Source organism: Castanea sativa, chromosome 9 (assembly GCF_040712315.1).
Source record: "Castanea sativa cultivar Marrone di Chiusa Pesio chromosome 9, ASM4071231v1".
Taxonomy (NCBI): domain Eukaryota; kingdom Viridiplantae; phylum Streptophyta; class Magnoliopsida; order Fagales; family Fagaceae; genus Castanea; species Castanea sativa.
In genome coordinates this window covers 8,145,514-8,217,602 of record NC_134021.1, presented here as the reverse complement: position 1 = coordinate 8,217,602, position 72,089 = coordinate 8,145,514, and the positions used below count along the sequence as shown (strand labels likewise).

Genomic DNA, 72,089 nt, shown 5'->3' with positions numbered 1-72,089 from the left:
GGCCTATAAACCAATTGGCATCTGTACCCCATATATTATGGAGTATGTTGGGAGGGGAGTCATTGGCCCCCTTTACTTAGAAAAATAAAAGGGAAAACATACATTTTAAGTTCCATAATTTAAAAGGAGTTGCAAATTATATCATAGTTTTAGTGTTTATGAAATTAAACACTAAACTTTCCAAATGCCATCCAATTCAAACATTGAACTCTATTAATAGTTATGTTGTTAAATTTTGAGTTAGATAGAATGACACCATTTGACTTGAAACGATCAGATACATCACTCTAAGATGATGTGTTATCTCTTCCTTGTTTTGCTTTTCAATGTGTGATAAAAAGGACATGTTTAGATTTCCAAGTGAGGTAGAGATCAAAAGTTTAGAATAAAAATTGTCGAAGATTAAGAGATTGGGAAAGAAGAGTTCGATTAGTGTAGATGCAGAAAAAAGGAAAATGCTTAACTCCAAACTGGTTTGGAAGTATTTTCCTCTAATCCATCATGTAGCAATTGAACCATCCATGTGTAATTTTAGTCACATAAATTTTTTTAATAAACCATGTTTGACTTGTTGAAATAATACTCTTAGATAGTTTTATACATCGCCACATAGTGGGTTTGAGAAAAAAACTTCAAACTTATTTGGAACTAAATTTTGCCCTAAAAAATATCTCTTTATGTAAGCTTTAGATGAAACCTGCCCCCACCCATTCAAAGACAATTGTTGATACCTGAATGACACTATAATCGCCAACTCCCTTGACACATTTCAATTTTCTTTGCAAGCTAGAACCAAGTTGGAACCACACCTTTTGATGTTATTATAGACGTTGATCTCTTTATTTCGATTCGATTAGGGATGGATCTCTCTTCACCAAAGTCACATTCTTCTTCCACATTCTCTTGATCCACTCCTTTCTCATTTCTATGTTCCTTTTGTTTTGAACTTGTTCTATGAGTGAAATATCCATGAGCAAAACATGATATAAGATTAAGTGTCATTTTTTTTAGGGGGTATTTACAATAGCAAACAACATATTATATACATGTTTTACTACTTCAAAAGACATGTTGCTTTTCTAATCTCAAAAGTTAATGCAGTAATAGTTTGCTAGGCTTAGGGTGTAAATTAAAGCACATTTGAAAGGTTAGTGTTTAATTTGTAAGTTTTAAAAGCATAATGTTTAAATTAAACCTCTTTAAACTATAGAGTTTAAACTGTAAATTTTCAAAAATTCAAAAATAAATTAGTAAGATGAAATATGATTGACAAACTAAAAAGGTGAATTGCTACAAATATGTTAAAATGAGAGAGGTGTTCATACAGGTGATTGATAAAAGTATGGGCATTAACCACTGCAAAAGTATGGGCATTAGCTATTAGGCTTAATTAGGAGTTCTTTTTGTTGTAAAAAGCATGAAGCCCTTGCTGTCATCTTAGATGCTTGCAAAATCGATTGTTCCATTGTTACTTCTCTTGTTGATTGATGAAATTTTTAGTTCAGCCAAAAAAGATTTAAAAAAAAAAGTATTGACATTAGTTTTGCATACTTCTTATTGTACATTGTTTATATTCATCATTTATTTCAAGTATTAAATGTGAATATCTTTAAAAAAAATGTGGACATTTTATGTGAAAACTATAAATGTGATGAGTATGAAGTGTACATATTAACAAGTGTAAAAGAGCAAATTCCCTAAAAGTATAACAATAAAAAAAGATTAAACTGGTAAAAGAAATTAATAACGTTACTTTTTACAAGGTATATTAAAATTAGACCAGGTATTATTCTTCACAAAAGAGGTTGTCTTTTTGTTATTTTTTTCTTTTTGGGTAAAAACTAAAAACAAAAGAGGTTGTCATAGCTCATAACTCATAATAATCCTCAACTTATTATGCATATTTACAATAATAATTAATGATCACCTCTCAAAGGCATCTCAATACGGAAGAATCCCATTAGCCGTGGTGCTTCCCCGACTCGACTTTAGTTGCGAGAAAGACCTCAATAACTTCCAAGGCTTCAGATCTACCTGCCTTGCAGATCTACTGCACATTGGAACATCTTTTGTTGAAGAAGAAGAAGCTGAGTGTTCCTTTTCATGCTCTTTTTGTATGTTGATAATGACACAAGAATGATCCATGGATATGGATCTCTTCAAACCCTTATAGATCACCCTTGGTGGTTTTTCTTCCGTAGGAAACACAAGAGACCCATGACGAATTAAACCACCAGGTTGTTGTTGTTGTTGTTGTTCCCTCGAAATGTTAGCAACAGCATCATCAGCAGCATCATGATCACGAACATGATCATGATCATGAACATGAACATGATCATGATCATGAACATGAACACCACCTCCTTGATCACCATGAACATGAGGTGAACTTTGAGCCATTTGTACACTCCCATCACCGTCTATAGCCAAAGGTGCCCCGGGTGCAACAACGGGTGATCGGCAAACTGGACAACTCGAATGCCCCAAGAACCATTTATCAATGCATGGAACATGAAATGCATGTCTACAATTAGGCAACAACCTTACCTTGTCCCCATCCTCCAAATCTCCTAAGCAAACCGCGCATTCGGTTTGATCCACACGAAATAGCTCACATTTTTTGGTTGTGTAAGAGAGAATTGGGATTGTATCAAGGATTTTTTGGTCTACACCAATGGTGGATTGGCCCCTAAGCCCATTGGCTAATTGTTGTCGTTCTTGTTGTTGTTGTCGCCTCCCCCTTAGGCAATATCGCAGCACAATGGTATGGTATGCTAATATTGCAAAAGTACTTGTAGCTATGCCAGCCAAAGAGATTAGCAATGGGGTAAAGAAAGTTCCTGATAATCTGTTTGAAGACCCTAAGGTATCCATGGCTCATCCCCTAGTGGGGTTTTCCAAAAAAATCGACTTTGGAGATTAGGTTCCCTTTAATTTATTTTGGGCAGTTTGTGAAATTTTGGTACCCATGAACTGCTGGATTGGTGATTAGGACTGAGATATATAGTGTCAACAACGAGGGGTTTTCATGGTTGTTCCAATAAATAAGGGTTTATGTTTGAATTCGTTTAACTGAGACAATTAAGCTGGTGTAAACGTACGTGGCATTCTTGACAGCGAAGCCGACCATGTCAATGCTTGTGGTGTAGGTTTGGACAGGTGTAAGTTGGATATGGATCTTGAAAAATGTAGAAATCTTTTGTAGTATTTTCTTTTCAAATTTCAACTATCAAAAACCCAGTGTTTGTTTGTGATTGGGAGTTACTATATATTTTTATTTAACTTTGGGTCATTTTCAGCCGACTACCTCACCTAAAACTTAACTAAGTGTAGCTACGTGGTATTTTGCTATCTTAAAAAAAATAAAAAAAATTCAGTCATTATGATTTATGAACAAAGGGAGTGCTTATCATGGTTCTCTTTATATTTTAAGACGAAAGGAAAAGAAAAGAAAGAGAGGAAAAAGAAATAATGAGATTTTTTATTTTATGGTCGGATAGAATTGTAGAGAAGGAAGAAAAAAGTGAGGGATTTATTTCATTTCTTGGCCCAATACTTTCTTTCATCTTAAATTGAGAGAAAAGGAAGTGAGAAAAATAAAGTTTTTATTTTAAGAGCGGTAATTACTAATTATTTTCCTCTCCTGTCCTTCCTTACCAAATACAACCTTGGATCATATGTCCATAGCACAAGAGTTAAATAAAGTAATTAAAAACATATGTATCAAAAGAACTTGGAAAATTATTGAATACTTTAGGAGTATCATAAATGCGTACTTCCCTCTCTCACATGAATTGTGGATAACACCATAAATTTAATTAGTAAAACTTACAACTATGTGAAATGGAAGAGTAAGCACTTATAATACTCTGAAAGTACCCAATAATTACTCGAAGAATTTAGAAAACATCTTATAATATCTATGACATAGTTTTCCTTTACAAATTTAATTGTAACAAATGTTTTAATTTAGGGTGTATACTATATTGCACACCAAAATAAACTTTTATTGTGTTAGAATTTAGTTAAGCTTAGCCAAAAAAAAAAAGTCATTCTAATCTCATTTTTGTAATTAATGCAAATAAAGAAAAATGAACTTTTCCTCTCCACTACGTGATGTTGGACAGAGTTTTTAAGTTAATTTTTATAATTTGTTATATCTGGTATTTTAATATAATTTTCTTTATTTTAGGATTAGGATATTTATTTTCTTATTTTTAGGTGTTTTTAATGCTTTTTAGATCAAATTCGGTTCCTATTATGGTTAGTTATTAATTTGAAATTATTTTAAAATATATTTTCTTGTTTGTCAAGTTTTATGGAGCCCTTAAATAGACCTCCAAGTCTGTAAACGTTTTTTATTAGAGCAATTATTGATATTAATAAAGTTCAAACTTTTTGTCTTTCTATTTTTTGGTAGATTCCAAACCCTTTTTACTTGTGGATTCCAGGTACCTTTGTATATTCGAGATTATTTTTATAAGCAAATGAATTTTGCTTCTTGTTTTCTAGAAACGAACATGTTAACATTCTTCTTCTTGATGCTTCCATAGTCAGCATCACTATGGAACATTCTCTCTTAAACCAAAGAAAAAAAAAAATTCTAACATACTCTATCACTAGCAAGGTTCTTAGTACCACTATGAACAATATATAGTTTGGTCATGAAAATATAGATTACAACATGAAAACATCATAAACAAGGTTTAGAGGTATATAAATCATTTTGTTCTTTGCCTCTTTGAAAAGGCTTAAAAGTTAAAACCATATCTAGATAAAGGCTATCAATTTTGGCCGGGTGATGGGTTATAACTAAATAAGGATATTTTATTGGAATGACAAGGGCATTATAGTTTAATTTTTTTTAATAGGAAAAAATTTGTTGCACACATGTTAATAAAGTAATTCACACATTTACATACATGTAAAAACGCACGATTTTAATTGCTTGTTGCTTTTTCACATGAGAAATGATATGTCCACAACATTTTTACAACAAATCCTAAGTGGCAGGATGTTACTGGTTGTTATTGTTGGGGCAAAAAAGTAATCTTAGTGTTAGGTTCAAATTTGAACCAATAACAACTAACCACCTATGATTTGTTGTAAAAATGTTGTAAAAATGTTGTGGACGTAGCACCTCTCTTTTCACATATATGTAAAGCGTATGCATTAACATTTGTGTAAAAAATACTATTCTTTTTAATATTTGAGCTAGAAATTTCCCAAATGTAATAAAAAAAATTTATAAAAGGGAGAGAGAGAGAGAGGGGTTACCCAAATATATAATGTTCACTATATGTACACAGTACACAGTTAGCAAAAAAACTACACCGCGGTGTGGCATCATGTTTGGTTTAAAATACCAACAATTTGACTTTGCTTCATGGAACATACGACACCTGTGGCTGTGGCATCATCTATTTGTTGGCGGTGGATTCATTCAGGTGAGTTAGGTACAGAAGTTGGAAATAGACTTTTGAAACTTGAAACAATTGTGGTTTGAATAATTGTTGAATAAAAATTCGATGTTTGAAATAGGTGAGAATTTATTGAATTAATTTGAGAAAAAAAAATTGCAGTTTCTTTCAGTAGCCAGATTGGTTGGCTAATACTTATTATCAAAACTGTTGCTTAAGTATATTATCTAAAAGACAAAGTATCAAACGATAAGTTTCCCTTTAAAGATCTTTAATTGGCTTCTGATACTTTAGATGTGTAAAAAACTTTACTGTAATTTTCCTCTGTAGTAGCTTGATTTGGTTCCTCTCAATTCTCTTCTTTTCAATGAATTAATTTTTCCCAGGGAAAAAAAAAATACTTTACTGTAATTTACTTTCGGTAGAAATAGGTATATCATACAAAACAGTTAGAAAACCACAAGTCTATTACAACAAACTCCCTCCTTATTTTAGAGTATACAGAAATATTTTTCCACCACGTGTAGCGAATAGTCTAAAATAACAAAATTAGAGGTACTAGAATTTCCAAGTTTAGATAAAGCATTTGCACAACAATTGACTTCACTGAACAGAGTGTTCAAACTGTATGTTTTGAAAGGTCTTCAAGAAGTTCATGCAATCAAAGAGAAGAGATTCCAAGGACAAGTTAGTTGAGTCATTGTTCATCGGGTGGATCACAACTAAATCATCTAGTTCAACAAACAAATTGGAGATGTGCTGAAGACTTTTGGCTAAAAGAAGACCATCCCACAAGGCCCACAACTTAGCCATTACAGTGGTTAAGAGACCAGAATTATGAATAAAGTCTATCAATAAAATTTTCATGAGTTTCAATTAGGTCAATTAATAAAAAAATTATAGTCGAATAAGAGACATGGATTTGAATCATGCTTACAAAAAAAAAGCCCCATTAATATTTAGCTTGACTTGATAATAAAATACGATCATCATGAAACAAGAACTATAAATTTCAAATCCTATATTATCTACTAATGATAATAATAATTATTATTGTTATTTATTATTTATATATCTAAGGTTAGTTTGGGATCTATTTATTTTGTTGAAACTAAATTTTTTTTACTGAAAATACTGTAAATAAAAATAAAAGTTAGCTAAAATAGTACAGTAAAACCCATGAATAGTACCAGTGCAATGAAGCCTATAAATAGTAGCAAAAATAATCTGAATAGTAAAATAAGCTAACTTTTTAATTTGGAGCTAAACACACACCTAGTTTATTGTTTTGTATTCAAAGCTTTCTTGGACATTTACTTATTTTGTCAGAGCATAGACTTGGTTGTTGGCTAATTGCTCCCTCACTTATTAATGATGCATAAAAATCGTTAGTAAGCTGATAGTTCACACGCGCTTTAATGAGGCTATCTAAAGAATAAGAAAACCCAAAACCAAGAGAGCACTGGTAGAGTGCCAACCAAAAACCCTCCGAAAATTAAGCTAGTAGTTGGAAAATCTCCATGAACTTGTAGTTCTATTCTTTTATTAATGTAATTTCAATAGTTTTTCTGACAATAAATAATGATAATGATAATAATAATAATAATATAATTGTTGTTAATTTGTTAATTATTATTGTGCACATGATAGAAGCTCCCCAGTCGAAGTTTTATGTTTGCCAAAAGCCCATAATAGTGGGATAGCTCACGTGCCCCATATTTCCACAAACAAAATCCACTCTACATGTTATATCAGAGACAGAGACCAATACATTCTTGGGTCCGTACCTTGAATTATAATAAAAAATTTAAGCTGATGAAATACATCACATAAATATAGTACACATTGAATTATAAAATATATTTAATTGTTTGTGGTACTTGTTTAAACTACTACTCTGCATTAAAGGAATATAGATATGTGTCTCTCAAAAAAAGATATAGTATGGATACATTAAAGGAATAATATATATATATATATATTCAGAGAGAAAAGATTTTAATCACTTCATTTTTTATTTGACCCTTAGAGCAAGAATGCTAAATATTTTAGCATTTACCACTTCAAAATCTTACTTTATCAATTTTAACATACCATTTTACAATCTACCAAACATCAAACATTTTATTTTTTTTACAACTTCATTTAAATAATATATTATTTTTATTTTACCACTTTCTCTCTTTCCACCACTTTCTTCTCAGTCCAAGCAACCCTTGTCACAGCCACACCCACAACTAGCCACTATCAGCCACCACCACCATAAACCATCAACATTTAACAGCAAATCCAGACCCATGGCCAACCCACTGCCACCATAATCAACATCCATCCAAAAATCGACCCCATAGCCAAAAAAAACAAAAACAAAAACAAAACTAAACTTGAGAGAGAGAAGCCTCACCGTGAGAGGAAGAGAGGGAGGCAGTAAAAAACAAAACCCAGAAACTAGACCCATGAACCTAGAGACCCATGAACCTAGAGACCCACGCCTCAACCACAACAACCCACCTCACTCACCACCCACCCACCTCGTTCTCAAACCCAACCAAAACCCACCACCCTGATCTCAACCCCAATCACGTCGATGATCCACAAATGCAGACCCACAAACCCAGACCCACGAACCCAGACCCATGAACTCAGACCCACATACCCAGACCCACAAAATCACCGGAGCACTTCAGACCACGACCCATGACCATCAGCAGAGCACAATCATCAGCAGAGCACACTCATCGGCGAAGCACAGAGAGAGAAGAGAGAAGAGAGAAGAGAGAAGAAAGAAGTGGAGAGGGGAAAGAGAAATATAGAAGAGAGAGAGCATGAGGTGAATATTTTTTATTTTTTATTTTTTAAATTGTAGCTACAGTGCGGTCTCAAATATGAGATTGCACTGTAGCTTGAATCTTAAAAATTTAAGATTTAGCAGTTTTAATGTAGTGGTTTTTTATCTCAAAAATGCTAAAAATAACATTTTTAGCATTTGAGAGGTTTAATGTGAATGCTCTTAGTGATGAATTCCTTACTCACTCAATATGTGTTTGTAAAATTAATGTGTTTTTGTCATAGAACTCATTTTTTTTTTTTGCTATACATCAATAATTGGGGGTAAATCAACTAATTGTATTATAAACCTTTTGGCAACTATATAGATAATTAATTTACTTTAGATGAAAACTCTATGAAAGTTTTAAGTAAAATATTAGTAGTATTGCACGTGAATACTACTAGTGCTAAGGAAACTCTTGTAAGTTGTAATTAATCTAAGGTTAAAGGCTTTTAAATGTCCTTTTGAGTCGCCTAATAGTGATAGATTTCCAGAGTTTGGAAGAAATAAATTACACAGATAATTCAAACACTCTTCTTGAGCCAGTTTTGGATCACTTCTGTGATGAGGATCCCTAATCCAATTCAAATGGGCAGCCAAGATTATTTCCGAGAATACACCTCGAACCTTGGGGATGAGCATTAGTTGTATGAGGCGCATGAAGTTAAAACATCACAAAGGGAAGAAAGCAATCTCAACACAAAATACGAGAAGGATGAAGGAAGAAGGGTGTAGAAGCCATCCCCTCCACATTAAATACAAAACAACCACTCCTCTGGCCGCATTAATGAGGAAATGACTATGAACAATAGTAGCACAGCTAAGATTGCAGGGTAAACGCTTGCTAGTATGTTCCAGATGAGACAGAAGTCCTAGGAATGCAATCTTAGCCCTCCAAGTGTAGTAGTAGGATGATTTGTGTTTAAAGATAAAAGAAAATTAAGATCCAAATGTGGGGGATTGAGAAAGAGAAAGAAGGAAAAGGACTCTGTAACCAAGAACTGAAATATTGGTATAAGTGAGAAAGAAACACACATATATAAAATAGAAATTTCTTCGGGCCCAACCGAGGAGCCTCTTTTCTTCATAATTTGTTGCCCTAGTCATTTCATTCGTTTCTTATCTCATTGTGATTAACTTTAACTTATTGAGTGATTAATATCCCGCCCATTCTCTAACAAATTGTTAGGGTACATTTTTTTTTACACATAATATTGTCTAAATAACACCTATTTATTTTTCAAACGTCACAAACAAATTATTAGGAATACCTAAACATTTTTTTGACTATTATTATGCTAGCCCACAACAGTTTTTCTTTCCATCACAAAACTGGGCTACAAATGTAAAACACTATAAGACCCAATATTTTTGTAAAACCTAAATTATTTATTGAGCAAATTAAAATCTCATTCCTTTTAAAATGTAAGAATTTTTTATGCTTAGCAATATTTGAAAAAAGCCCATGATTTAAATTCATAGCAATACTATTAATGAGATTCAACCCCATAATCAAAGCCCATGCTTCAAATTCATGGCAATACTATCTTATCAATGGGATTCAACCCCATAATCAAAGCCCATGATTCAAACCCATGGCAAATTATTTATCAAAAAGCCCAGTTCTCGCTGACAACATCAAAAATCCCAATTCTCACTGACAATATCAAAAGCCCAATTTTCATTGGCAACATCAAAATCCTAATTTTCATTGGCAATATCAAAAGCCCAGTTCTTGCTAGCAACATCAAAAAGCTCAGTTCTCACTAGCAATATCAAAAAGCCCAATTCTCACTGGCAATATCAAAAGTCCAATTTACGTTTGCGATATTTTATCAAAAGCCCAAAATTATTAACACTTGGCAAAAAATATTATGTTATAATCATTTCATTTTAAAAAAAATGAACAATGTTTCTTAAACATTACTATGGCAAAAACCATGGCAATCATTTTATATAAGCTCATGAGAAGTTATCTTGAAGATTATGGTATTCATCTCATATTATAAACCCATGAAACGTGTGGTCATCATTTACATCACAACATCCATAATATTTATCTTCAAAACTCATGGTAACTACTCAATCCCACAAGCTCACCATTTAAATTATGATGTGATTATTAAAAATCATGAACATTACTTATGATATGGAATTCATCATTTTTCAAAAATAGTAAATGTTATTTACAAAGGCATTTTGAAACTTATCCTATTATTTCAAATATTACAATTCATTGCCTAAAGACCCATTACAAATATCTATGAAAGGCCAAAATATTTACTAATAATGAAAGTCCATGAGGGATAAAAACCCATGGCAACATGTGTTGTTAATATCCATTTTGTAGGATGAACACAGCCCAGCCCAAAGGGACCAGCCCACATGGGCAAGCTCGATCCAAAAAACTCCAGCAAGAGGTAGATGATTGAAAATAGATAACTAGCTCTTGTTCGTCCTTGACCAATGTACAGCTGGAGGCCTCTACAAGAGATCCAAGTCTTTGAGGATGAACTAGGGGTTGTCCCATCAACTTTCTGTCACCATTTACCTAACGTGAACAGTGCCCAAAGGTTGTGATATCAGTTGAAGCCTAATGAGTGATGAAACTCCATCATTTTCCTCAAGACTATATCTCCAGTGGAAGGGGAGCTGAAACTAAGTTATCTAAATCTCAACAAATCAATGCTATAAATGTCAAAAATGTCCAAGACATGGTTCATGTGCCAAACCCATGAATTCTTAAGGGGAAAAATTGGGAACATATGGTTTGGAAGGCATAAAGGGATCTCCAGCAGAACCACCTGAAGTAGACTTAAACTTTGACACTTGGCTTGGGGTGTTGAATCCTACTTCTTGGGGTCCAAATCTCAGTTGCAGCACTAGGATTCCTCATTGATACTTGCCATAATCCTATTGGTTAAACTCAGCTTCAGAAATCTTGACATTTAATGCAAAATACCCCAAAAAACCCATCATGTGTCATATTACCCAAAGGAGCAAGGCAACCCAAAAGCAAATCTCCTACTTTTGGCCAAATCCTAGGATGATTAAGCCTGATTCTTTGCCCCTAATCAGTCCTATGCTTTTGGACTCTTGTTAATTAATGCTTCCCTAAACTCCATGATAAAAGCATAAGCACCCCAGCCCACTAACACATAGCTACTCCCTCTTCAACTTCTAATTTACTAACCATTTTGCTTGTGTTTTAGCTCTCCCCAAGCTCACAACTCATTCCCCTTAGCCCACAATCACTTAGCCTCAAACATTCCCTTTCCTCTTCTGCACATTCATAGCCCATAAATGCCTTTTAGTCAGTCGCAAACAACCCCTTACTCACTAAATCCTTAACCCTATCACACCACCACAAGCCTAAACACTCACTCACTTAATATAGCCCACACTACCCCATTTGTGTCATGTATATATATTCCCCAAAATCTTAGTTCAACATTTGCTGCACTGAGCTGGAATCTTACTCTCCCTTCACACCATACCAATTAACCCCTTTCTTCTTCTCATGGAACCTTTAATTTTTACTTTTTGTTTTACTATTGAAGGATATAATGTATTTGTAACAATGAAATTTTTCCCTTATATTGATTTAATAATGGCTTAAAGTACAATAAATTCCCCTGACCAAGACACACAAGGACCCCTAGGAATGAACACTTTCCTAAATTTGTTTAATCATTGACTGCTAAACTTTAAGTGTAATTTCACCCCTACCGCTGGAGAATTTATTTTTCTTGTGCTATTAGAACAAGACCACTAACGTATTAATTAAATATTGTGAAGTATTTTTATTGGGTTTTTGTTGCTGTTTTGTCAAGTGCAACCTTTATTTCTTGTTTGGATAGGCTTATCACCACACCGAAAGCCTTTTGGAGTCATCTCAAGAGCCCATAGTTGAGTTCGGCTTGGCTTTCCAATATTTTATTCTAAGGCATCAATTTCCCCCTCAACACAAATTTATTGTGGTGAGCTTATTGGGTCACTATTCGAGTCATTTTTGGGCCATGGATCAAGTTGTGCCCTCACAATTGGCGCCGTCTGTGGGGAATATTGAACATACCTGAGTTAGTTCAACCATAGTGGGTTTAGAGAAGTCAATGGGATCGCAACGTCAAGATCATTTTTTGAATCTTGAGCGAGGGAGAGATCGTGAGGTTAGTGTGAACACAACTCATACCAGTAGGAGTCATTTTAGAAGTGGGAGCCATGTGTCTCATAGGGAGGATACCAGAAACTTGCAGTTGGAAGTAGATCATTTATGTAGAAAGTTAAGTCGAAAGTAGAGGAGAGGGACACCATCAAGCACAGAATCTTTGTCTGATAATGATGACAGTTACAAACCCCGATCAAGGACTCCTCTCAATGAATCTTTCTCTTATAATGAAGAGTGTCATCATAAGCAAAGGAATAGAAGCCTGACTTATAAAGGCTTAGGAAATGATGCTATAAGCAAGACTTTGCGTCAAATCTCGAAGTTCCTGTTACTCGGAAGATTAACAAGGCAAACCTTCCTCGGCGGTTCACGTAGCCCACGTTTACCATGTATAATGGTAGAACGAACCCGGTGGAGCATGTCAGTCCTTTTAACCAAAGAATGACTGTTCACTCGAGGAACGAGGCCTTGATGTGCAAGGTGTTCCCATCTAGCTTAGGGCTAGTTGCGATGAGGTGGTTCTATGGTTTGGAGGAAGGATTAATTAACTCCTTTCAAGAGCTTACCAGGGCCTTTGGAGCCCGATTTGTCACTTGTAGTAGGGTTCCTCATCCCCTAGACTCTTTGCTATCTATAACTATGCAAGAATGTGAGACTCTAAAGATTTACTCGAATAGGTACTGGGAGATGTTTAACGAGATAGATAAAAATTTTGAGGATATAGCAATAAGGACGTTCAAGGTCAGTCTGCCCACTAAGCACGATTTGAGGAAGTCCTTGACTAGGAAGCCTGCCCAAAGTATGCGTCAATTAATGGACCAGATTGATGAGTATAAATGGGTGGAGGAGGATCAGAAAAAAGGAAAGGGAAAAGCGAAGGTAATTCCCTAGGACCGAAGAGATTTTAGGACAAAAAGGTATAACAACAATCGGCCTAAAAGGCATTTTGCTGGACATGTTGGGCCTACTATTGCCCAGGTGGTTAACACAGTGTTCAGGAAGCCTGTACACCAAATCCTGGAGAAGATAAAAAATGAGTCATATTTCAAATGGCCAAATAAAATGGGAGGAGACCCCATGAAGCGAAATAAAAGTCTTCATTGCTAGTACCATCAGGATCGAGGACACATTACAGAATATTGTAGTACTGTATGTGACTACCTTAAGTAGTTAGTCAAAGTTGGGAAGTTGAAGCAATTCCTGTATCAACCCATTAGGCAGGGGAGTCAGGTCGGATTAGCACACCCAAGGGATACTTCCTCAAGACCATCCCTGGGAACAATTAGTGTTATTCTTGCTGCCCCAAGTCAGACTAGTTCGTATTCATCAAGGGTTATGTCCATAGCAAGGCCACATGCTAAGGATTTGATCCCTGATTCTAAGTTTGGGAGAATGGAAGTCCGACCAGCTCTAAGCTTCTCTGATAAGGATAAAGTTGGAACCTTTCAACTGTATGATGATACCTTGGTGGTTACCCTTTGAATAGGGGGATATGATGTGAAAAGAGTTTTGGTGGATCAAGGCAGCGGGGCTGAGGTCATGTACCCCGACTTATATAAGGAGCTTAGGCTAAAGCCCAAGGATTTAGTTAGCTATGATTCCCCTTTGGTAGGGTTTGATGGTAAGACGGTTATCCCAAAGAGCCAGATCAGACTGCCTGTTCAAGTAGAATTGGAAGTAGTTGAGGTAGATTTTATTGTGGTGGATGCATATTCCCCATATGCTGCTATCATGGCAAGGCCTTGGCTTCATGCCATAGGGGTTGTTTCTTCAAATTTTCACTTGAAGATGAAGTATCCCTTAGGGGACCAGGTCGAGGAGCTGATTGGAAGTCAAGATATGGCTAGGCAATGCCTAGTTGCGGCAATTAGACATCAGTCTGAGAGTGAATCCTCGGCCACCATAGAAAGGGATTTATAGCAACAAAAGGAGACGGAAATGTCCTCGGATGCTATAGCTGAGGGGGCGAGATGCGAAGAGTTGGAAAAGATCACTATTGATAGTGATGACGATAAGTATTTTCAAGTGGGAGTTCAGCTGCCTCCTCGGGAAAAGGAAGAGTTGGTTGCTTTCCTTAGAAAGAACATTGATGTATTTGCCTAGAGTACTTATAAAGCTCCCGGGGTGGATCCAAGTTTCATTTTTCACCATCTGAATGTTATTTCATCTGTCACCCCCAAGAAACAACCACCTTGGCGCTCTTCCAAAGAACATTATGATGCTGTCAAAGAAGAAGTGGTGAAGCTAAAGCGCACAGGGGCAATTAAGGAGGTTTTTTACCTAGAATGGTTGGCCAACACGGTGGTGGTAAAAAAGAAGAATGGGAAATGGCAAGTGTGTGTGGACTTCACAAATCTAAACAAAACTTGCCCCAAGGACCCTTTCTCGATACCTTGGATAGACTAGTTGGTGGACGCGACGGTTGGTCATCCTTAGATGAGCTTTTTAGATGCCTTTTAGGGGTACTATCAAATACCATTAGCTCTGACTGACAAGAAAAGACTACTTTTGTAACGCCCACTGGGAATTATCATTACAAGGTGATGCCATTTGGATTAAAGAATGCTGGGTCTACTTACCAGAGGATGATGACTAGAATGTTTGAACCCCAATTTGGCAAGAATATTGAAGTCTATATTGATGACATGGTGGTAAAAGGCAAAGTAGAAACCAAGCATGTGAATGAACTCGGGAGTGTTTTTGAGGTGTTAAGAAAGCATAAATTGCGCCTTAATGCTTCTAAGTGTTCCTTTGGCGTTATTTCAAGCAAGTTTTTGGGTTACATGGTTACCCACCGTGGGATTGAAGTTAATCCTGATCAGATTAAGGCAATCAATGACTTGCAGCCTCCTCGGAATCCTAAGGAGGTCCAAAAGTTAACAGGAATGACTGCGGCCTTGAACAATTTATCTCTCGGTCCGCGGATAGATGTAGGCCATTCTTCCAACTCTTGTACAAGTGGAAGGGGTTTAAGTGGAACGAGTAGTGTGCCCTAGCTTTTTAGCAATTGAAGGATTACCTTTCTCGGCCACCCATTATGTCCAAACCCGAGGAGGAAGAAGTTCTTTTAGCCTACATTGTCGTGGCATCTCATGCAGTTAGTTTGGTATTGGTGAGGGTAGAGAATGGAGTACATCAACCAGTCTATTATGTGAGTAAGTCACTACATGAAGCAGAGGTTCATTATTTACCTTTAGAAAAAGCCATTTTGGCAGTGGTGCCTGCTATACGAAAACTCCCCCATTACTTTTAAGCTCATACAGTTGTGGTTTTAACTTAACTCCCTCTGCAGTCATTGCTCCGAAAGGCTAATTATACAGGGAGAATTATCACGTGGGGGACGATTTTAGGGGCATTTGACATAAAGTACATGCCTCGGACCTCCATTAAAAGGCAAGTTCTTGCAGATTTGGTGGCTGAGTTTACTAAGTCTCTAACAGAGGGCGTAGACGAAAAACATAGCCTAGGAGGAAAGCAAGTTCAGGAAATTTCTCTACGAGGGCCCTCATCGTGGAAGTTGTATGTTGACAGTGCGGTAAATCAAAGGAGTTCTGGGGTGGGGCTGGTTTTAGTGTCCCCGAACAGGATCACCATTGAGAAATCTTTAAGATTAGGTTTCTCGGCCATGAACAATGAAGCTGAGTATGAGATTTTGATAGAAGGGATTGCTATGGTTTAGAAGATAGGAGGAAAGGTTGTTGAAGTGTTTTCGGACTCAAGGTTGATTGTTGGATAAGTAAGGGAGAGCTGGAAGCTAGGGATTTGAGAATGCAAGGGTATCTGAATCAAGCTCGGCGTTTGTAGTCAGGTTTTGAATTTTTCACTATGCAACAAATCCCAAGAAGTAGTAATACCCATGCTGACTGCTTGGCAACTTTGGCAACCTCCTCTGGACAAGACCTACCTCAGGTTATACTTGTTGAGGATCTATATAAGCCTGCCGAGGAGAAGAAGGGGAGAGTCCAAGTTCACTAGATCATGGCCGGGCCTAGTTGGATGGATCCTTTGGTTCTATTTCTCAAGGAGGGTGTTTTGCCTAATGAGAAGGGAGAGGCAGAAGAGATACAGATGAAAGCTCCTAGATTTTGGTTGTTTGAGGAGCAAAAGTCATACAAGCGTTCCTTCTCTGGACCATACTTGCTTTGTGTTCATCTTGAGGCAGTGGAACCACTTTTGAAAGAGTTGCATGAGAGGATATATGGAAGTCATACATAGGGCAGGTCATTGACACATAGAGCCCTTACTTAAGGGTATTGGTGGCCAAGTATGCAAAAAGAAGCACAAAAATATGTTAAAAAATGTGATCAATGTCAAAGATTTGCTCTGAACATTCATCAGCCCAGGGGGGTATTCAGTCCTTTTTCTAGTCCATGGCCATTTGCTCAATGAGGCTTGGACATCGTAGGACCATTTCCCATGGTTGTGGGAAACCGAAGATGGCTCTTGGTTAGAACCGATTGAAGGAAAAAATCTGGTTTTGCATCTCATGCAAAACCCACAGCGGAAGCAAAGAACAAGGATCTATTTCATTCATGATTGATAACATGCACTATGTAAATTTCAGAATTTAAGAACAAGATGGCGTACCTTGGTGTGGAGAAATTCAAAACAAAGATTAGAAGCACTTGGGAACACTTTTAATCTTCACTCCAATTCCACTTTACGCCCAAGATGTGTGGTCTCTCAATCAGTTTTTCAAAAGGAGAATGAAAGTGTGTCTCACACTCTCTCACACACCGTTTCTTTTTCTTTTCTAAACTCTTCTCTTAAAAATTCTGTATATTTCTCCCTTTATAACTAACTGATTATCTAATTGGGTTGGCCTATTGGGCCTTTCCAATTGGGCTTTAGTGTGTGGCTTGGAGTGGGACCAAAAGGGACCAATAAGACACTAGCTCCAATGGGCCTTGGGCTTTTCCGTCAACTCTTGACAAGTCCAAAGTTACCATTAATTATATTTAATACCACTATATAAATATAATTGCACTCTAGGCCTTATTAATAAATTATATCCCAAGACTTTATTATACACGTAACCCCTTCATAAAATATTCGTAGTAACACAAAGTCATAAACGTAGACTGCCACTTTGTAAATTACTACATCTTATCCTTGAGTACCCGGTTTAATTCTTTAAAGTTATTCATTATATATTTATGAAATCCAATTTCACAAATATATACTTTAGTAATTTCTTACTAAAGTGGTTAGGCCTAACTCTCTGAATAACTGAAAACATTAAACTTATCTCAAGGGAATATTTTATATCTCCATCAAGAGACTATGAATTCCATATTAAGAATATATGTTCCATCAACACTAAATGTGGCTGCCCAACATACTGAGGTTTTGACCGTCACTTCAGGTCTCACTCCTGATATATCAAAGCAACCTACACTTCATGATCAGGTCCATTATTCTCTCAGGATTAAGAGTTCATGCAAATAGAAGTCGTGAGATTTATTATTCATTTGACAGTCGTTAGGAGAATAATAAATCTCACAGCGGTCCAGTTCAATATGTTTTAACTCTTAAAACATATCAACATATCAACTAGAAGTTTCCACTTCCATGATCAAGACAAATCATCTTAGTTGACACGTTATAGTCTTCGCAGATGAAATGCCCAATTTCATCACCGACTACGAACTATTAATTCTGAGTTTACAAAGAACTTGTGATTTACATCTTCTGTGACTTTTCACATAAATCACATACAATGCATCTCATGGATTATATGATAATGTCTCATATTCATGTTACCATTATTTTAGATAATAATAAAATAACTTTACCAATCACAATATTAAGTCATACATCATGTCATACATAATGTCATACATAATATCACACATAGCATCATACAATAGGATTTAAGGGCACTAATCCTAACACTGATTACTTCACGAAATGGGTAGAGGTCGAGCCATTGTCCAATATTAGAGATGTAGACTCAAAAAATTTCATTTGGAAGAACATTATTACTCAATTTGGGATTCCTCACACCCTCATCTCGGACAATGGGCTCCAATTTGACAACAAAGCCTTCAGGAGATATTGCTGTGAGCTGGGCATTAGAAACTGATATTCAACTCCAGCCTATCCGCAAGGAAATGGGCAAGCTGAGTTGTCAACAAAGTCATAGTAAACAGGCTTAAGAAGTGGTTAGATGAAGTAAAGGGTAGATGGGTAGAGGAACTACCACACGTCCTTTGGACATATCGAACCACCCTTTGTCGGTCAACGGGGGAAACACCCTTTTCAATGACCTATGGGTCCGAGGCTGTGATCCCTCTAGAGTTTGGGTTTCCAACATTAAGGACAAGCTTGTTCACCCAAGATAGTAATGATCTGTTATTTGAGAAAAATTTAGACTTGGTTGACAAACGAAGGGAAGCAGCCATGGTTCAACTAGCGTACTACCAGCAGAAGCTTAAGTAGGGGTATGATACAAATGTGAGGGTAAGGCCATTAGTCCCAAGAGACTTAGTGCTGAGGAAAGTAGTGGGTACTGCAAAGAATCTATCATGAGGAAAGTTGGGGCCCAATTGGAAAGAGTCATATCGCATCACCTCGATAGCTGGAATAAGTGCCTACTTTTTGGAAGAGCTAGATGAAAATGTTGTATCACATCCATAGAATGTAAATAATCTACGAATGTACTATTATTAATGAAAGGCAGTTATGCCATTTTCTATTTCAATCATTGTATGTCTTATCTCAATTGTTTGTCTAAATGTTAAACAGAACCTCGGTCATGCCTGGTTCCTCGGACCACATACCTCGGATAAATTAACACTAAGGTTGTTCGAAGTGTTAAACAGAATCTTGGCTAGGTTCAAATCATCGGGTTATCTGCCTTAGGTAAATTAACACTAAGACCATTTTTATGTTAAACAGAACATTGGCTAGGTTCAACTCCTCAAGTTACTTGCCTTGGGTAAATTAACATTTGGTTCATTTTTATGTTAAACAGAACCTTGGCTAGATTCAACTCCTCAGGTTATCTGTCTTAGGTAAATTAACACTAAGATCATTTTTATGTTAAATAGAACATTGGCTAGATTCAACTCATTGGGTTATCTACCTAGGATAAATTAACAATAAGATCATTTTTATGTTTAACGGAACCTTAATTAGGTTCCAGTCCATGGGATACCTGCCCTGGGTAAGTTAACACTTAAATGGTTTTTATGTATTAAACAAAGCCTTGGCTAAGTTAAATTTCTTGGGCTACTTGCCTTGGGCAAAATAGTATTTAAGTTATGTTTTTGGTGTTCAGTCTAACCTTGTTTATGTTCTGTTTCTTATGTCACCTATCTCGGGAAATTAAAACCTCGGTATAGTATTTCTTTACATATGAGCATGGTAAGCAAAGATTAACTTATAGAAATACAAATGCAAAGTTAAAACAACAAAGCTTTAGCAAATGTTTTCATTGATCCAAGCTCAAAAAGATACATATGACAGAGAAGGAAAGTAAAGACAAAGTGCCTTCTGTTCAAAAAAAAAAAAAAAAACAACAACAACAACAACAATAACAAAAGTAGCTTAAAAACCCGCTGCCATACTCCTTAAGCTTTGGGAGTCTTCTATGTTCCTGGCCCTATAATGGGTTGTACTTCAGCAACTAAAGTTGGGGAAAAAGGAGCCATTGTGGTTGGTGGAGTATTTATGGAGGAATACCCTATTCTTTGAGATGCCTTGGTTGCCACCTTAGTACTTTGAGCAACAGCTACGCTGGGTTTAAAGACAGTAGGCTCGGACTGCTTGGGCTTGGCAAGGGCAGTGGTGTTAGGCTGCTGTTTAGTGAATTTGGCTTTGGTAGGGGTAGTGGTGCTGGGCTGTTGCTCAGTGGGTTTGGCTTTGGTGAGAGCAGCAGTGCTGGGGTTGCTGTTCAGCTAGTTTGACTGGAGTAGGAGCAGTGGTGCTGGATTTGGGTTGAGGCTTCTTAGTAGAGCTCACTGGAGTTGAAGTAGAGGTATTGACCAAAGGTTGGCTAACTAGACGAGCTCTGATTGCTAGAGGGTAGAAGGACTTCTTCGGATTCCTCAGCTCAGAGTTGTAGTCCACTCCAGCAGCATTCAGGGCCTCAATCCATGTCTAGAGGCAAAAGTTGCGACATACGATTGGGAGCTGAGATTTGAGGTGAGCCTCAGTCTCCTTTTGCCCTTGGTTGTACGCAGTCTGCTCGACCTTGTCCATTTTCTTGGCCTTTTGGCTGAGCTCCTTCTTCAACTCGAAAATAGTTATCCAAGCAATGGCAAGCTGGCTCTCTGCCTCCCTCAATTGCACGAGCTGCTCTCGAGCTTGCCTTTTGGAGCTTTCAATGGAAGCCTCAGTACTCTTTCTGGCCTTGTCACACTCAGCCAGCTTGAGAAGAGTCTCCTTTAGCTTTTTATCAATTAGAGCTAAGACTTCTGCATAGCGAAGTGCTTGGATTCCTCCTCCTTCAAGTCTCGGAAAGCCTGGTTGACCCACTCTTCTGCCACATATGCTGCTTAGGTAGCTTATGTATGAATAATTAACATAAAAGTTAGTAGAAGAGCATGAGTATAAGGAATTTTAAAGGTAAAAAAGAAAAGAAAAAAAAAAAGAGAAAAGAATGTAAAGAAACCTTCCTAGAGCTAGGTCCCTTTTCACGGACAGGAAAAACTCATGCTTCTTTAAATTTCGAAGCTCATCCATGTCCCTTGGGAGAAGAAGGGCTTGTTCCAAAGCATTGGCTACATAGCCTGCTCTTCTGCCATCAAAATTGTAGATAGAAGCATCCTTCTAGAGAGGCAAGTCGTCCAACTCAAAGATAGGGTTCTAGTTCGAAACCCGAGACCTTTGCTCAGAGGCTATGCTCGAGCTTTCCACTCCCTTTCTTTTTTGGGCGCGGGTCATTTTGGTCACCTTGGTGGGCTCAAGAGGGGTTTCCTCTTGAACTTCTCCTTCTTCAATAACTCCCTTGCCTATTTTTTTTATCCTTTTTTTCTCTTTTTGTCAGCTGGTTCGGTCTGTGTGGGGGCAGGAGGAAGTGGGGTTAGAGGTCTGGGAATTATGGGGACCTCAGGGGCTGCTGTCCCAACATGGGACTCTAACAGATAAAGCAAATCTGGCAGTTTTTTCTCTATCACCATCCCTTCGGGTACTCCGATATCCTCTTGGTCTTCACTAACTAGGGCTGTAGTTAGCTGGGGGCTGAGTCCTTCCTCCTCGAACACGTTGGTGTGGTAAAAGATTTCAAAATCCTCGTCTCGGACAGGATTTTCAATATCTTCCTCCAAAGTATAATCTCAAATTCTGTCTTAGCTTCCTCGTCCGAGGATGTAATCTCCTCTATGATAGGTTAAGAATTCTTAAAGGCAGGGAGCTCAACTGGTTGAGGATCCTTGAAGGTAGGGAGCTCGACTACTTGTGTTCCCTCTAGCGGAGGTTTACTTATGAAGCCTTCAATGGCCACATCAACCAGAGCAAGGCGAGAGTCTCAAGCTTTGATCACGTGCTTTGATGTTTGGAAGTGATTGGATATGGGGGTGAAGCCTAGGATCACATGAACTGTGCGGAGCTAACCGTCCCAATCTAGGAAGATTTCAGACCTTAAGGCTCACCTAAATCTAAGCAGGTAAGAGAAAAACATGCATACATAAAGGTAAAACGATAAAATGGCATGTAAAAAGACTGTTTATAGTTTCCTAAGCTAACATTGATTTTTGTTAAGTGTCCCTAAGCCATCCCACCTGGAGTTCCATCCTAAGTAGGGCAATGGAATTCATCGTGTCACTCCCTTAAAACAATGAGAAAGTCCTCATCCATGCCTTTGTTCGTCTCGGGGAGACAAGAGATTAGCCTAACGGCGGGAACCCTAATTTTTAAGTAATAACCCCCCTTCATCGGCACCTACCTGAAAACTATACACCCAATTCATGTCGTGATGGGAAAGTTGTATACCCAACTTTTCATTTAGTGCATCTACACTACCTAATATTCTAAATATATTTGGAACGACACAGTCTAAAAAGATTTAGAAAATCCCTAGTGACTCTACCCATAGGAATCCTCATACCCCCTTCAATGAAGGCAATCATAGGAATTACAACAGCACCAGTAGGCCTCTTCTCGTGCCACTCACTTGGGTTGCAATGTTGATGGACACATTGTTAGGAATCCTATAATACCTCTTAAACTCCTCTTGGTGTTCAGGAATGTCAACCAAACTAAAAAATCTACCAATTTGGGAAAAAGAAAAAAAATCTACTAGTGTGAAAGAATAAGGGAAGAACTCTGATTAATAAAAATACACACGAGTTCAAGGAAGAAGAACTCCTCGGGTGAGGTTATCAAGTGAGAGGAGCGTATTTATGTTCTTTTCTGCTTCTAGGGAGACAAAATGGAGAGAAATGTCTCACATCTCTCTATATATAGGCTGGAAAAAGGAGGAGCGGTAATCTTCCCGCCCCTTCTAATGGTGAATTTTGAGCCGTTCGATCATAATCTCACCGTAGAACATAGGAAACAACAGGTCACCAGTTACATTTATTGTGGAGTTGGGGATTCCGAAGCGTCAGGAGCGGGTCGCAGTCAATTGAAAAGACATGTTCATGGGGGAACCTATTTACGAACGTGCCCTTGTCAATGAGTTTTTATTGGCCAAAACCTCACTTTTTTGGTCGGGAGTGAAAAATGAGGTTCTAGGGGGCTATTGTGAGGACGAGGATCCCTAATCCAATTCAAATGGGCAGCCAAAATTATTTCTGAGGATACACATTGGACCTCGAGGACGAGCATTAACTGTGTGAGGCGCATGAAGTTAAAGCATCACAAAGGGAAGAAAGCAGACTCAGTAAAAAATATGAAAGGAAGAAGGGTGTAGAAGCCATCCCCTCCGCATTAAATACAAGACAACCACTCCCCTGGCCGCATTAATGAGGAAATGACCATGAACAATAGTGACATAGCTAAGATTGCTAGGTAAAAACTTGCTAGTATGTTCCAGTTGAGACAGAAGTCCTAAGAATGCAATCTCAGCCCTCCAAGTGTAGGAGTAGGATGATTTGTGCTTAAAGATAAAAGAAAAATTAAGATCCATATGTGGGGGATTGAGAAAAAGAAAGAAGGAAAAGGACTTTGTAACCAAGAACTAAAATATTCGTATAAGTGAAAAAAAATCACACATATATAAAATAGACATTCCTCGGGCCCGACCGAGGAGCCTCTTTTCTTCATAATTTGTTGCCCTAGTCATTTCATTCGCTTCTTATCTCATTGTGATTAACTTTAACTTATTAAGTGATCAATATTCAACTCATTCTCTAACAAATTTATTGTGGTAGGCTTATTGGGCCACTATCTAAGTTATTTTTGGCCCATTGATCAAGTTGTGCCCTTACAACTTCCATTTCCAAGTGAAATGGAAAGTTTATTTAAGGTCATAATTTAAAGTGGAGTAAATCTAGGTTTATATTGTGCCAACTCATTTAAAACTTATGACTTTAATTTACTTTAATCATAGTTAAATTTAAATACTATTAAATTTTAAATGAGTTGACACAATCTAGACCCTAAATTTACTACATTTAAATCATGGCCCTTAAAATGACAATTTCCATTTTACTTGGAAATGGAGAGGATTCTTATCAAAGCCCTAGAGCATAAAGGGAATCTCACCCCAACACTATCAATTAGCAACCTATTCGATTGAAATACATGGTTTTGAAACTAAGTTTTTTCATTTGTTTTTTTAATTATACCAATTTATAAATCCTTACTCTTTCTAGGTACAAACATATTTTAACCAATTTTTATTATAAAAAAAAAAATTTAAAGAAGTTGGTGCCCAATCATAATTTGGGTTAATTAGTTTATTCTCATTAATACTTTTTCTTTTCTTTGACCATCTTTCCCTATACAAATATACCTTTTTTTGGGGATAAAATACAAAAATATCATTAAGGTTGGGCTAATGTCAGGTAATACTAAAACTTTTCAAAAATATCAAATTTAGTTTTTTAAGTACAAATATTACACCGTTTGAAAATCTCCCTACTATTCCCACTTCTTTCTCCATCTCTAATTGCTATATATCTACCATTGCAATCCAAACTCTCATATATAATCATTGTAATGCAATTCTTGTGAGATATGTGCAATTAAGAAAAGTTGTTGGAAGGAAGCAAATGTCTTGAAGGAACAAGGAACTTACAAACGACACGTATATATGTTGTTTCTGCTTAGGAAACAAATTGCATATTATTAAAAACTTAATAGTACTTCATATTTGCTCAAACCTCAAATGCTATTTTTGTATTTTACCCCTTTACTTTTTTTAATAATTAAGAAATAGACTTTAGAATTGGACTACAATGCCTTGATTTATAATTTTCTATCTTCGTAATCTTACTCAATCAGACACCCACTTGGAAACTCAAACACAGCTCGGCAATCAATAAGTCTAATTTTTTAGGCAAAATAAAAAAAAATAACGCAGTGTTTAATAATGAGATCCATCCAAAGATTTTTTTTTTTCAATAATTTGGTTGAATAGTCCATTATCTCTTGCTAAGTCAAGAAATCCACCTCTTGATGTGATCGTTATAATATTATTAAAAAAATAATAATAATAAGACCATATATTATTTCATAATTTTGAGGTGATAAATTGTGAATGATTGTCTATTACTTACACATAAATCCATCATTTTTCTCTATCACTTACACTTTGCTACATAACAACTTTGACGTGATAAAGTGAGTGATTGTCTATCACTTACGCATAGACCCATTATTTTTTATCCGCTACTCACACTCTGCCACATAACAACTTTGACCATTAAACATGATAAACTGTGAGTGGTTGTTTATCGCTAAAACATAAACTTATTATTTTCTCGCAATACCCACACTTTTTGGCACTACCAATTGTGGCAAAAAAATTATACCACAATTGTGGTTCTAGGTATCAAAATAAACTTCAACAGCCTGTGCCCCTTAATAAGACTTTTTTGTTTCAGTTCATGATCCATGCGCTGAAAAGTCAAAACACGCCACATCCTAGGACTTGATAGGAATCTTATAATTACACACCAACCAATAAATAATCTCATCCTCAAGACATATATGATATATCATAGCATAGATTCTAAATATTCTGTGGCCATTTGAAAAGTGAAATCCCCTACTGAATCATGGTGTCCAAATGTCTCAGCTTCCATCTCCATCACCATCCCCAGCCCCACTCTTCCCTCGCCTCTTCCATATACCAAAATCCAAGGCTCTCTCACTTTCCCACCACTCCTTTACAGTCATATACCAAATTGACTCTCACTCCTCACCAATCCTACCCTTCCCTCCCTAGAAAAACATGCTCCAGATTCACCCCCATGGCTACAAGCCAATCAACACCTAGTTCCAAGTTTGATGAGTTTGAACCCCATCCCTCACTTACTAATGATGATCTCAAGCCAACTACATCCCATCAAAGGACTTTTACCTGGTGGGAAATGGCTTGTCTTTGGATTGGTCTTGTTGTGGGCGTTCCATCATACTACCTTGCTGGTAGCCTTGTTGATCTTGGCATGGCTTGGTGGCAAGGAATTGCCACAGTTGTTACTGCCAATATAATCCTATTAATCCCATTAGTCCTCACTGGTCACCCTGGCACCCGTTATGGTATTTCTTTTCCTGTCCTTGCAAGGTCCTCTTTTGGAATCCGTGGTGCCCATATCCCCACTCTACTAAGAGCCTTCGTTGGTTGTGGTTGGTATGGAATTGAGACTTGGATTGGTGGCGAGGCCATTTTTCTCCTTTTACCAAAATCCATCAAAGAATCAACCCTGTCTCAGTTCCTACCTTGGCTTGGTACTTCCCCACTTGAATTTGCTTGTTTCATAACCTTTTGGTTTGCTCAATTAGCCATTGTTTGGAAAGGAATGGAAGGAATCAGACAGCTTGAAAAGTACTCAGCTCCCATCCTTATTATACTCACTTCCTGGTTCCTCATTTGGGCTTATGTCAAAGCTGGTGGCTTTGGCTACATGCTCTCCTTGTCCTCTAGGCTCTCCTCCTCACAATTTTGGTCCCTCTTCTTTCCTTCACTCACTGCAAACATTAGCTTTTGGGCTACTCTTGCACTTAACATACCTGATTTTACTCGATATGCCAGGAGCCAGACTGATCAAGTTATTGGTCAGGCAGGTCTTCCAATCTTCATGGGGGCATTTACATTTGTTGGCCTAGCCGTGACCTGCTCTACCAAAGTAATATTTGGACGAGTTATCTCCAGCCCAATTCAACTTCTTGGACAAATAGGAGGATTATCAACTATAATCCTAGCTATTATTGGGATTAGCTTGGCCACCATTACAACCAATATTGCTGCCAATGTTGTGGCACCTGCCAATGCACTAGTCAACCTCAGTCCCTCAAAATTCACCTTCAGAAGAGGAGCTATTCTAACAGCATTGCTTGGGATTGCTTTTCAGCCTTGGAGACTTCTTAGATCAAGTGAGAGTTTTGTATACACCTGGCTAGTTGGATACTCTGCATTATTGGGTCCGATTGGGGGCATAATTTTAACTGATTACTATCTTATCCACCGCACAAATTTGAGTATCAAGGACTTGTACACATTGAATCCTTATGGGGCTTACTATTATTCAGGAGGCTATAATTTGGCAGCAATGGCAGCCTTGATTGCAGGGATTTTGCCAGTGGTTCCAGGGTTCTTGCAAAATGTTGGAATTCTATCTTCAATTCCAGACAGTCTTGTTCTAATATACAATAATGCTTGGTTTTTCAGCTTCTTCTCTGCAGGTTTTCTCTACTGGCTTCTATCCTGTTTGACAAGAAAACAAAGTAGGTCTCTCCCTATAGATCCCCTTTTGCCCTCTACAAATTAAGTGTTGTAAACAAACATCATATCTATCAAGTGTTGCAAACAATTATCATATACAACTTAAACAATTTTTATGACACTTGGGTAATTTCCAGTCTAGAGTCTCTGTATATTGATGTTATCTGTATAAATAAGTAGTCAATATATTGTTATCTTAAATTACATGGTCAGGATTCTCTCTAGCTAGCCGATTTATCTCCTTGTCTTTTGGGAATGCTTAAATTCTACAAAATGTAGGAACGTTATTGACAACTGAAAAGATTTGGTTGAAAGATTGCTTCTCACAGAGGCTTCCATTTCTTCAAGAAATACAAAATGTTCCGATAGAAGAGGTTCCATGTCACTTTAGGCTTCTTCTATGACTTCTGATTAATCATCTAAAATAACACCATGTCCCTAGCAATTGGAAGCTGCTTAATTAATTAATTGCATGCCATGTGTAATCACATAGGCTTTTGGATAAAAACAAAATAAAAGCAAAATTTTGAAGAAAGACATGAAATACTGAACTTTTATAGATCCACCAATACCCAGATGAGTCAATCAGCAAGAAATTTATAATATATTGGACGAAGAAAATAACCTGAAGATATATGTGCCAAAAAAAAAAAACCAATAATAACTACCTCGAGGAGGAGAGACTATAACATAATTCATGTCATTGCATATTTGTATGTAAATACAAGTTTTACTGTGTAGGTCTTAAAAATTCGTCTCACTTTTAAAACACAACCCCCCAATCACCCCAACCCCCAACCCCCCCCCCCCCCCCTCCCCTCCTCTTTGGGACTGAACTTTGAGATTTTGGAAACTTACTCAATATCAGGCATGCAAATCACATATTCAATATTCATGTTCTTTTGTTTAAATATCTCAATGATCGTATTGATGGAAGAAATAAGAGAACAAGAAACTACAAAACTATGGTAGAGCCATCCCACCAATCCACAGCTTCAATGCAAGCACCACCAACAAGAGAAGAAACAAGTATAAAAATAATATGATTAAATAATATTTACCAAAAAGAAGTATTTAGATTTGATTGGTGCTTAAGCTGCACTTAACAGGTCATTACAATGTTCAATGGCGTTTAAAGAAGCCTGCATCTTACTCGAGAAAACTTAGCCTCAATGATCCAAAGGTTTTTGTATGAAAAAAGAAAAAGGTGATAAAATCCTCGTACCCTTATATATATATCATTACAGATCACATTCATTAATTTCATTCCCAAATTGATGAATTAACTTTTAAATTTGTAATATTTAATTAAGAACATAAATGAATTCATTCACATTTGAATTGGAGAGGATCTTGTTGAAAAGGTATGTAAATGGGCTCCACTGGAGTAATTGAAGCACTTATCCTTCAATTTTTAAAATCTATATAATATTTAAAAGCCAGCGCATAACATTTATTGTCGCTTTACTACTATTAAACCATATTAGTTTAGCATTTCGGCTCACTTTGGACCATTCGGTCCAGTTTGGTCCACTTAGGTCAGTGTTGTCCATTTTGGTAACTAAGGTCTATCAGACTATTTGGTACATTTTGGTCTACTTCGGTCCAATGCTGTCTACTTTGGTCCATCTTGGACTAATTGAGCCTTAAATTTCTTTTTGTAGTTTCTTTTCAATTTTGGGCATAATATTTTTTTCATACTTTTGGATTAAAAATTATAAAACTTTATTCTATTTGGCCCGAACTTTTTAGTTTTACGCTAAAAAATGCAAATAAAATAAAGATTAGAAATTAGATATATGAGCACTAAAAAAGTATTAAAAATGAGAAATATTCACAAGATTACTCTAAAAATTCAAGTTTTAATAATATAGGAATTATATTTATATTTGAAAAAAATCTACAATTCTAAACTCATGCCATATTTTAAATTGAATGTAACATGTTACAAGTGTTCCATGCAATAAGTGTACTTTTATTTATTTATTAGGATTCTTGGATATGTTCGAATTAGTCAACCAATTATAGCATATTTAAAAATTTATATGTTAATAACATATTCTCCATTTATATAAAATAATATTATAAATATGTAATTTAAAATTTTATTATATATGTTTCTTTTTTAGTAAACAGTAATATTTATTTTAATACACACGAAAATAATAATATTAGTGTTTTAAACCAAGTTTATAATACATTATTTAACCAGAGTACAACTACAAATATAATATATGTTTGTTGAATGCAAAATATATTATACATTTCATTACCTAAAAGGCTAAAACTTATGAAAAATAACATATTTTTAATACAAATTTTACATTATATTCTTATAAAATAGTTATATTTCATTTCTTACATATCACATTGGTTTGCGACTAATTATATAGCATTGGTTTGCGATTGGTTATATATCATATGGATACAACTTATGTTATATCCATAACTTTTCAGATATGGACAATATTTAACTATCAAACCAATTCTTAACTATCTTCTCTAACCCACTATGTAGCAGTTTATAAATACTATTTATGTAGTTTAAGATGACAATTTAAAGTAAGTCATTCTCTCCATGTAATACTGACTCAACACATTTTTTAGCTTAAAACAACAATTTAAAATGAGTCAATTTTATAAAATTTTATTAGTTTCTTCCAATATCTTAACATGGTACTCATTTAACAATTCTTTGCAAAGCCTTAAATTTGATTTTTTTTTTTTAACTTAGGCTCAATTGAATTGGTTTATCTGTACTAATACCACTATAATCAAGCCAAAATTAAGAAAAATAAACTATATTATTGGCATGTTAAATGAATTTCATGCAAAATATAGCCACATTATTATGAAGATTTATTTATATGTGTAGAGTATTTTAAATATAAAATAAAAGATTTAAAAACTTGTAAATTTGAAATCGTGTCATTTCCATTAAATACCTCAATTCAGTTTCAACTAGATTATTTTCAAACCTCATTTAAATTTAGGGTTGGAAAAAATAGGGCTAACTCAACACTTTTTTTGGCCAGAAGCAAATGTTAAATGTATTATTACATAATATTTTATAAGCGATACATGAATTAGAAAAAAAAAATCCAGCATTTTATTATAATTTAATACATTAATTGGACCATATCCATATATTTGTAAATTATATTTAAAAACTTGTACTTCTAAAAATATCGAAACAATTAGTATAAAAAAATTCCAAAATCATTTTTATTTATTAAATTTTTTGGCATTAATTAAATATTTTTACAAGCATTCTATCGTCCAATAGAAAATGTATATATATATTAAATTCCAAGTGTGTGGCCTTATTTTTTTATTACAGTATTATTTTTGTGCAATAATACTCTAAGATAAAAATAGATATAATATATTATATTTTAGGGGTCCTCTGTCAATTTGGGCCCCTTCCATTACTTAAATTGCCTATAGTTGAGCCGCCCCTATATGGATAAAAGTTATTGGGGATTAAAGATATTGCGAGAGAGAATCAGTGGGCTAGGAACGGGCTTTAGATCCATCTCTGAAGCTATGATCTACAAATATATGGGTCTAGTTGTTGTATAAGAGCCCAATGAAAATTCAATTGGATCTATGATGATATCTTCTTACTTCTTAGTCAGAATTTTGTCCATAAGTCCAAAAAACTAATCCTGGGTCCACAAGGCCTCACAGCCTTCGTTTGTAATCATGTAAGGGCCATTGAGGACTTGCATTGGGTCGGCCCGCCAAGGGAGGGAAACATCTTCTTCCCCAGTCCCCACCACAATTCTATTGGGCCTCACTTTGCTCTGAAGGCTAATGGTGGAAAGTGGAAACATTACGATGGAATTTACTGAATATTTTTGGTATATATATAATTATTTATTTATTTATAGAGTTTTGACTTATGAGGTCCCATTCTGATGATTATGCTCATTATCATTAGACCAAAACACCAATTAATTTTTAGTGTAGGCGTGAATTGAGCTCTATATCTCTTATTCAACCATTAGTATTCAACCATCAAAAATTTTCCTCATTGAGTTAAGTGGAACCCATTATTAAATTGATTCTAATAAAAATGTTGTTGTATAACAACTTGAATTTGAGTATGAATCTTAAAATAATTAAAAATAAAGAAGTAAAATGACTCTCTGAAAAATTCTGAAATTTTAAATTAAAAGAAAGGGTAGATTTTCCAACAATTATGCACAATCTCTTATGTAACTGAAGTTTAAGTTTAGATTTAAACTTTTTGTGTTCAAGTTTGACAAAAAAATAAATTGTACTACGCTCTTAGAATTGGAAATTGATACTTTCCACTTAAAAGAGGCAAGAAATATTGTTTGGTCAGATACAAAATATACAATGGTAGACCTTGTCTTGAATCTTGGTCCCTACAAGAGACAACTCATAGATGGATAAAAGATATTTCTTGATTAATAATTTCTTAAGCCAAAGGAGTCACATTGAGAATGACAATCTCGAGAGTAGGTTGTTTAAGTTTATTAGTACTTGAATATGTACTATACATTAATACACATGCTATGTAGACGTGGACTTGAACATTAACAAACCGATGATAGTTCTCTCCTCCTGCTTTCATTTTATTTTATTTTATTTCCAACCAATGAAAGGTTGACTTCATACGTGTGACGTATTCATGTATATACTTATACAATAAAGTTAGTAGTATAATGGGAAAAACAACAGGACTTTCATGCATTTCGTTTCTTCCAAAAGGCAAGCACTTTCATGTTCCAAGAGAATCACACGATTCTATATACAGAAAAACAGGGATGGAGCCACTCTTAGACCATGGCCCGGGGGGGTGGGGGCAAAGGGCAATGCCCCCTCTCCCAATTTTTTTTTTTTTTAATTATTAGTATATATAGGTATTAAGTTATAAGGTCACACTTTGTTACTCTTAACAATATCATTAATTCTTTTGAGAGTAATGTTGTGAGGACATTAACTGGACTTATCCGCTTTGGGGAGCCAGTCCCTCACGGTTTATCGTACTCAAGCGACGTGGGTGTACGTACGGATCTTCACCCTCTGGGGGCTTTACACCGCAGTCCCACATCGGCAAGAGTTCCCTCCCACATATGGTTTATAAGCTTCTGGAGCGACCATATGTGTACCACTACCACACATGTGTAGTAGTGGTACACATATGGTCGCTCTTATAAACCATATGTGGGAGGAAACTCTTGCCGATGTGGGACTGCGGTGTAAGCGGAGGGTGAAGATCCGTGCACACCCACGTCGCTTGAGTACGATAAACCGTGAGGGCTGGCTCGTGGATAAGTCCGGTTAATGTCCTCACATTAAAAGGGCCCTTTTAATGTGAGGACATTAACTGGACTTATCCACTTTGGGGAGCCAGTCCCTCACGGTTTATCGTACTCAAGCGACGTGGGTGTACGTACGGATCTTCACCCTCTGGGGGCTTTACACCGCAGTCCCACATCGGCAAGAGTTCCCTCCCACATATGGTTTATAAGCTTCTGGAGCGACCATATGTGTACCACTACCACACATGACTCCACGAAATTTTAGGCGGGACAGACATAATTTCGAGGCCGCCCTTTCGCACGTCGTGACGCTTCGGGAACTTGCGCCTTCATTTAAGTCATCAGGGATCAATCCCATCAAAACAACAACAATCATTCTTCATCAGCAGAAAACCGTGGAAACCCGTACCTTCAACTTTGTAAGTTCTTACTCTCTTTATTCTTGACCTTTTCTCCTCGGATACAGTCCTCGGCTGTCTTCGTAAACACCCTCCCCTCTAGAGTTTAACCTTTCGTTCTTTTCTAATGGGTAAGTTTAAGTGTCTAGTTGATACCGCCGCTGGGATGGAAGGCTTTAGAGCCAAATACCATATTCCCAGCGACGTAGGGCTAGAATACTGCCCGGCAACAGCCGTGGCTGGTTCTAGGAAAGAGGAAGAGGTTATCATTCCTATGATAGCCTTCATAGAGGGTGGGATGACCCTTCCAATGAAACCCGTAATGAGGGAGTATCTTCGCAACCACCGGTTGTGCCCCGACCAATGCCTTCCAAACGTTTTTAGAGTTCTAGGTAGTGTAGATGCTCTAAACGAGCAGATGGGTTTAAACCTCACATGGCACGATGTTGTGTTCCTATATGAGTCCCACAAACTTTCTAAAGTAGGTTATTATATGAAATCTCGGTCTAGCACCGTTAGGCTAATCTCCTGTCTGCCCAAATCAAACAAAGGCATGAAGGACGACTACTTGATCGTGTCTGGGAACTGGCACGACGGCCTCCACTGCCCAGTTCAGTGGGGGGATCCAGGTGCGACACCATAGGATTAATCTTCCCACAACACAACTTCTCCCAACACACACACAGAAACGCGTATTTGTATTTACTTAAATTCGTTAAATACTTGTGTGAATCTGACCAGGTTTGTTTGTTTTGATGTCTTTTTTGCAGATAAGCAGCACGTGCGTCCTCGCCTGAGTCACTGTAACGTTGCCGATCTAAACCGAGTACTTCGCTCCGAGGTATTCGTTAGTGCAGACCTACAACTCCGGGCTGCTCATCTTATTCTAGGATACACCCCCCTTTCCAAAGACTTTCAGGAGATAGAGGACGCCATTATTGCCGGCGACCGAAGACGAAAGAGGATAAACGTAGCTCGGCCCCATTTTTTGGACGACCGTGACCTCCCGGACGCTCCTGACACTATTTTGTACAACCGGCCGATAGCAGCAGTCCCCCTCGCCATACACTCACAAACAACTGTCGTTCCAGAAGAGGAGGTGTCTTCTTCACACACTCTTGACGACGAGATAGACCAATTCCATCTCGAAGACACCGAGAGACCTCGCGGAAACCAGTTCGTGGTACTTTCCGACGAGGAGGAAGAAGCCACCGAGGCCTCTGGAATCGCAGGGTTTGTAGTTACCCTTCCCGAAGACGAAGTAGAAGAAGACATGGGACGAATGGAAGGTCTCCTTACCAACAGGGCTGCCAAAGTTGCAGAGAAGAAGAAAACGGGGACGTCCCAAGTTCCCCCAGCTTTACCTCCTCCTCCTCCTCTAGCCGAGCCAAAACTGCCAGCCGAGGATCCCAAGAAGAAGAGGAAGGGGGATAATGACGGGGCGATCACTAAAGACCCCAAGAAACCACGCCAACAACTCCCACCGGCCCAGCAGCAGAAGCTGGACAAGTGCAAGGGTAGAGCACGTTCAGCTGAGCTTGGGGAAATCAGGGATGAGGCTGTAGTGCACCGAGCACCAGCCACCTGGTCCCCCGATCTAAGGCTGGACGGCGCTCCTATCTCCTGCCAGTCCAGTATAAGGGCAGTTCAGCAAGGCCACGCCCACCACCTGGCCGAGGTCCTAGAACGCCCTCTTTTGCTGCCCAAGGACATGGAGACCTTGGAAAAGATGGGCCAACCACAACTATTCCTCTCTTTAAAAAGAGACTTAGCACTGGTAAGTGTTTCTCCTTTTAACAATATTTATAAGTAAATTAGTTTTTGTTATTCCTAACTCCATCATGCTTTTTTACAGGCTATTCAGGAGGTCTTTGTAGCTGAAAAGTTTATTGAAGACGCTCGGAAAGTAGCCAGGGCTGAGCTCGAAACTAGGGTGGAGACTGAGAAGACTTTAGGTACAGCCCTTGCCGAGAACGAAAAGCTGACCTCGGAGGTAGCAGAGCTGAGGAGAGAGAAGAATGGGGTCGAGTCAAACTTAAAGACCATGAAGACCCAAATAGAAGGACAGCGCAAACTCCTTAAGGAAAGAAATGAAGAGCTCTCCCAAGCTCACAGGGAGTGCTCGGATCTGAAGAAACAACTGGCCCTGATGAAGGAAGAAGCCAGCTCCTTCCAACTCTTTCTTCAAGCTGCCAAACAGGCAAGTTTTGACGAAGGGGTAGCGACCACCGAGGAACAGCTGACAGAGGAATTCGCGGCTTTATGCCGCGAATACTGTCAAAAAGTATGGGGGGAAGCTTTAAACGTAGCAGGAGTTCCCCAGTCTTCGGATTTGAGGAAGTCCGAGAACGTTTGGCTTCCCCTAGAAATATAGGAGATTGAAGAGGCTCCTGCTGCTACTCCTACCCCTGAGACAACTCTTCCTGTCCTACCTCCGATGGTTCCACAGCAAATTCCTGATCCTACAGAACCTTCTGGTTCCAATAAAGAAAAGGAAGGAGGAGTGGATGCAGAGAAGGACTTGAACCAGATAGTGGAACCCAACGTCCTTCCAACAAAGACAGCGGATAAAGGAAAGCAGGTTATGACTCCTTTTGAGCTGGAGTTGAGAAAGACCGAGGGCACCAGTACCTCTCAGCAAGATCCTCCTCCAACAGCTTAGGACTTAGCTTAGGGCTTCTCTTTTTCCATTCTTTTTTTGTTTTTGAATTATATATTGTAATGTATATTCACCTTGATTAATGAAGAACAATTTCGTTTGCTTTTCACTTGGATTGTGTCTGCTTTTTCTTTATTCTTTATGTACTTATTACAAAAGTTTTCCCATTAAGTCATATCAGGAGTTTCTCAGAGCATCAAAATCTAACTCCAAGGATTGCATAGTCATAACTTTCACATAATCGCGTGTATATTATTAAAGATTTAATACAAGGCGACATGGTTAATTCACTTGAATAATACCTCGATTAAAAAAGGGAAGAGGACTTCATATAACAATTAAGCCCTTATAATGCATAACACTGTTTTTAGTAGGTTGTAAGATCCGAGGACCATTCCTTACACAAATTTACGCAATACTTAGAGATATAAAACTTAAGATCCGAATTAATAAACAATAAGGTATTAACATCCAGACACAATCAGAAGTTAAGTTTAATCAAAGTCATAGTCTGAAGATAAATCTTAAGCAATCTTTCGTTTAATTCTTCAAAATTGTAACTGTAAATGATAAGACATCAATCTCCACAAGGTTTATGGTCCGAGGACTGCACTTCACCAAGTTTCTGTTTGATTCTTAAAAATTGTAACTTCAAATGTTAATTTTCCCAAAGTAGGAGGTCCGAAGACCCGGCATAACTAAGGTTCTGTTTAACAAATGACAAGACATCAATTTTCACAAGGTTTGTGGTCCGAGGACTGCACTTAACCACGTTTCTGTTTGATTCTTAAAAATTGTAACTTCAAATGTTAATTTTCCCAAAGTAGGAGGTCCGAAGACCCGGCATAACTAAGGTTCTGTTCAACAAATGACAAGACATCAATTTCCACAAGGTTTGTGGTCCGAGGACTGCACTTAACCAAGTTTCTGTTTGATTCTTAAAAATTGTAACTTCAAATGTTAATTTTCCCAAAGTAGGAGGTCCGAAGACCCGGCATAACTAAGGTTCTGTTTAACAAATGACAAGACATCAATTTCCACAAGGTTTGTGGTCCGAGGACCGCACTTCACCAAGTTTCGTTTGATTCTTAAAAAATGTAACTTCAAATGTTAATTTTCCCAAAGTAGGAGGTCCGAAGACCCGGCATAACTAAGGTTCCGTTTAACAAATGACAAGACATCAATTTCCACAAGGTTTGTGGTCCGAGGACTGAACTTAACCAAGTTTCGTTTGATTCTTAAAAATTGTAACTTCAAATGTTAATTTTCCCAAAGTAGGAGGTCCGAAGACCCGGCATAACTAAGTGTACGTTTAACAAATGACAAGACATCAATTTCCACAAGGTTTGTGGTCCGAGGACTACACTTAACCAAGTTTCTGTTTGATTCTTAAAAATTGTAACTTCAAATGTTAATTTTCCCAAAGTAGGAGGTCCGAAGACCCGGCATAACTAAGGTTCTGTTTAACAAATGACAAGACATCAATTTCCACAAGGTTTGTGGTCCGAGGACTGCACTTCACCAAGTTTCTGTTTGATTCTTAAAAATTGTAACTTCAAATGTTAATTTTCCCAAAGTAGGAGGTCCGAAGACCCGGCATAACTAAGGTTCTGTTTAACAAATGACAAGACATCAATTTCCACAAGGTTTGTGGTCCGAGGACTGCACTTCACCAAGTTTCTGTTTGACTCTTAAAAATTGTAACTTCAAATGTTAATTTTCCCAAAGTAGGAGGTCCGAAGACCCGGCATAACTAAGGTTCTGTTTAACAAATGACAAGACATCAATTTCCACAAGGTTTGTGGTCCGAGGACTGCACTTAACCAAGTTTCTGTTTGATTCTTAAAAATTGTAACTTCAAATGTTAATTTTCCCAAAGTAGGAGGTCCGAAGACCCGGCATAACTAAGGTTCTGTTTAACAAATGACAAGACATCAATTTCCACAAGGTTTGTGGTCCGAGGACTGCACTTAACCAAGTTTCTGTTTGATTCTTAAAAATTATAACTTCAAATACGAGAGCTAGCCATAACTTTGTAATATTAATTGACAAAAGCTTATTTGATTAATAATAATACCTTCTAAGATTATTTACATTCCAAGGACGTGGTACAACTCGTTCATCCAGGTCAGCTAGCCTATACGACCCTATGCCTGCTATTGAAACAATGCGATAGGGGCCTTCCCAGTTAGGTCCTAGCTTACCCCATGCTGGGTTCCTAGAAGTGCCTACAACTTTCCTTAATACAAGATCGCCAGGTGCAAGTGGCCTTAGCTTCACGTGGGCATCATACCCTCGTTTTAGCTTCTGCTGATAATACGCCAATTGGACCATAGCTACCTCACGCCGTTCCTCAAGTAAATCGAGATCTTTCTCTAGAAGTTCCTCGTTTTTCTCTGGACTAAAAGAACTTGTCTTTAGAGTAGGAAAACCGGATTCCAGTGGTATCACCGCCTCGGCTCCATAAGTCATAGAGAATGGAGTTTCTCCAGTGGACCTACGCGGTGTGGTCCGATACGTCCACAGGACATGAGGGAGCTCTTCTACCCACCTGCCTTTCGCATCGTCTAACCTCTTCTTAAGCCCGTTGACTATGACCTTGTTAACGGCCTCGGCCTCGCCCATTTCCTTGAGGATAAGCCGGAGTAGAGTATCTATTTATAATACCCATCTCACCACGATTGCCTAAAGGCCTTGCCGTCAAATTGAACGCCATTGTCCGAGACGAGTGTATGTGGTATACCGAATCTAGTAACAATATTTTTCCGGATAAATTTCTTGGAATCAACATCTCGGATATTGGCCAAAGGCTCGGCCTCGACCTACTTAGTAAAGTAGTCCGTTCCCACGAGCAACCATCTTTTGTTTCCGGCTCTCGGAAAGGGCCCTACAATGTCCAAGCCCCATTGCGCGAAAGGCCAAGGGCTGGAGAGAGGATTAAGAACCCCTCCAGGTTGGTGGATATTAGGGGCGAACCTCGACACCGATCACATTTTCTCGGCATAGTCCCGAGCCTCCCTCTCGCATATTGGGCCACCAATAACCCCGAGTCGGGGCTCTATGGGCTAAGGACCTTCCTCCAAAGTGTGGCTTCCACAAATTCCCTCATGCAATTCCTCCAAGAATGATTCCGTTGATTCAGGGTGTACACACAACAAATACGGTCCCGAAAAGGATCGTTTGTATAGTTTCTGGTCCTCGGACAACCAGGAACGTGGCGCCTTTCGACGTACCTTTTCTGCTTCAACTTTGTCTTCGGGAAGGATGTCATTTTTGAGAAAAGATACGATCGAATCCATCCAACTAGGACCAGGCCTTATTAGATGGATGCGAGGTGCGTTAGCAGCTATAAAAGAAGGTTCTACCAGATCCTCAACGAGAATCACCCTTGGTAGACCTTGAGCCGAGGATGTGGCCAATGTAGCCAAAGAATCTGCATGAGTGTTTCCACTCCTAGTGACATGAGCCAAGGCAAATGAGTCGAATTCAGCTCGCTGACGTTTAACCTGGGCCAAATATTCTTGCATTCTGGGGTCTCTAGCCTCCATGGTCCCCATGACTTGGCCGACCACTAATTGAGAGTCCGAGAACACATGGATTTCTTTGCCACCCATCTTATGTACCATTCGCATGCCTACCAAGACTGCTTCATACTCAGCCTCATTATTAGTAGCCGAGAAAGCCAATCTCAAAGATTTTTCAAAGACAATTCCTTCAGGGGACATTAGAACAAGTCCGACGCCAGACCCTTTATGATTAGCAGCCCCATCCACATAAACTTTCCAAGCCGAGGGCGATACGGCTGTGATCACACCAACTGATTTTTCACCCATGTGCGCTCCCTCTGAAGTTTCTTCTAACAACGGTTCAGCAAACTCTGCCACCAGATCAGCGAGGACCTGACCTTTCACCGAGGTGCGAGGCTTGTACTTAACATCAAAGGCTCCCAAAATGGTTCCCCATTTTGCCACTCTGCCAGAATAATCAGCATTACGCAACACAGTCTTGAGCGGCAACTGGGTCAAAACAACCACAGTATGAGATTGGAAGTAATGAGGAAGTTTGCGCGTAGCGTGGACTACAGCCAGAAGTGCTTTCTCCAAGGGCAAATAACGCACCTCGGCTTCATTCAAGGACTTACTAACATAGTAGATCGGCCTTTGCACTCCATTTTCATTCCTTATAAGGACTAGACTCACCGCATGAATAGCCACAGCTAGATAAGCGAATAACACCTCGTCCACCTCAGGGCGAGATAAAATGGGTGGCCGAGATAGATATTGCTTAAGCTGTTGGAAAGCTGACTTACAATCCTCGGTCCATTGGAACCCTTTCCACTTGTTCAACAACTGAAAGAAAGGACGGCACCGGTCAGCTGACCGAGAAATAAATCTGTTCAACGCAGCAATCATTCCCGTCAATTTCTGAATCTCCTTGGGGTTCCGAGGCGGCTGCAAATTTTGAATAGCCTTAACCTGCACTGGGTTCACCTCTATGCCCCTATGAGTGATCATATATCCTAAGAACTTTCCAGATCCCACGCCAAAAGAACACTTGGAGGCGTTAAGGCGCAACTTATACTTCCTCAGCATCTGGAATGTGTCGGCCAAATCTGTCATGTGCGAAGGTACCGTCTTACTCTTTACCACCATATCATCCACGTATACTTCTATGGTTTTCCCCAGTTGCTGTTCAAACATTCAGGTCATCATTCTTTGATAAGTAGCCCCAGCATTTTTCAACCCAAATGGCATGACCTTATAATGATAGTTCCCCGTTGGAGTAATGAAAGCAGTCTTCTCCTGATCCTCTAACGCCAAGGGAATTTGGTGGTAACCCTGAAAGGCGTCCAAGAAACTCATCCGAGGATGTCCGACAGTAGCATCTACCAGTTGATCAATCCGTGGCATTGGGAAAGAATCTTTAGGACAGGCCTTGTTCAGGTCAGTAAAGTCCACACATACTCTCCACTTGCCGTTTTTCTTCTTAACGACAACAGTATGAGCCAACCATTCAGGGTAGAAAACTTCTTTGATAGCCCCCGCCCTTTTGAGTTTAAGAACCTCTTCCTTCACAGCCTCAGAATGCTCTCGGGAAGATCGCCGAGGTGGCTGCCTCCTCGGAACGATGGCCGGATTGACGTTTAAACGATGACAAATAAAGCTTGGATCTACGCCTGGAGCCTCATAAGGGTCCCACGCAAAGACATCTACATTGTCCTTCAGGAATTCCAACAACTCCATCTTCTCTTGGTATGGCAAAAGTATGCCAACTTGGAAGAACCTCTCTGGATCATCTGCTATCACAAACTTCTCTAATCCCTCGCAAACAGCCTCATCTTCTGTCATCGCTCCAGGTGCCTCCGAAGCTGTTAATTGCTATGACTCCTGGATGGGCAAGGTTGATAACTCGACTTCTGACTGACGAAGTACTGCAGCCGAGATGCATTGTCTGGCCACTACCTGGCTGCCGAGGATTTCCTCAACATGTTCCCCCGAGGGGAATTTAACCTTAACGTGCAAGGTAGAGGAGACGGCTCCCAGGGCATGCAGCCATGGTCTAGCGAGGATGGCTGTATATGGAGAGTACGCGTCAACCACAATGAAATCTACGTCAACCGTTTCTGTGCCGGATTGAACGGGTAAACGGATCTGTCCTTTTGGCACAACGGCTCTCCCTTCAAAGCTAATAAGAGGTGAGTCATAAGGAGTTAAATCTTCCAACTCCAACCTTAACCCCTTAAATAGATCAGGGTACATGATATCTGCACCGCTGCCCTGATCGATCATCACCCTCTTTACGTCATAATTCCCTATTCTGAGGGTAACCACAAGAGCATCGTCATGGGGCTGGATAGTCCCTATTTTATCCTCCTCGGAGAAACCCAAGACAGGTAAAGTGCTTTTTAATCTCTTCGACCTACCACCCACATCCTCGGCCTGCGGATGGGAAACCGCCATGACCCTAGAGGGACCTGAGCCGGTCCTACCAGGTGCGGCGAAGATAACATTAATTGTTCCCAATGCTGGCCGAGATGAACTGTTCCTTTGGTTGTTTGAACCAACTTGACTGACCTGCCCAGTGGGCTGACACAAATGCTGCTTCAACTTTCCCTCACCAACGAGCTGCTCTAGATGGTTCCACAGGGTCCGACAGTTCTCAGTAGTGTGGCCCACATCCTGATGGTACTGACAGAAAAGGTTCTGATTTCTTCTCGCAGGGTCCCCTGCCATCTTGCCGGGCCATCTGAAGAAGGGCTCTTTACGAACTTTTTCTAATAACTGATGTACTGGTTCTCGGAACACAGTATTTACAGCCTGGGGTGCTGCTGAGCCGGATTGTCCGAAATAATCCCTCCTCGGCTTGTTGTTGTGATATCTATCCGACCTGAAATCCCTTCTCTCCTGCGGGATAACCTTCTCCTTTCCTTTTCCCTGTTGCTGGTCTTCCTCTACCCTTTTATATTCATCAATACGATCCATAAGACGACGTACGCTGCGGACGGGCTTTTTCGTCAAAGACTTTCTTAGGTCGTGATCAGTAGGGAGGCCTACCTTAAAGGTATTAAGCGCCACCTCATCAAAGTCGCCGTCTATTTCGTTAAACATCTCCCAATATCTATCGGAGTATGCTTTCAGTGTCTCCCCTTCCTTCATGACCATGGATAGCAACGAGTCCAGTGGCCGAGGGACTCTGCTACAAGTAATGAACCGAGAAGCAAATGCCCTAGTTAGCTCCCCAAACGAGCCCACAGACCCCGATTTGAGACCGTTAAACCATCTCATAGCCACAGGTCCCAAACTGGAGGGGAAGACTTTACACATCAGAGTCTCGTTGTGAGAGTGCACTGCCATCCTTTGGTTGAAATGACTCACGTGCTCCACCGGATCAGTCCGGCCATTATAGATGGTAAACGTGGGCTGGGTGAACCTCCTGGGAAGCCTCCCCCTCTCAATCCTCCGTGAGAACGGAGATTTAGAGAGTTGATGCAACGCCCTACTCATGGTATCGTTGCCTAAGCCCCTAGGACGAAGCTTCTTATGTCTGCGGGTTGGCTGGTCGTTCTCCTCACCAGAGGATGTTGCACTGGAGGGGGAATATGACCTTGAACTGTAGCCATGTCCCTTATCCTTCTCTGAGGAAGAACTAGATGAGGACGGGGAAACCTTACGTTTAGCACGGCGTAACCTCCTCTTCAAACGATTAATTTCCTTCTGCATGGATTTAGAGCCCTCATCGTGGGTAGTGCTACCCCCCCCATGAGTATGGCTAGCCCCTGGATATTCTGTATGGACGCTTCCTTCGCGATCCCTACGATGTTCAAGACGTTCGAAATGATCTTCTGGTTGTGATCCTTGTGACTCTGCATGGTGAGAGCCTAAGCCTGCCATAATATCCCTACTACTCCTAGACTAGGTTCCCACAGACGGCGCCAATTGTAAGTGCACAATTGCACCTGGACCCAAGAACAGTTATGGGCTCAGGCCCAATGAGCCTTAAACAATAAGAATTTGTAGAGCGTGGGCTTGAAACCCAGATTAGAAATATATGAGGATTAAATGACAAATTAAGGATTGCAAGTAATTGAAAACAACAAGGAATGTTATAACTGGGCCTCCTCGGACGTAAGCCGAGAGCTGTTCTTATATTATATCTCACCCTTAGTCTTTTGTCTTTTTTAGGTTACAAAACGTTCCGTCCCCATTTCTGTTCCAGATCCCCCTTTAAATACTCTTCTTTTTAGTACTTTATACACGTGTTGCCCCAATCCCTCCCTTAGCCTAGATATTTCTTTTCTTAGTGCCTTTGAACAGTAACTAGAAGTTTCCCCTCCACTGTTCAAGTGTCACCTCCCCATCAATGCGGCCAGGGTGGTAGGTGCAGGGTCTTTAATGTGGAGGTAGCAGCCTTTATTTTTGACATTTCTTCAACACCGGTGCTTCTGGGACATTCTGGGGTTCACCCCCTTTAACCATTGGTCTTGACCGTGTCATTCCCTAACCTTTACCATGAAGTCTCAGGTTCTCTGATGTCAGTCCGAGGGGAAAAACATCCTCGGCTAGGTCCTCGGATCCTCGGCGTATGGGCCGACCTAAAGTATCAACAAGCCCTAAACTCAAGAGTAGGTCGGCCTTCCTTAGCAAGGCCCAATGGCCCATATCCCTATTAAGATATTTTTACTCCCCACAAATGTTATAGACTATAGTCACTGACTTTTTTACAATATTTTTGTAAACTATTGAGGTAACAAATTCTTATTAGTTCGCATCTGGGCTTGCCACTTACATCACTTTTTTTCATAACAATAACCACTAACCACATCATCAATTTATAAAAGAGATTAAATTCTGTAAGGATATAGTGTAAAACTCATGTTATACTCCTCCATATATAAGAATAAGCAAAGCACTATACTCAATCAATTCTAATGCCCATATATAAATCCAACCAAATTGAGAGTTTATTAAGATGTTATTAAGTGTGATAGGATGCATTAAATTTTAAGTAGTATGTTGATGTAACAATCTTTATGGATGGTGTAAAACATGAGTTTTACACCCCATTCTTACCAAATTTGAACTCTTTATAAAAACATTTGTAACTTTAGCATTTTCTTTATTTTAAAGGCTATAAAAAATTTATAGATCTAAAATCTAAAACAAAATATACAAGCCCATAAAAAATTAGCCCAACAACAAAAATTACCAATAGCAATTTAAAAAAAAAAATTTAAGCTCAATCAACCAATTTTACTCAAAACAAATACTCGATCCTTTAAAAAATTTTAAACGAAATATTTATGTCTTTATCCTGTAGTAAGCATCAAAGACACTAAAAAAACAACAACAACAAAAACCCCTTAAAAGCTAAACAACAAAATCCAATGTCAGAGCCACCGTCACACACAACCAATAGCAAAGCCACCTCTAATTTCAATTACCGGCTTCATTCTATATACAGAAAAACATTGTAAAGAAAAGACTTTACAACAATGGTGGCTTCAGGAAATTTTTCCAAGGTGTTTCTCAAGAAACATAAATTACACAATCTAATAAAAAGAAAATGTATATATTGATAACAATAATCAAAAAATATGCAAATACATAAAGTTTTACAACATAAAGCTTGTGGAGTTCAGTTGTAGTTGTTGTTAGTGTTGCTGAATAAGGATGGACGGCAGTGGCCGGGAGAGTAAGTGAGTTTCTTATCTCCTTTTAGCCTTTAGGTTTGATTTAGTTTTTGTTTAAATTGTTTAATGACTTGTGAATCCGTGAGGCACTGAGGCAGTGAGGTTTTTTTTTTTTTTTTGTTGAATTAAAAATGTAATCGTGTTGGTGTTGGAGTGGCGATAATCTTAGTCTGAGATGAGATTGATCTTGTACTGAGCTTTTCCATTGGCATTTGGTTTGGGCATTGCTAGTAGTTTTATTATAATTTTTTTTTCCAGATTTTTGTTCAAGTTTTTTTTTTTTTTGGTTTTTTTTCCATGGTTTTATAAACTAGTATGGTGAAAGAATAAAAAAAGGGACTAATTATTGGTTTTTTGGTCGAACCAAGATCCGATCGATGGTCGAACCGGTAATGTCATAAATAATATAATTAATAAAATTTTAAATTTTAAAATTTAAATAAAAATATAATAAGTTTATTACTAATAATATGATAGCAAAATGTAAAAACATAATATTTGTGGGGAATAAAAGGACCTAAGTAAGTATTTGGGCCTTGGGCTTTATTGATGGGCGCTAGTTCGTTTTAGATTAAAAGCCTCTGGAGCTGCAGGTCGGCCCATAGGTCGAGAGTCCGAGGATTCGTCCGAGGAAGAATCTCTCCTCGGACAGACCCACGAAGACCCTGGGATTCACCAAAAAGATCAAGGCAGAGTTCTGGAAAAAACGTTGATTAAGAGGGGGATTCAAGTACCCTCTAGACGCAACGGTGTGAGAGAAATATCTCAGAAAAAGGCTGCTACCTCCACATTAAAGACCTTGCACTTACCTCCCTGGCCGCATTAATGGAAAAATGACCCCTGAATAGTAGAAGTCAGCCTTCTTACTATCATTTTGAAGACTTTCAGAGGGTGGTGGATGGGATAGGTATCTAATAGGGTAATTTGCGCTACACGTGGATAAAGAGGGAAGAAGAAGATGAAGAATTTAAGGAGGGAAGAGAGTAAAGAAAAGGGAGGTGACTAGAAAAAGTCTAAGAACTGTAACCTTTGAAAGAAAAAAGAGAAATAATATAAATAAATCGTCCTCGGCTTACGTCCGAGGAGGTTCATTTGCCCTATTTATCCATTGTTTGCAAATACTGTAACATTTTAGCCTGTTCATCAAGCTTCGAACACCACTAAACTAGATTGCGAACCCACACTCTACAAATTTTATTGTTTAAGGCTCATTGGGCCTAAGCCCACGTGTGTTTTTGGGTCCAGGCACAATTGTGCACTTACAATATTTAGTGTCACTTTTCATGTAAATTTAATCAAATTTTCTAAGAATGGACAATCACCTATTTAATTATGATCATAAAAATAAAAATTTTATTTTATATATATAATGAATTAATTGATGTTATATAAAAATTAAGTAACTTTTTAAGTTTATTCACTTAATTAACTAAAACTACTATTTTTTTCTAATCAGAATTATCAGAAAAAGAAAAAAATGAAAGTAGTTGTACAATAAAAAAAGCTAAATTTACGTAACTTTGACCAATTAGTTGTATAATATATATTATAATGTTTTTGAGAAAAAATCGTCGTACAATGACAGTGTGTCAGGTAAAGCAAAAATTAAAAGTAAAGCCGCAGTATAGGCTTAAAAGAATATAAAAGTATGTGATTATTTTTGCGTGAAAGATCCTAATATATTGTTAAGTTGATCAAATTATAGACCAAAATTTAATTTTATTGGCATAAAAAAATTCAGGGTGTTCCCAAAATTTTTCTAAAAGGTAGATAAATATACAATTTAAAATTATTATGTATAAAAAAAATTTTAAGTCAGGGTGGTCTCATAAGGTGGCGCAGCCCTAATTACGTGTATGTGATTGCCTTCAGATCTATATTTATGATTTCAAAATCAAATAGCCAAATATAACTGAAAAGTAGTATGGCTAATGAGCAATTTCTTGTCCCTTTGGTCTCATTGATGGTCAGGCAGACTTTAGGGGAGGAGAGAGAGAGAGAGAGATATAACTTTAGTATCTGTTAACTATCATGAGTTTAACCATTATTGATGCTCAGCTCAGTAGCATATTAACTATGGAGTTTTTGTCCCCATTCCCTGTGTGTGTTGTTCTGTTTACTTTCCTTCTCAAAAAAAAAAAAAAACTACTATGGAGTTTACTTTTGAATAATTTATTGGTACACACATTTCAAATCTAGCCAGTTTTAACCTTATATAAAGGCCGAAGTCTCCTTATATGATAAACAATGACAATAATGTAAATCTTACTCATATATTAAAAAAAATTAAGGATGTGGGTCTCCAATTCTCTGGATACTTTATTTTTTCCTTTTTTTGTGGTTAGGGGAATATGGGCGCCTATTCCTTACAATAAGCAATTCAATAGAAAAATAACTACGAGCAAGGGAAAACAATGAGATGCAAATGCATAAAATAAGGAGCAATACATACAATATTGAGGAGCTGAGGTGGACCTAAACCATGCAACGAATTAGGAGCAAAGGACAAAGACAAAGTTTAGTAATGGCCAGCAGAGAAGTTTGATGGACTTTTTAGACCAGCTTGGCACTGCCCCAACCACACACGTAGGTCACTATTCAGTAGGGACACCACTGACTTTAGAGAGAGAGGAACGGTCCTATAGGTCACTCGTGCTTAAGTAGTTAATGGAATTAGTTTAAGGGAGCTACAGTGAGTATAGTGAGTGACCCAAGACGAAACTGCATTGAAAGTTCAAGAATTGGCTAGGGAACAGAGACCCGTTAGACCATGGAGAACAACTTCAATGATAATGGTTTCTTATTTACTTGAAATTTGTTTTCTAGTTGTATTTTAATCTAAAACTTAGAAAATTGTTTTTTTTTTGGGGGGGTTATCAAGGGCTTGTGTGGCTGTGTATTTTTTTTTTAGTAAAAAAAAAAAAACTAAAAAGTTGGAAGATAAGGAATTTGAAACCCTACAGGTTTATATATATATAGGAAAACATGCTATATTTAAGAGTAACCATCTACAAATAATTTCTGGAAACCTATTTGTTTAATGCAATTTTTTATTAATTGGATTCAGCTCCTCGTGCATGCATCCAATATCTTATAACATGAAATTTTACTTGTATAGTTAATTCCATGAAATAATGAGAATGATTAAGTTTAAATGGTCACCCTTATTGTCACATTGCTAGTCTGCAATCTGTACTACTAAGGGTCCGTTTAAAATCTGCTTATTTTGTTGAAACTGAAAACTTTTTGTTAAAAGTACTATAGATAAAGGTAAAAGTTAGTTGAAATAGTACAGTGGAACCCATGAATAATACCAAAAAGTGTTGGGACTCATGAATAGTATCAAAAATAAACTAAATAGTAAAATAAGTTGGCAAAAATAATCTTTGCCAAATGGACACTAAAGCAGCGTTTGGATACTACGTTTTAGCGTTTAGCATCTGTGTTTTTTTTTTTTTTTTGGACAACGTCTCTTGCACTGTTCATTGTCCATGAACAGTGCATTTAAACTTATGATAACAGTAACTTTTTTATTATTTTTTATTGTTTTCAGTTTTCAACAAAATAAACGATATCCAAACGAACCCTAAATAATGCAATAAGCTTTAAAATAGGAGCACCCACCTTAATATCCAAATAGCAAAGAATAAAAACACTTCTAGTTTGTAAGAAGTGAGAAAATACAAAAGTATGAGAAGTACTTATCTTAGAACAGTCTGTTTAGCTAGACACAAAAACTAAATAGGTCAATACCAATGAAATAATGAGAATCAAATATTTTGTATTGGTCTAGCCATACCTCTCAAATAAAAACCAATGAATGAGTAAATACCAAATGGCAAAATTAAAGCCCCACTTTACTACTACAAGAGTTAGGCCTTTTTGTAGTAGTACTTTGGGTTAAGTAATGTGTTTGAGTTTAGTGAGAGACTATAATTAAAGTAGTGTTTGTGTGTGTTAGCAATTAGTTTGTTTCTAAAAAAATTGCAAAATTTGAAATTTCAATTAATAGCGAAATAAAAATAATAACATAAATATTATTTTTATTAAATAAGCCAACAATATTTTTCAATTTCATGTTGGAAAATATTAATTTAAAGACAAAAAAAAAAACTATTTTTAAAAGCAATAACCAAAAAACATGCCCCTAGTTTTTCCGCTACTCAAATAAATCCAAAAAGGAGCTAAGTACACAGAAAGCGCGTCTAAATGTTCTTCCCGATCCAACAATTTAAAAATATTAGCCTTTTCAACGAGCAAAATCGAGAGACCTCGTCATATATAATTATATACAATATGAAAGCACAGTTGCACACGTACAATTACATAACTATTTTATTAGAATTACATTTTATATATATACAAAACTTAGAGGTCAACAGCTGTAATGCAAGATAAGCTTAATTTTGGAGTGTAAGGAAGATGAATGCCATCACATGTTGATGTTAGTATGTTAAGAGTGTCATTAATTATTGAATTTTTTAAACATGGATGCTATTTCTTTGCGGTTTCCTGGAACTAAGTAATTAGGTGTACTATTACCCCCCCCAAGTAAGTAGGTGTTCTATTCGTCTATTAAATTAATATTGTAGCCACAACATTTTTACAATATTTTCATAATAAATCTTAAGTGACAAATTGTTATTCATGTTACTGACAAGCTAAAAAGTAATTTCAATTGTTGATTTAAATTGGAACTAATAATAACTTAACTACCTATAATTTGTTGGAAAAGTGTTGTAAAAATATACAAGAATTTTTTCAAGACACAGTAGCACTTCTCTTACAACTATAGATTTTTTTTTTTTTAAACACAATTTAGAAAAATTTTAATACCACTTTTATATAAAAAATAAATAAATAAATAAAAACTGTCAAAAAAATTAGTTATTTTTTATAACGGAAAAACTAGTAAATCATTTTTAGAGACTTTTTTGGAGAAAAAAAATGTTTCTAAAAATGATTAACTAGCTTTTCCTTTATCACAATTTTCTTAAGCTAGTCCATTAACAAATACTCTAAGGACATCCGTTAACTAGACCAATTTTCAAAATATACCTATGATAATATAATGTTTCTTTTCCCTCGTAAAAGGGAGGCTTTTATTAAAACAAATATAAAATATACATACTATGATCCTACACGATTTAAATAAATATTGTCAATAGTTTAATTTTGTCAAAGACCATTTGGTGAAATAAGCCGACATGCCATCTCTCTATAAGCCTATATTAACTTCATAGTAGATCTCTCCATTTTCTGCCACGTGGAAATTTTATGCATAATTAAATAATAGTTGATAGTTCATCAATTACTCGACCCACTAAAGTGTCATTGTGATCAATCACGACTGGTTGTTCAGGCACCTAATTTTGAGTTGATGAATTTGTTTACATTTAAGAACGACTTTAATTTACACTCATTTGACTAGGGCGTAAATGAAGTAAATTATTTATGATTTATAAACAGTTCAGATTTGGTTTGAGAAAAAAAAAAGGTTTATGTTTATTTATTTAACTAACAAGTAAAGCTCAAACTGAATTTAATGCTTGATTTTTAAACAAGTCAGGTTGAAATATAATAATGTGTTTGTCAGCAAGTTAATGGGTATGTATTTTTATTTTTTTGATGGGGTTAATGGGTATGTATTGAGACATCATTATCTAATGCTACAATCAAGGTAGTTGATGATCATCAACCAGAGTCCACAATTACCAAAACAACATCAACTGTAAACTCCCAAAGTGTTTGATAATAATTAGGAGTTTTTCTTATCAAACAAAAAATTAGGATAGGAGTTTTTATGTAATCTAAATACGTATGTATAGGTATCTATTAGGGATAGTTATCTGTTATTTTGTTATGTAAAATCTTCTCAGCATACGTTGAATATATAAATATAAGAGGCTGCTCCTGATACATTAATTAAAGAAGCAAAACAAAACACGTTATCTATAAGTTTCTTTAGCATGTAACTTGATTTGAGTATATATAATATTAGTCGCTAACCCATGCAATGCACAAAAAAGCTATTGATTTTGAAAAACAAAACAAAAAAACAACAACAACAACAACAATAATGAGTAAATAGACATTCTAAAAAAAATTGAAATTAATCTAAATAAATAATTAATCAACCAAAAATATAGCTTTTAATAAGAAAACAAAAAATCACATGAACTTAAATAAAAACATTTAAAGTGAAGAATTAAGATCAACCTACTGATATGCAAATACTAAAAACTCTAAGACTTAAAACTTCAAAATTTATAAAATTCTCAAATTCTACTTTAGAATCAAACCAAATTCAACAAATTTATATATAACATACCAAATAAAAATTTATCGTTCCCTAAGCTAGAAGACATAGGTTACATCTTTGATTTTTTTTTCAAAAATAGAGATGTTTTATCTGCCATATACAATATAAAAAATTAATTAGTAAAAATTTCAACCCAAAAACCAAAAACCCATGATTATCAATGTAAGTCTCTTTTTTTTCCACATTAGTCCTTTTTTTTAGTCCTATCATAATTTTTGTTTTTATATAGATTATCAACGTTTGAGTTTAAGTTTAAGTTGGACTTGTTAGAGAGATAAAGTTTCACTCCTGGTTAAATTTAAACTAAAAATAATAATTTTATTTAAATACTGTGCTGAATTGAAAAATTATGAGAGCTCTAGAGGTTTTGGTTTTATATATATATATATATATATATATATATATATATATATATATATATATATATATATATATATATATATATATATATATATATATATTTGTACATATAAAGAAAATATACTTCCATAGACATGAGACTAGATTGTCTAAATTTGTAAATAAGTTAAAAATATATCAAATTATTATTTGTAATTTATTGATAACACAAATAGAAAAATAGTTCCTTTTGTAATAAATATTATATATGATTTTCAACCATACAAGATTGATGGATCTAATTTTTAAAAGTTCATAAAAATTATTCTATCTAATTAAATTTAAAAATATAATTGTAACTATTATTTAATTATTAGCTAACAGCATAGACTTGTGAAGAGTGAAAAAAAAAAAAAGAAGAAGAAGTTGTGGTGTTTACTTTCTATAGGAAAATAAGTTAATTAAGTGACTTGTAAATAAGTTTGAGTTTGTTCGATAAGAAATTAAACTAACCTTGAACATGCTATATAGTTTAGTGATAGCTCAAATTCAGCTTATATTCGAAATAACACTAAATGACCAATCATAAAATTTTAATACTCGACTTGTTCACAGCCATACATGTGATTTGATTTCGTGCGTGATTTTGTTGTGTTAATTCTCAATTGGAGTAATAGAAAACACCCACTTAACCTCATGTATCGTAGATGTTGGATATATTATGTCCCAAGAGGCCAAAACTTATTGTCCATAACTAATGAACTCACTACGGGCTCAAAAACTGACTAATTTTCCAGCCACCCACAACGCTTTATCTACCAACACACATTTTGGCAATTGGTGTCACTCATTGTCATTGTTTATCACTATATGTTGCCACCAACATTTGTCTCACGCATTCCATTCCACATTGACTTCAAGCTTTTGCACATTGTATTCGCCTAGTCTTACATGCCAAACTGATCAAAGTTATACCTTTAGTTTGATAGTGGTGTTAGATATATTATGCCCCAAAAGAACGAAACTTATTGTAGAACCATATACTCATATAATTGTATAGCAAACAAAGTAATTTGAATTCTAATCATAGTGCTAGTATTACAAACTTAGGGTTAGCATGAGGCTAGACTATATATTCTACATTGAGTTTATTGTAAAAATAAACTTGAATAGTAAAAATGTAGCTATTTAGCACTTTCCACTTTGAAATATAGATCGTCAAATTGAACCATGTTGTTCTTACACTCTACTATATATCTCACAATCACTCTCAATCACACAACAGTTGCAGTTCTAAGTTTTAACAATAAAGATACATGGATTAGGATCGAGTGCAATACTTAGGATATTGTATCTGATGTAATTACTAATTACCCCCTCTCCACTCATAGGCATCTTCTTCTTTTTTTTTATAATCATTTTCACCTTTTAACTTAAATTTTTTTTTGTTAATATATAGTTGAGATTGAAAGTTGTAGTTTTCAACTCTCATTCTTAACCGTTGATAATTGTAGGGTCATTGGGCTCAGTAATTTATGAAGGGTGACCCAAAAATATCTTTTGAGCTAAAAGCCCAATCCGAGGACGTCAAGTGATCTAAGGGTGTGTGAATGTTAACTCATAAAGAAAATACTAGGTAAAGAAGTGATAATGTCTGAATAAGTATGTCCGAGGAAGATTGTGTCATCGGCTAGTGAAGCCGAGGTATTAGAATGGTTGTTTGATATCTCCAGGCTATGTTATAGAAGTTCCTGTGGTTTAGGAAAGATACAGTACACGTGGAGGATAAGAGAAAGTTATGTGGAATATCTAAGGTAAAGCTGCTACCACCGCCCCCGCATTAAAGACTCTGCAATGATATTATGGCCGTATTAATGGAGAAATGGGACCTGAACATCAAATTTGAAACTTGGCCCCTGTCTCCACAGACTTCAGGAAAAATGGATGGGACAAGTATCTAAAATCAGTGGTCTAACCATGAGGTGGAATATGAGAAGGGGAAGAAGGAGGGAGTACAAAGGAAAGAATGGACCTTCGGTAACAAGGGGGATTGAAAAAAGAAAAGAAAGAAAGAAGAGATTATAGACTTGACTATTCACAATTGTAATCCATCTTGAGAAACAGTATTATAAATTGTCCTCGGATTGTGTTCGATGGGGGGTTTTCATTCATATTCATACAAACAATTCCTTGTTTATGCCATGAGGTCCAAAGCTCATTTTTCTTTGTTGTTTAAACCATCTTTAGAACCTAGATTTTAAGCTCACTCTCTACAAATTTATTGTAAAAAAGTCTTTCAAGCCCTTTCCTTTCTGATTGTGGGTTAAGGATTCGAATTGTGTCCTTACAATAATTATTACATCATGTGGTATTTTCACCTAATCTCGATCCAAAGATATTGCATGGTTGGTGTAATTTATTTGAACTTAACCCTCTCTCCCCACCAACAGATCATAACTAAAATAATCTTTCGAATGGATAAAATTTGAAATTACTCAGCATACTGCATACGTACTTTCCCCTTTGCTGACGGTCCGTGAAGAAGAAGCTTAGAATGTGTTTGGATTCAACTGAAAATGGGCTGCGTTTTGCGTTTTGCGTTTCAAGCCTTCTTTTTTTTTTTTTTCTTTTTTTTCTTTTTTTTTTCAGCCGCAGATGTTGACTTGTCTTCCGTGAACAGTGCATCCGTGCACTGTTCACAGACCCACAAATTTCACTTTTCAGCCACTTTTTCATTAAAAATAGGTCCCGCGGTACTATTCACACATTTAAAAATTATTTTGCTACAGTATTTTCAGTTTTCAGTTTTCAGTTTTCAGCAATAAGTTCTATCCAAACAGACCCTTAGTATCAACGTTTCCTCACCAAACATATAGAACACAAACCTTATTGGTCGGTCGGTTGGTCCGACGTATTCACGAGCACAAAAAATAAGGTTATTTATTCATGAGCAAAACCAATAGTTTTTTTGGATGAGTCAAATGAAAAACCTATAGCATAATATTTTATGTAAAAGAATAGTAAAACGTTTTTTTATACATAATATTACGTGTAATGTGGGTCGGTACTGCATCTGACATGAAATGAAAACTTCGAATTGCAACTTGCCTGACTCTATTATATATGTATGAGTTTTTTTTTTTTTTCAAATCTTATCAAACACAGTCCTTACTTTGGATTCTCCTAAAAAAGAAGTACATGATAATACAGAATCATACTTATTTTTTTTAATCATATTGAACAATTGAGTTATATATAAATGCTTATATTACTGAATTATTAGACTTTTTAATGAAATGGCTAATGCATGTCCACTTAAGTTGTTTATCAAAATGACCATAGTGATCATCAAACAGGGTCAAACAATGTCCAGTACCGTACTTGGAATAAAAGAAATAGTTTGAATTTCTTGTCTTTGAGATTTGAGATGATCTTTAGTAGTGTCTCGATCAATCCGTGGATGTACATAAATGTTATGAATCACATTGTTACAGCATAAGACTAAGTCCTTGATGAAATGTCAGATCAACTTTTTTTTTTGGGGGGGGCCAAAGACAAATCAAATTATTAAGTTAATTTCTCAAAATAACATAGGGTATAACCTCGTCAAAGATTGTGTAGTACATATATAATATCATTCGCAATATGCAGTCAAAATGAACGGAAAGGAAGGTTAAATTTACCCAAAGAATTAAAAAAAAAATAAAACATGAAAGAAATATGAAAAGCATGCATGTCCGTGAAATTTCAGAGAAGAGACGAAATTGCAACAAGGACTTTGACAAAGACCTAACAATAATGAATCTCTGTATTTTAATGAATCGGTTAAGGAGACTCTGATAATAAGTCAGTAAATCAGTGGAAGAAAGTAAATGAAATCGACAAAATAACAATGTTCAATGTCTTTTTGAGAATTATTATACTAACTGGTCGATTTTACATAGCCGACCTAATAAGTAGATGTTGGTTGCGCCGATGTGGTTGATCTGGTAGGGTAGTACACCATTTTTGGTCTTGTCAAGAACGACCCCCACACGTGTTTTGCCTCTCATTATTGGTAAATATTTGTGTACATTGGGGCTATGATAAAGTGAAGAAAGGGTTAAAATCATTCCTAAAAAGAAGAATAATAAGTCAAGGAATATACATGGCAACAATTTCTATAATTTTTGTTTTAAACTATTGAGTTGGTATGCTATGATTGGTACAAATAAAAATGATGTTTTGATTTGAATTAACTTAAATATCCTCAAATGAAGGACCTTAGTTCAAATCATTCTTAAATAAAAAAATCAATTGGTTTCTTTATTTGATGGTAAAAAAATCATTATAAGTTACAATTCTATTGTAGGTATAAAAGGGCAAAATATGTCTATAACCTATTAAAAAGCGAAGTTACTTCAATTATTTTTCTCAAATAATAAAACAAAGCTACTTCAATTGTAATTATGACATCAACAATTTGTGGGGAAAAAAAAAGGTGAAAATTTGCGGTAAGAAAAAGAAGAACCCGTAAACGTCAATGAACTAATATGGCAAAGGGACCCTACTTAGATGAGCAGCATGGAAAAAGTCAGCTGCCATTTATAAGATTTTCCATTTACAATACATTTAGTGTGTGTTTGATACCCACTTAAAAAGTCAGATTATTTTACTATCCAGCTTATTTTTTGTACTGTTTATGGGTTCCACTGTACTATTTCAGCTAATTTTTACATTTATTTACAGTATTTTTAGCAAAATGTTTTCAATTTCAGCAAAATAAGTGAATCTCAAATAGACTCTTAATTGAGAGAGAAAGAGAGGGAGAGAGAGAGAGCGCCTTACCAACAAGGATAGGTGTTAGGAAACAGGACAAAACGTTACAATTGAGTTTTTGGAGTAATGGCATATAGGGGCTTTCTGTGTCCTTAATTACCAGCTCGTGGTCTGACTAAACCGTTGTCAACGGTTCGTTATATGAATAGAAGTGTAGAACCAATCCTAGGGGATTCACAAATCCGAAAATGGTTTGTCAAAAACTTGCTACTGTTCCAGCCCCCTTTGCTTCTCTACTATATATACATGCACCAAAACCTTCTTATTATCACGCAATTCATTTCATTCTTATACTCACTATCCCTTTTATCTCTTCAACACTTCACTTTTGGTTTGTATCTAAACCATAAACCTCTCTCCCCTCTCTTTCTCTCTCTCTCTCTCTCTCTCTCTACAAAAGCATAATACTAAGCTTAATTATAACATCATTTTCCTTATTTGTGCATTCCAGGTTATTGTACCATGTCTCCTGCAATGGTGATGGCAATTAAAACAAAGCAGAATGACAACCTAGAAAGCCAATACCAGAAAGGAGTGAAGCACCTATGTGAAAATGGCATAAACAAAGTTCCCAAGAAATACATATTACCCGTTTCCGATCGACCCAATATGAAAGATAGAGAGCTAATTAATGTCAAGAAGCAAAATCTTAAGTTGCCCATCATTGATTTTGCAGAATTGCAAGGTTCCAACCGGCCTCAAGTCCTTAAGTCTCTTGCTAATGCTTGCGAACAATATGGTTTTTTCCAGGTAGGTTTTTGTGTGATTTGTAATTTGTTAGCAAGATCCTGACCTAAGACCTAGTTGTATAACATGTATTGAATATATGCATCTTTTCTCTTAGTGTAGATAAGTCTTACACAATTGTAAGGCCTACATAAGACACTATGCATATGTTGGGTACATAAAATAACTATTGCTAGTTACCTTATTCAATTCTCAGAATTGTTTAACCCTTATTTTAAGCAAATACTTTTGTTGGTTAATGCAGTTGGTAAACCATGGAATTCCAAGCGATGTTATAAGCAGTATGATCGACGTGAGCACAAGGTTTTTCGAGCTCCCATTTGAGGAAAGAGCCAAGTACATGTCCTCGGACATGCAATCACCAGTTAGATGCGGAACTAGCTTTAACCAAAACAAAGACGATGTGTTTTGTTGGAGAGACTTCTTGAAGCTTATGTGTAATCCCATATCAGATGTTGTCCCTCATTGGCCTTCTTCTCCCGTGGACTTGCGGTGAGAGGCTTAGCTTAGCTTCAACTAATTTTCTATTTAAATTATCTCTCTCTCTCTCTCTCTCTCTCTCTCTCTCTCTCTCTCTCTCCAATTGCTTGGCCTATAATCGCTGTTCAAGGCTTTGTTGGATTAGCTGCATCTTTCTCTACTTAAAGAACTGGTTGACTTACAAATCATGCAATTTTATATCAAAAAAAAATTTATATTAGTAAACAATTTTGAATGACTTGTTTCAAGTTGTCTATCAATTAATGAAACCTTTTTTTACTTTTTCGTTTTTAATTAGTCTGTCTATGATGTTTGTAATCTAGCAAATGACCAATCAAGCTTGTTGTTGCTTAAACAGGAGATTGATGGCTACCTACGCAAAAGAAACCAAATACTTGTTCCTAATGATCATGGTGTCCATCCTAGAAAGCTTAGGTCTTGTGGGAACCACAGAGCACAAGACAGAAGAAGACGAAATTTTAAAGGACTTTGAAGATGGGAGCCAGCTAATGGTTGTTAATTGCTACCCTCCATGCCCTGAACCTAATCTAACGCTAGGAATACCACCTCACTCCGACTATGGATTCCTCACTCTTCTTCTCCAAGATGAGGTAGAGGGTTTACAAATACAACACCAAGACAAATGGATCAACGTTGAACCAATCGCTAATGCCTTTGTTGTCAACGTTGGTGATCATCTCGAGGTGGGTTTATCATATTAAATTAAAGAATAATTAAACCAACATGACACATATATAAATTTGTAAAAATTATATAATAAAATCTGTACGTATCATTCATGTATGCTAACAATAGTACTATTAAATTTTGTAGATCTTTAGCAACGGGAAGTACAAGAGTGTTTTACATAGAGTCTCGGTGAATCCTATGAAGTCTCGGATATCGGTGGCTTCTTTGCATAGTCTTCCTTTCAATTACATGGTTAGGCCATCGCCTAAACTCATCAACGAAGAGAATCCAAGGGGTTACAAGGACACTGACTTTTCTAGCTTTCTTGAGTACATTTCATCCTGTGAGCCCAAGAGGAAGAATTTCTTGGAGTCAAGGAAACTATGCTGAAGGAAAGTGAAAGATTAATGGATAAAAGATGTTTAATTATGTTGACTTTGTAGCATCAATTATCTTGCGTTGATTACTTGATTAGATGGAATATATTTTCCTTTTCCTTTTCCTTTTTCTTTTTCTTTTTCTTTTTCTTTTTTCTTGAGTGGGTCACGAATGGCTATCAAACCCTAAGCCCCCACCTCACCTGCTGGAATTGCAAGACAAATGTAGCAAATGCAATATAGTGTGATTTAGCATTTTAGCTAATCTAGGGATATAGATTGAGTTGAAGATGATCAAGCTCTATTGAGTGTATTGTTAGATAATTGTATATTTAAAGCTTTTCTATATTGTATTTTTTTTTTCTCTGTGTCTTATTTATACAATATCTACCTGCTACATTTTGTTTTTGCATGACATATGATCTCTGAAATCACACCCACCCTTTAATCACTTGAGCTAAACCAATCACTAGTCAATAGGCGGCAAATTGATTAATATCTTAATATTTATTCAAGATTTTCAAACTAATAAAACCATCTACAAACACAATTGGGAGCGCCATTAAGAATAATGTTTTATTGCCCAGTGTTCAAGTATCTTTTGTCGTCTACCTATCACATTTCGATATGATAGTGGTCACATCTGGGTTCTTTGAGATAGTCCACTCCGGTACTCATGATAAATTGATAATGAGTTGTTTGTTGACTGCTAGCGTTGTGTTATACTTTAGACAAAAAGATGTTATGGAAATAACAAATTAATGACAAACTGAGTTTTATTATGTATAAGTAACTTAAGCTATGAAGTATATATAATTAAAGTTGAAGAAGTTTGTTAGGCTAGCCTAGACAAGTATATATTTATCATCAATGCCCAAGTAAATATATCAAATAGCAAATCCATTCCAATAAATGTATTTACCAATGTCGATATCCTCTTGTTGAATCGACTACTCATGATGGCAATGTGTGTTCCTCATACATGTCTTGTGCATGTATGAGAGTGTGAATTGGTGATTTATGGGGAATTGCCTAAATTTAGAAAGTGACCGCCAATCATGAGATTTGTAAAGTGTGATATGATTAGTCACTTATACTCTATCTTGAATTATTTATTGACATATAAAAGAGTTACTGACATTATCTTTTGGGACAAAAATGTTTTTGGGTTTTTGAAATTGCTTTGAAAATCGTATGTAACTATTATGCGTGCTTTGCGAGCTGATAGGAATTCCTACTAGATTTCTATGATGAAAATCCAACAACATTTCTCCTTATTTTAATAATAGAAATCCATAAAAGTTCCAAACCTAGTGTACATGTCACTATACACTAAACATGATCCTTACCAATATCTTGTGGTAAAATGTCGGCATCATTTTGCTTTATATTTACAGTGAAAATTTGGTAAAGATTCGCATTAAGTGCATCATGATGCACTAGCAAGGTGTTGTGCCTGTGTGCACAGGGTGCACCAACAATATTCATGGCCAGGGAGGGGTAAGCACACATAAAGACGCATTCTAATCCAAGGTGCACCAATGACTTCCCATGTGGTGCATGTCATAGTCATACACACGATGAATCCACATATCACTAAATAACACGAATAGGGGAAATCACACACAAAGATGCCTTGTGCACTCCTGGAACATACATACATATCTACAACATAAGCTTTGAACACTTACATACTTTACAAGGTTAGAAAATTTCATAACCAAAGAGCTAGGGTCGTTCCGTGTCACAAATTTCCATCATCCAAAGTTTACAACTTGCCTTATTGCACACATACATCACTTATAGTATATAAAAGTACAAATGACAATTGGAAGTATGCTTAAATTAAATACGATTAACCCGGACCAAAGTGAAATTCACGCATTGATGCATGAGCATGAGTAGGAGTGTGCTCTTTTTTTAATAAGATATTTTGTTAGATAAGTCAGACATGAACTTATATGTCACATTTATAAAACCTGATAGAAATGAGTATGATTTAGACAAACTTTTCAATAAATCCATCGGTGTAATCTATATAAAGTATTTTAACTTTAATAGATCGAGTAACTTCCATAGTGGAGCTGCTAGGGACTATATGTTTTGTCGCATACAATGTATTTGAAAATCTTCTAATTAAGGCAGTGACTAAAACTAAAATACAACCTGCCGAACACAAAAATTCAAACACAAACAAACAAAAGAAAAGGCTAGCCCTGTTCTTGTAAATGCTGTGGGAATGAGTTTTTTTTTTTTTTTTTTTTCTTTAATTAATAGAACAGTCATGCATGTGTATGCTTAGGGGTATAAAGAAATAACCTCAATGCTCATCTCATCATATCTAGCAGATCCCTTGTATCATTGTATGAGGTACTATCTGACATGGCTTTTAAAAAAAATATTGTCTTGCCGGGAAATAATGATGAGTTGATTAGGAAAGATAATCAAAAGGTCTGCTATTATAAATGATGGTTATATATGATTAAAATTTTCAAATAATCACATATATTTTTATTAGAACGGTTGTCATCTAACATGCTTATTGAGAAGTACACGGGAAAACTGCTACTTTATTATAGGATATCCAAATGCAAGTTCTCCATCATTTCTTAATCCCTCTATTTGGGTAAATGTTCTAAATTGTTGCCACCTTTAAGTGAATAACATTATTTATTTTCCTCATAAGAGTTGGTATTCAAATCTCCCCCTCTACTATTGAAGTAACTATCAAATTATTTTTTTGAAAAATTATAAATTGTTATATGCTATGGTGTGGTTATTATAACTAAATTCTTATTTGATTCTAAAAATAATTAAAAATAAAAATTCTTAGTAAAAAAAATTTATTGACTATTAAGAATTAAGTCATTGCTTGTAGATGGCCTTCAATTATACATCTAAAAGTTAAAGTTGTACCTTTAGATTGTGTCCTGATTCTTGCGCACAAAACAAAAGTATTTTCGCGATATCTGGAAAAGATCATGATAAGTAACTTTACTCTCAATTTTTTTTTTTAATTAATAAAAAAAGTTAATTGATAGACTTGAATTTGCGACTTGTCACTTTTGATAGAAGACATTTGTCATCACACCAAGAACCGACTTCTTAAAGTTGCCTCTATTTAAAAAGAAAAAAAGAAGCGATACTCTCCTACTTGAAAAAAATCTTCAAAGTGTGGAATGGTTCACGGGACAAACAAAACAGAGGGAGGGGGAGGATGAACTTAAAATGAAATCAGAACAAAATCATTTCAAATAAGTGGGTGCCGAAGACCACTTTTTAGTCTTAGAGAGTTTGATAAATACAGAATAATAAGAGGAAAAAAAAAAATTGTCTAAAGACTGTGAACAAAAGAATAGAAATTCAAGGGCGTCTGGGTCCAATTAATCTCGTGGTTGAATTTCAATAGAGATGGCTCTGGCCCATGACCATGATGATATTATCATAAATGATGACTCATGACTTGTGCCGTGACTGTGAGTGACGACCTGATCTTAGTTGATCCACACTCCGGTCATTTTCTGTAAATGTCTTGGTTTCGAAATTTGGTAAAAATCTATAAAGTCACGGTAAATATTTCCGTGCAACTGCAATAGGAGTAATATTGGTTTTAACTCATTAGTATGCACTGTTGTCGTAATAATCATTCTATAAATATAAAATTATTGTAGAGTAGGAAGACAAATGTTGGAGTATAAATCTTCACAGAGAATTTCACTTATATAAATATTTAAATTAGATTAGAGTAAATTTTTTTTTTCTTTAAAAAAAATCCTTTTAACTCATTTAACTTTTTCTTTTTTATAAGAATCAACTCATTTAACTGGTGTGCTGCACTCCTCACAGCTGTATTACCCACAGTGAGTGGAAGGAGTATTATTGTGGAAAATTCTAGTGGGGATTCCAATAATGTCTACAAACAAAAAATGATTCTTTTAAATGCCTACATAAAAAACAAAACAAAAAAAAAAAAAGTACAAAAGAAAATGGAAGAAACACTCATTTACATAATTCCATGTATTGCCTTTTCTTTTTCAAAAGTACTAGATGCCAAAAAAAAAATATTAAGGGAAAAGATTTGCTGCAAACTAATTAAGTTGCAACAATTCTTGCAAAAATGCATGCGTTAATGCATCATATAGACACTTGTTCAAGCCTATATTTTTCCATGTCTATATTGAATTTTTCACCAAATGAGGTCTGCTTGAGGGGCGCGCGCGCGCGCACACACACACATATTTGCAAAAATTGGTGCAACTTAATTTGCAGCAAATTCTTTTCCAAATATTAATAAATTAACCATGCTGACAAACTAACGTTAAATAAATGTGTTTTCTAATACCTCAATAATATAATATAAATATATATTTAAAATACTGCTTATGATTAGTGACATGTTAATTTATAAAAATTACTATAATTAATTTCTAGTATCCTAAAATTACTATAAAAAGAATTAAAACTAGGAAAGAAAAGGATAAAGAATGGCAGGTGTCTGGTGTAGTTTCAATTAGTGGGTGTGTATATATAAGTTTATTAGAAAAATTAGTAGATACGAAGGAGATCACATTTTTTCTTTTAAAGGGGTTCGAACATGTTTTCTCTTTTTCCTTATTTCTATGTAAAATCAAACATATTATTTAGTCCAAGGGAAAAGAGTAAGGCCTTTACTCTTGAAATCATAATTTCAAATCACGGTTAGGATATCTAAGTTAGAAATTGTACCTTCAAGTCAATGTTTCAGTTGTTTTTGGAGTTATGTGTAAAACAGTTTGTGTATATTGTTTCTTTATTTTTCTTTTATCCAAAAGTTCATTGTAAGGGCAGCATTTGAGTCCTAATGTTAGGCATAGTTTTGTATGTTGTATAATTTGATATGATGTGTTAGTAGTATGAGTGCCTAAGTGGCTATGATAGTGTGTTAGTAGTATAAGTGCCTAAGTGTCCATATGAGATTGTACATCAGAGTTGGTTAGTGACTATGCAAGACAGTTAGAGTTAGAGTCTTGTGGGTCATTGACAGCTATGTGGGGGATTGTATAAGAGACCAATAAGTAGTGGAATGGGAAATCAAGCAAAGTGTATTTTCAGTGCAACCTTTTCTTTTTCTTTTTCTCTATTCTTTCTTTCCTCTCAATTCTTGGAGGCCTAGCCGACCTTGAATCTAGCTATACAACAAATCCATAAATTCAATCCTAACAATTGGTATCAAAGCATCGTTCTTGCCCTGCCATGACTGAGACTCAAGCCACTGCCATGAATACAGTGAATATAGCCATTGCTTCTCTTTGTACTACGTCTGACCACCATAAAAAAGACATCCAAGAAATACAAAAAATTCAGAGCATTCATACCAGTACTCTGAACAAGATGAATAAGAACATCAATGTGATCTTACAAAAGCTTAATTCCATAGATGGGAATCAACATTTACCTCAGAGGAATGTGCAACCAAATTCAATTCCAAATTCGTCAACTTTGTCCCTCGCAAATTCTGTGAAATTGGATTTCCCTCGATTTTCTGGTGTTGATCCTGCTAGCTGGGTTTACAAGGCTAACCAGTATTTTGGGTATTATCAAACCCCAATTGCAGAAAAATTAATAATAGCTTCTTTCCACAAGGAATTGGAGGCACTGGTATGGTTCCAAGAAGCAGAAAAAGTTGGGGTATTTTCTAATTAGGAGTCTTTGGTGCAGGCTTTACATGAAAGATTTGGATCAACGACTTATGATGATCCTATGGAGGTATTAACAAGGCTGAGACAGACTACCACAGTAGCCTTGTATAAAGCAGAGTTTGAAGCAGTATCAAACAGGATCATGGGGCTTTCTCCAATGCACAAGCTTAGCTGTTTCTTGAGTGGGCTAAAAGATGAGATACGTTTATCAGTGAGAATGCTTAATCCTCAATCTTTGAATGCAGCATTTGGGTTGGCTAAAATCCAAGAAGAATATGTGATGAGTTGCAGAAGGAATGTGAAGAATTAACAAGATTCAAGTAAGAACTCTATCTTGGGTTTGCCTAAAAGTAATAGTGTGGTAGAAACTAAGTCCAGTATACCTATTAAGAGAATAACTCCTGCATAGATGGATGAACTGAGGAAAAAGGGGCTTTGTTACAATTATGATGAGAAATGAGGGTCTGGACATAAATGTAGGAATGCTAAACTTTTCATTTTGCAAGGAATTGAATTGGTTCATGGGGAAAATTCTGGTGTAAGGATAAATGGAGGCACTAGTGTGGTTCCAAGAAGTAGAAAAAGTTGGGGTATTTTCTAATTAGGAGTCTTTGGTGCAAGCTTTACATGTAAGATTTGGATTAACGGCTTATGATGATCCTATGGAGGTATTAACAAGGCTGAGATAGACTACCACAGTAGCCTTGTATAAAGCAGAGTTTGAAGCAGTATCAAACAGGATCATGGGGCTTTCTCCAATGCACAAGCTTAACTGTTTCTTGAGTGGGCTGAAAGATGAGATACGTTTATCAGTGAGAATGCTTAATCTTCAATCTTTGAATGCAGCATTTGGGTTGGCTAAAATCCAAGAAGAATATGTGATGAGTTGCAGAAGGAATGTGAAGAATCAACAAGATTTAGGTAAGAACTCTATCTTGGGTTTGCCTAAAAGTAATAGTGTGGTAGAAACTAAGTCCAATATACCTATTAAGAGAATAACTCCTGCACAGATGGATGAACTGAGGAAAAAGGGGCTTTGTTACAATTATGATGAGAAATGGGGGCCTGGACATAAATGTAGGAATGCTAAACTTTTCATTTTGGAAGGAATTGAATTGGTTCATGGGGAAAATTTTGGTGTGAGGATAAATGAATTCAATGAGGAGGTGGACAGTAAGGTGGTTCATAAATTTGATAAACGTGTTCAATCTAATTAAGTTAAAGATGTGGAGATTACCTTGTATGCTATTACAGGAACACCTACACCTAGTACACTGAGGATTAAGGGAAGAGTGAATGGAGATAGGTTAGTTATTTTGATAGACATAGGTAGCACTCACAATTTTATGGATACATCCTTGATTAATAGTTTACAGCTAAGGGTAGATGTTACAAGAGTGTTGGAGGTCAAAGTAGCTAATGGTTCAATTGTTAAAACTCAAGGATTTTGTAGTGAAGTACCTGTGATAGTCCAAGGAGTATAATTCTGCATTAATTTTCATGTTTTGGCATTAGGTGGCTGTGATGCAGTTTTTGGTACTCAATGGTTATGTACCTTGGGTGAAATCCAATGGAATTTCAAGCTGTTGACCATGAGTTTCTGGTATAGGGATCAGTAGGTTTTGTTGCAAGGTCTTAACTCCAATTCAGGTTCTTCTTTTGTGGATGACAAGAAATTCTTCAATGCTTTAGTGAAGAGAGGGTTATTGCTACAGATTGATGGTGTAGACCCAACTGCTTCAATGGATAGAATTCCTGCTAAGGTAGAAACATTGTTCCAAGAGTTTAGCCCAAGTCTTTGAGACTCCTACTACATTGCCTCCACTAAGGGGTCATGAGCATTCCATTAGCCTTAGGGAGGGTGCCGAGCCTGTATGCCAAAGGCCCTATAAATACCCATTTTATCAACAACAAAAAAAAAGAAATAGAAAAGATTGTGAAGGAGCTTTTGTCAGTGGGATCAATTAGAGACAGCAACAATCTATTTGCTTCACCAATTTTGTTGGTTAGAAAGGCTGATGGTTCATGGAAGATGTGCATTGATTATAGGGCATTGAACTCCATCACTGTCAAGGATAAGTTTCCTATACCAATTATTGATGAGTTGTTGGATGAATTGCATGGGGCTGTTATCTTTTCCAAACTGGACTTGAGGTCTGGGTACCACCAAATCAGAATGAAGGATGAAGATATACCCAAGATAGATTTTAGGACACATGAGAGCCATTATGAGCTCTTGGTAATGCCTTTTAGCTTAACCAATGCTCCTTCCACCTTCGAATCTTTAATGAATCAGGTATTTAAGCCTTTCTTAAGCCTTGGTTGGATGAATCAGGTACCCAAGCTAGTTTGTTGCAACCCCTACCTGTACTTGATAAGCCTTGGTTAGATGTAAGCATGGATTTTGTTAAGGGTCTTCCAAAGTCTCAGTCTAAGGATGTGGGTTTGGTTGTAGTGGATAGACTGGCTAAATTTGTTCACTTTGTTCCATTGTCCCACCCTTATACTGTTGCCAAAGTAGCTATCCTATACCTGCATTATGTATTCAAATTATATGGAATGTCAGCCTCAATTGTGAGTGATAGGGACCCTGTGTTTACTTCACAATTTTGGCAAGAGTTGATGAGATTGCAAGGGGTGCAGCTAGCCATGTCCACTACTTACCACCCTCAATTAGATGGGCAGACTAAGATGGTTAATAAGACTATAAGAGCTTAGAGCACTATTTGAGAGCATTTGCAGCTGACAGACCCCATTCTTGGGTTGATTGGCTACCTTTGGCAGAATTTTGGTTCAATACCAACTTCCATACTTCCACCAAATTAACCCCTTTTGAAGCCTTGTTTGGTTATCTTCCTCCAAGGTTATTGGACTATATACCAGACACTACTAAGGTTGACAGTGTAGATGTGCATTTGAAGACCGGACAACAGCTGCTGACTTTGCTGAAGCAGAACTTAGTGGCAGCCCAGGAAAGAATGAAGATCAATGCTGACAGGCACAGAACTGAAAAAGCCTTTGCTAAGGGTGACTAGGTGTATTTAAGCAAAGGCTGCAACCTTACAAGTAGATGTCATTGAGGCAGAGCAAGATGGGTAAATTGTCTCTTAGGTACTATGGACCCTTCCAGATCTTGAAAAATGTTGGTCAAGTGTCCTACAAGTTAGATTTGCCCCCAGATTCCAGGTTGCATCCCACATTTCATGTCTCCTATCTTAAAGCAAAATTGGATCAACATGTGGCAGCCATTCCTACTCTTCCATCTGTAGATTCAGAGGGCATCCTTAGCCCTGAAACCATTGTTGTGTTGTAGGAGAGGTCTCATCAGCTAAGGAATAGGACTGTTACTCAAGTCTTAATTCAGTGGCAAGGGGAAGAATCTGAGAATGCTACTTGGGAGAATTTGTACCAGCAGCAGCAACAATTTCCTCACATTGTGGGCAAGGAGCTTTAATGGGGGAGGGGTATTGTTAGGCATAGTTTTGTATGTTGTATAATTTGATATGATGTGTTAGTAGTATGAGTGCCTAAGTGGTTGTGATAGTGTGTTAGTAGTATAAGTGCCTAAGTGATCATATGAGATTGTACATCAAAGTTGGTTAGTGACTGTGCAGGACAGTTAGAGTTAGTTAAAGTCTTGTGGGTCATTGATAGCTGTGTGGGATTGTATAAGAAACCAATGAGTCGTGAAATGGGTAATCAAGCAAAGTGTATTTTCAGTGCAACCTTTTCTTTTTCTCTGTTCTTTCTTTCCTCTCAATTCTTGGAGGCCTAGCTGACCTCGAATCCAACTATACAAAAAATCTATAAATTCAATCCTAACACCTAAGCCCAAGAGGTAACGAGATTAAGGCCAAAAAAGCTCAACACAATGAATTTATAGAAAATGGGCTAAAAACTAGGTTTCAATGAATTGAACAAGACTCACGATGTACTAAGATGATAAGGAAGCAAAGAAAAGAAAGCTTTATGCAAAGAAATCCTTCCTCAACAAAGTCCAAGAAGAACAGTTCTTGGATATATTTCTTTTAGACTCGATTATAGTTTTCGTTCTTTTTGCTACAGTATTTTTTCTATAGATTCTCCGATAGATCCTCCTTCTAAAGGGCTTCTTTCTCTCTTATATTATCCTATTTCTTTCATCTCCACCCACCATGTGTAGGTCAAGTTGCCGGGTTTAATCCTTGTCCCATCAACACTTTCCTGAAGTCTCTAGGAGTAGCTGTAAAGCTGAATATCACTGTTCAGGTATCACCTTCATATTATTGTGGCCAGAGAGTTAGCTGCAGAGTATTCAATACGGTGATAGCAGCTTTCTCTTAGATATTTCTTAGCTTCCCTTTGTCCTATGCTATCCTGATATTTATCTTTATCAATGGAATCCTCCAGAGTGTTGCTCTTGATGGAAAACCACACTTTTTGACCTCTGCTTTGCTTAGCTGAGGAGGCATTCCTTCTCAGACTACCTTCCCAAATTCTTATAGACATAATCTTTTCGTAACTCATTGATTCTTACCCTTTCACCAACGTTTCCTTGTCCTCGGACTACTAAGCGTCCTCGAATAAAGCTCACGGCCCAATATACATTTCTAGGCCTTTTACCACTACATTCATGATGCCAAAAAATATTCTTAAACTATTAAATTTAACCCAAAAATGCTAACAAAGTAATATAAACTTTTTTTTTCATAAATAAATATTTAAAATGACGATTAGTGACAAGTCAATTAATAAGAATTATATGGTAAATTTATAGTAGCATCCTATCCTAGCATTACTAAAAAAAATCTAAAATATATTTTAATCCTTAATGGGCTAAATTCAAGCACAAATAAAAAAAAAGCTGCAACATCTATAAATTGTAAAATATAGGAGTGTAAAGAGGGGCCAATTAAAACATATTTTCTTTTATTTCTTATTTCTTATTTCTTATTTCTGTGTGGACCAAACGTATTAATCAGTTAAAAGGGAGACAGAGTAGGGTTTTCACTTCAAAGGCCCACTCCACGACCAAGTTCATTTTGGGCCTAACACCTCAGCCTTTCGAAAAGTTAGTTCATGGAGAAGTGCGGGGACACGCACGCAAAGCCTCAAAGGTAAATCCAACAACGTGTTGTGCCATTATCATGGTCCAACCTAATTGAAAGAATGGCCCAAATCTTTCCTCTATCGAGAAGAGACATGAATACATGTAGAACTATCCTTCCACTTGAAATTTTTGTAGCAACTATTGCATTCAACTCGTGGATTAATGAATCTGATCCAATTCAATGATTCAGGTTGGTTTTTAATGAGTTTATGAATTTGGTTGGGTCTGAACATTTTCTCTGAATCTCATATTGGATATGTTTGGGTTAGTAAAATTTTCAATCCATACCATTATATCAAAAATAAATAAATAGATACCCTAAAAACATTGATTTATAAACTTTTTATGCAAAAAAAAAAAAAAAAGATTGTTTTTGACATCTTTTTTATATTTTCTATTAAAAAGGTATCAAAACAAATGTACTTTTTAATTATATACTTCAATGACAAAACTTAGGCATAGTATCTTAATTGTTGTTCCTTAGATTTCTCTCTTAAAATTCAGTCATGTGGCTACTTAACTAAAAAATACACTTCCATCCTATGAGAAAAAATCCACATGGCAGAATTTTAAAAGATAAACCTAAGAAACAGCACCTAAGTACTATACCTAAGTCTTGCTCATACTTCAAAATATATATGTACTTTTTAGATTTTGAAACTTTGTTTAAATTTGTTAATCTAGTTTGTTTAGGTATTTCAAAACTTATAGTGAAGTGAAATATCAAATGATGATGTAATTAATATACTGAATTATAAGCTTATATAGAGTTTAATGAAAATCCAATATTTCTATTAGACCTAATAAAATGACCCAACTTAATGGCCCGACTCAGCCCAATCGCATCCCTACATTTTTTTTTTTTTTTTAGAAGGATGCATCCCTGCATGTTGGGTTAGGGATTGTCTCAACTAAAATAAACGAGTATGAGTTGAAAAATACCCTAAATACAACCCAATCCAATAGTAATGATGAAATAAGGTTTGTGTTAAAGATATTGAGGCCAAGCCCCGTCCTTAGTGTGCAAACAAAGTATTATACTTATACTACAAGCCTATAAACAATGATTTAATAAAAATAAAATAAAATTTAGTCTTTAAAATTATAAATATCTTTTATTGGGTTCATTGTAGCATGTAATTTAGTATAGAGAAAATGAAACAATCAAGTGTTTTCTTTCATGGACGTGGGTCATTAGGCAAAACCACATATTTCTTATGCTCTCTCTCTCATTCATGTTATAACATGGTATCAAACCCTTTACTCTTACTCTAAATATTTCAATGCTATCATGTCTTTCTTGGTGTTCATCCACTACCTTGATTTTCTTCGCTCTCGCTCCGCTACCATCTAACCTCTACAGTTTTGTTCTTCCAATGAAAGGATTTCCAAGACACTTCTATTGTTGTTAGATTCATCTTATTCACATCTCCAATCATGACACTGATCACATTGTTAAGTACATCTCATACCAATCTAGTCAATAAAGTGGGAATTGACCAAATAAAACCCTTAATGCACCCTCATACGCCACTCAGATGTTCAATTTGTACTATCACATGCTACACGTGCTAATAAATGCCCCTCCTATGCTCTCACCTCTTGCCCTTTTTGCATTTTTCCATGTGTAACAGTAATACTTTAGACTCACTTATAAAAATAAATAAAAAACAGTAATACCTTAGACTTCATCACCCTTCAAATGAAATGTTTATTAATAGAGAAATCTTTACAAGATTTGAAATACCTCATTATTTCTACCACACTATCGAAAAATATGTGATGATTTTTTTTATTATTAACAACTTATAAATATTCCACATTTACACTAATCATCAATGAGTGAGTTTCTAAGGGGTGTGAACGGTTCAATCGGCTCGGTTTTTTCTCAAATTTGTTACCGAACTGATAGAGATCGGTTTTCTCATAATTAAAACCAATGCATACCGATTAGGGTCAGTTTTCTAACCTATAGCGATGCGGTTTAGTTGGCTCGGTTTAATTGGTTTGATCAGTTTGAAACATTAAAAATTCTATTTGTTTTTTTTATATATATAAAAAAAATCTGTACCACCTATAATAAAATACGTTCAACAGAAACTTTTCAAAAAAAAAGCTTTCAACTTGTTTACACAAAATTTGTTTAATCTATTCAAAAAACAGCAGCAAAATCTGTTCAAAAAATAGCAACAAAATTTCACAGAAACTTCATAAAAAATTCTGTTCAACTTGTTCACAAAAAATCTGTTCAATCTGTTCAAAAAACAGCAACAAAATATGTTCAATCTGCTTTAAAAACAGCAACAAAATTTGTTCAAATTTCCCAGAAACTTCATAAAAAAATCTATTCAACCTATTCACACATAAAGTCTATTCAAAAACTTGTTCAATCTATTCAAAAATTTGTTCAATCTGTTTAATATGTTCAAACAGTTTCACAATTTGTTGTTTGAACAGTTTAAACAATCTGTGCAAACTGTTCAAACTGCGCATATCAAACAATATATTCAACATGTTCATTCACACAATCACACATAACAATCTGTGCAAATTTTTTACACAGCAAACTGTCTTAACAGTTTCACAGTCCAAACAGTTTCACACATGACAAATTATCCAAATTTTTTTCATTTCATTCACCATGCAAAAATATTTTGAAATTGGCTCAATAAGAGTTCAACTCCCAAAATACTATCATGTAACATATAATATCATTAGTGTCACTATGTGTGTCAGTGTCAATAACAATAAGCG

General features: G+C 36.4%; 5 protein-coding genes across 5 annotated transcripts; 4 read left to right on the top strand and 1 right to left on the bottom strand.

The window, feature by feature from the left end:
• Positions 1-835: 835 nt before the first annotated feature.
• On the bottom strand, positions 836-3,000 carry LOC142611369 (uncharacterized). The gene is made up of 2 exons (XM_075783482.1): positions 1,928-3,000; positions 836-952 (listed from the first exon to the last, which is right to left on the bottom strand). Exon 1 carries the CDS (start codon positions 2,872-2,874, stop codon positions 1,942-1,944), a length of 933 nt encoding a protein of 310 aa, XP_075639597.1. The 5' UTR covers positions 2,875-3,000; the 3' UTR covers positions 836-952; positions 1,928-1,941.
• Positions 3,001-12,805: 9,805 nt separating this feature from the next.
• Positions 12,806-14,338, top strand: LOC142608699 (uncharacterized). Its single transcript, XM_075780391.1, has 3 exons — positions 12,806-13,297; positions 13,589-13,869; positions 13,924-14,338. The coding sequence occupies exons 1-3, from the start codon at positions 12,806-12,808 to the stop codon at positions 14,336-14,338; spliced, it is 1,188 nt and encodes a 395-aa protein (XP_075636506.1).
• An 11,189-nt stretch (positions 14,339-25,527) lies between these two features.
• Positions 25,528-27,478, top strand: LOC142609770 (purine-uracil permease NCS1). The gene has a single exon (XM_075781480.1). The coding sequence runs from the start codon at positions 25,588-25,590 to the stop codon at positions 27,298-27,300; it is 1,713 nt and encodes a 570-aa protein (XP_075637595.1). The 5' UTR covers positions 25,528-25,587; the 3' UTR covers positions 27,301-27,478.
• Positions 27,479-56,546: 29,068 nt separating this feature from the next.
• LOC142609606 (putative 2-oxoglutarate-dependent dioxygenase SLC1) lies at positions 56,547-58,935 on the top strand. Its single transcript, XM_075781235.1, has 5 exons — positions 56,547-56,605; positions 56,726-57,024; positions 57,266-57,513; positions 57,860-58,205; positions 58,336-58,935. Exons 2-5 carry the CDS (start codon positions 56,737-56,739, stop codon positions 58,579-58,581), a joined length of 1,128 nt encoding a protein of 375 aa, XP_075637350.1. The 5' UTR covers positions 56,547-56,605; positions 56,726-56,736; the 3' UTR covers positions 58,582-58,935.
• A 4,865-nt stretch (positions 58,936-63,800) lies between these two features.
• On the top strand, positions 63,801-64,556 carry LOC142608698 (uncharacterized). Its single transcript, XM_075780390.1, has 2 exons — positions 63,801-64,205; positions 64,266-64,556. Exons 1-2 carry the CDS (start codon positions 63,801-63,803, stop codon positions 64,554-64,556), a joined length of 696 nt encoding a protein of 231 aa, XP_075636505.1.
• Positions 64,557-72,089: the final 7,533 nt, after the last annotated feature.

Coding starts and splice junctions, on each gene's coding strand:
- LOC142609606 (XM_075781235.1), top strand. CDS start 56,737: ATGTCTCCTGCAATGGTGATGGCAATTAAAACAAAGCAGAATGACAAC. Junction 57,025..57,265: donor AACAATATGGTTTTTTCCAG/GTAGGTTTTTGT, acceptor TGGTTAATGCAG/TTGGTAAACCATGGAATTCC. Junction 57,514..57,859: donor TCTTCTCCCGTGGACTTGCG/GTGAGAGGCTTA, acceptor TTGCTTAAACAG/GAGATTGATGGCTACCTACG.
- LOC142608698 (XM_075780390.1), top strand. CDS start 63,801: ATGACTGAGACTCAAGCCACTGCCATGAATACAGTGAATATAGCCATT. Junction 64,206..64,265: donor ACAAGGAATTGGAGGCACTG/GTATGGTTCCAA, acceptor TCTTTGGTGCAG/GCTTTACATGAAAGATTTGG.
- LOC142611369 (XM_075783482.1), bottom strand. CDS start 2,874: ATGGATACCTTAGGGTCTTCAAACAGATTATCAGGAACTTTCTTTACC.
- LOC142609770 (XM_075781480.1), top strand. CDS start 25,588: ATGGTGTCCAAATGTCTCAGCTTCCATCTCCATCACCATCCCCAGCCC.
- LOC142608699 (XM_075780391.1), top strand. CDS start 12,806: ATGTATAATGGTAGAACGAACCCGGTGGAGCATGTCAGTCCTTTTAAC. Junction 13,298..13,588: donor AAGGAAAGGGAAAAGCGAAG/GTAATTCCCTAG, acceptor TACCTTAAGTAG/TTAGTCAAAGTTGGGAAGTT. Junction 13,870..13,923: donor AAAGTTGGAACCTTTCAACT/GTATGATGATAC, acceptor TGATGTGAAAAG/AGTTTTGGTGGATCAAGGCA.